Source organism: Ochlerotatus camptorhynchus, unplaced genomic scaffold (genome assembly GCF_037179485.1).
Source record: "Ochlerotatus camptorhynchus isolate MF236.1 unplaced genomic scaffold, CSIRO-AGI_Acam_v1.1 ptg000084l, whole genome shotgun sequence".
Classification (NCBI taxonomy): Eukaryota; Metazoa; Arthropoda; class Insecta; order Diptera; family Culicidae; genus Ochlerotatus; species Ochlerotatus camptorhynchus.
The window spans coordinates 829,417-901,505 of NW_027040574.1; the positions used below are offsets into that span (position 1 = coordinate 829,417).

The 72,089-nt window shown below is 39.8% G+C and overlaps 1 protein-coding gene across 1 annotated transcript; it reads left to right on the plus strand.

Moving 5' to 3' along the window:
• Nucleotides 1–6,350: 6,350 nt before the first annotated feature.
• Ppcs (phosphopantothenoylcysteine synthetase) lies at nt 6,351–33,346 on the plus strand. The gene is made up of 3 exons (XM_065218236.1): nt 6,351–6,950; nt 21,283–21,511; nt 21,571–33,346. Exons 1-3 carry the CDS (start codon nt 6,819–6,821, stop codon nt 22,173–22,175), a joined length of 966 nt encoding a protein of 321 aa, XP_065074308.1. The 5' UTR covers nt 6,351–6,818; the 3' UTR covers nt 22,176–33,346.
• The last annotated feature ends 38,743 nt before the right edge of the window (nt 33,347–72,089 follow it).

Here is a 72,089-nt window from a genome sequence, read left to right on the forward strand (position 1 = left end):
GGGTGAATCGATTAGCTTGGGACCGAAGAGAGTACCAGAGCTGAGCCAAAAAGTTGAGCAGGTTATTTCGGGACCTTCTAGTCTTAGAGTTACCTCTATGGTAGTAGCATAGAGGTAACTCTAAGACTAGAAGGTCCCGAAATAACGTGCTCAACTTTTTGGCTCAGCTCTGGTACTATCTTCGGTCCCAAGCTAATCGATTCACCCCTCGAAACATAGGAAAAACCAATCACCCCTCATTTTATCTGTCAAACTTTCATAGCGAATCAAAACAAACATTGCGTAGTACTAGAATTTCGACTAAAATGGGATACGTTAATCGTTTGCTTGGGACCAATAGGCTAGTCAAGTAGTGAGCCAATTTAAAATCGTTAGTTTCGTATTGATTGTTGGTAGTAGTGTTGCCATGTGGTACAATCCAGTAGTAGTGGTGTTGCCATGTGGTACACTGAAAAATTGCAATAGCAGGTTAGTCACCAAAGTTTTCGAGCCGCTCCGTCTGTCACTTCGTTTGTGCTACAACATAGAAAAAAAACCACATAGGACGTTTTGACAAGTCGAGTTGTACATCGGACATGTTACATTGGACGATTTTTCTCAATGACATAATCAATGAGTGTTACATTGGACGTTTTGTCTACGTGATACTAGATTCCCTTTCACAGATTTTAGAGTATAGTACACTGGAGTCGCTTTTTACGCGGGTGATACGTCCCGCGTAAAAAAAAACTGTGTAAAAAAACCGCGTAAATTCCGGAATCCGCGTAAATTCCGAAATCCACGTAAAAAAAACCGCCTAAAAAAGACCGTGTAAAAAAAAATCGCGTAAAAAGCGACTCCAGTGTACCTAACTTTAGATTGGCCCGCCTTTGGAAAATGAGCACCAATCATGTTAGGCAGTCCGAATAACCGAAGTAACAATCATTTTACCATAATTTCAAACTGTACATTGGACAATTTTTGATCAATGATTATCTTAAATAAATGATAGTAAATGGATGTTTTTGTATCACATAAAATGATAGAATAGCAATAGTCTGTATCGCTTAACTCGATTTGTTTACATTTGTTACTTAGGACCATTTGAAAAGTGACGCGAGATTTCTCTGTCAGATGATTTTAGTTAGTTTAAGTCTGGGGGGGATGCGCTGTGAAATTTTGCCTACTGATCATTCTTATATGAAACTGGTTCCAAAGGTAAACAAACGCTGTAGGTTTCTTATGGCTTTTTTTACGTTTGGAACCAGTAATGCGAGGTAGGCGACGATTGTTCGTATTTGACAGCCACCTTCCCCCCTTGATGTATAGTCATTCGTAAGAAACCGACGATCCATAAGTCATTGTTTACGTTTCGAGTTAGACCCTTCTGACATGTTTCCCCTGATTTCTTCGGAGCAGATTAAAGTAATTCAGAATGAGGAGAGACTGCCTACAAGTAAGTACCTATGGAAGCTGATTCCATAAAGTATATTTTCCTAAATGATTCGCAGAGCTCTTGAATCGACCATCTGTACCAATTTGGAAGAGGCGTGGAACAAAATGAATCCACTAGCACTACCGTGCATCTCGTCGGGGTCCATGAGAGAATCATCCATGTGGGCGACGTGGACAGGACAAAATCCTCTGATCTCGCAGGTTTGCAAGGTCCGTCCACTTTCCGATGTCACCTTTAGTTTTTCTAATAAACGGAAGTCTGGCACTGGACCATTCCGTTGCCCACGCTGTCCGCACTGTGCAAGTGATCCATCTCTTCACGTCCTGCAACGGTACCTTGATGGCCTGACCCGGCTAGGTTGTCCGCCTCGATGTTCCCTGGGATCCCGCAGTGTCCGTGAATCCATGCGTATGTAGTGTTTGGTGGCGCAACCTTCAAGATGCGCTGGATCCAGGGGTGGACCGGGACCTCCGACGAAAGGGCCTGAATAACACTGTGGGAGTCCGACAGGATCAGGATTGGGCGATCCACAGGAACCGTGACCGTCACCGGCGATTCCCATTCCGACTCCACCTCTAGATCTTGACCCGTCCGTGTAACGATGCATGCAGTTTGGGTACAATCCGGTCAGCTCTGCTACCGATCTCTTAAGGGCTACAGAATTGTCCCTGGCTCTGAACTTCTCCTTTATCCGGCTGTCGATGTTTGGTGCGGGAGATTGCCAACTCTTATCTCCGTGGCCACTGGGGGGAGCTCTGCGTTGGCGATTGTACGGAAAACTCTGTCCCCCTCGCTGAGGAGGCAGATTCTGTCGTTTCCGGCGGTATTTGCAGAAAATGCAGTGGCTTGCTTGGCAATGGCTGCGTAGATGCGGTACCGTAAAGGGAGAGTGCCGGCTTCGACACAGCTGGCATCGGCTGGCGTCGAGGGTAGGAGACCGGAGATGATGCGCGTGTAGCTATTGTACACCGGAGCGAGTAGTGATGCAGGTCAGCCTTTTCGGTAGTGATGCAGGTCAGCTCCAGTCCATACATCAGCCGGCTGTCTACGATGGCCCGGGCAACACGGAAACGTACTTCTCTGTTGTTGGACCGGTGGGGACGGGAGATTGTGCGGATGAGGTTGATCCTGCTGCGACAGCTGACCTTGACCCCTTGAAGGTGCTGGTCAAAACTCAGCGACCGGTCAATGACAACCCCCAGCAGTTTCACAGTTTTCTTCAATGGGATATCTTGATTACCGATCTTTATGGGAGGTCCGCAGACCCGAAGTCGGTACTTGCAAATGTGGCACCTAGCGCTCTTTCCAGCAGACAGCTGAAAACCTTTCGAAACGGCCTATCTGGCTACGGTGGAAACCCCTGCTTGGGCTCTAATCCTCGTTCTGACAGCTCAATTGGTTCCCGAGATTCTATGCGCCAGACTATGAATATAGCGACTACACGAAACGAAAATCAATTATTTTATTCATGTGTTTCACTTATACATTTTTGCCAAAACATCAGCCTTATACATTCCATAAGACAAACCACATGGGTCCTATAAGAATGCATAAAAGGTATGTGTGACAGCTTATACATTTTATTTGACACATGATCTTCAGTAACATTTTGCAAGGCGTCTGCTTATTAGTTGACTTATACATTTTATGAATAATCAGCAATAGAAATTTGCCAAAAGGTATAAGGAGATTTCTATCCGTGTATAGTTTGCACGGCATGCAGATTAGCGGAGTTCAAACTAACAAGTGTTAATACTAAAAACGGTTAGATTACCAGGGGGCTTATGGTAATTTTTATGACATTTACAATCGAAGCCCACCCACGCAAACCAACACCATAATCGGATAGGGGAAACTTCCACCTACACGATGATGGTGTTGGTTTGTGTGGGCGGCCTTCGATTTGAGAGGAATGGGCTTTGGAACGGTTTGTTTACAAATGCTGATGGGCCCTTTTCTATTGTTGATCCAGAATTGGGTCCTATAATTTTGAAAAACTAATCGGTTTTTATACCTCATCTGAAAGAGCTTCGCTATCTGAGCACAGCGATGTTTGTTTCGATCTCATAGGCTTTGGTTTAGATTTTTAATTGAGTTGTTTAGAAGTATTGACTTCTCGCCGCTAGATCTCACTAATACAACCTTGCTAGTGAAGCCGTGTAAAATCGATTTGATTATTATTTTCAACCACGAAATCAGCAGTCAAAGTGTTCGACTTGACAGTGGTTTGTTTTTTTTTTTATTTTCAACCAGTAAAATGCATGTATTAGTGAAACTGCTCACTAAAACCAAAGATGAATACTAAGATGAAAACTTTTTATTTTAGTGTCTTCTTTCACGGTCCCTTTCATCCAATGAGAACCCCCCGTATTCAAGGTAATTTTGTGGTTTTGCTGCCCCCTCGGCAGAGATGAAATTTTGCGCTCATTTTTTATCAAAACAATCACACAAAAATCAGAGATGTCCAATTACTCGATTAACAACTAATCGTTTTTCCACCAATGAGAGTGCAGCACATGTTTGAAACGATCGGTGATGATGCTCTGGAGATGTTAATGCTTATATCGGCATGATTTAACCGATTATAAATAGTTTACTTTTCGATTCGTTAATCGATTAAACGATTATTCGAATGAAAATCGGACATCACTAGATGAATGTGAAACGTCATTTCAAATATAAGGACCGTTAATAAATAATGATACAATTTGAAAGGGACCGGGGCTTATCACAAATTACGTCTCCATGGTAACTGAAATAAACACGAGTGTTCACCGGTTGCTAATACCATAGAGGTAACTCTAAGACCACTGGGTCCCGAAGAAAATCATTATTATTTTTGGCTCACTCAGTACCAGAACAACGGTCCCAAGCAGTCCCAAGCTATTTCACTCACCCCTGCATGTTCTGCATGAATCCACACACCCCTGATGTTATCTGTCAAACTTTCATAGCGAATCAAAACAAACATAGTGTAGTAATAGAATTTCAACTAGAATAGGGTACGTTAATCGTTTGCTTGGGACCAATAGGCTACTAAAGTGGTGAGCCAATTTAAAATCGTTAGTTTCGTATTGATTGTTGCTAATACCCTAATACTAATGGTCGTAAAGACCTCTATTGAGGTAAATACATATTCGTTATCTGCATTAAAAATGGAACCGAAATCCAAAATTTCATCAATTTTGATACATTGGAACTATTTTAAATAAGAACGATTACTTCAGCAAAAATCACCATCTAAGCTCCCCTTGGGGGACTTTGTACGGGAACGAGCTGTCAACGAATAGATTAAGTACCGACAAACCGACATGACACTTAATTCTGACTTATGCCCGAAAAACGTAAACGGCCGATCTAAATGTGCAGTGATCCGAACTGTCAAAACCATAGGATTTTTTGATCTAGATGAAAATAATTTGTCTCGTATAGATCAGACACGAACCAATTCATAACTTTTGCATGCGGGTTCATGGGTTAGCTAAATATTTCCCGCGAACACGGAGCCAGATGTCAGTAGTGTGCTTTGATCAGAAATTTAATTGTTTTTGCTATGGTCATTCATGTCGGTTTGTCGGTGGATTTAGTGTCAACGATCAAAAATTTAAATCTTGATTTAAAAATTGAGATGAAGAGATCAGTTGCGTTTCCTTAACCTCAATCTACCTGTACACCAACTCTCGAAACAAAAACAATTATCAAAATATTTCTAGCAATGGATAGATATCGAGTAAACTAGAAGATTAAGTGTATTTTTCAACCGATTCGAGTATGAATATGGCAATAAACCTGGTTTTTAAAGTTGATGCACAGGTAAAAAGTGAGGTAACGGGACGCCACTGGAAGAGATGAATCTGTTGTGCTCAGAAAACGAAGCTCTATCAGATGATGTATAAAAATCGGCATATTTTTCGAAGTTAAACAACCCAATTCAAGATTTAAAGCAAAATAATTACTCGCTGTCGTTCCCGCTTATTTAGAACAGTTCCAGAGTACCAACATTTAGTAAATTTTATTGCAGATTACGAATATGAATTTATCTCAATACCGTTAAAGGACCCAATAATCAAAGTTCAATGCAAATCGGTATCGGAGAAGGTCGAGTCTGACCGATTCATCGTTTAGCGTGGAACTTTTGAATGTTTTGCAAGGCTTAGTGAAAGCTGCCAAGCGAGCTGACCAGCTAAAATAATAACAATTATTAATCAAATCTTTTGTCCACTCGGTCGCCAGCTTGCACTCTCCCATCTGCCTTATGGCGAATTTGTTTATTATTCAGTTCCATCCTGGATCGGGTTGGGTCTGCTTGTTTTCTGACAAACGTCAGTTTGCTCGTTTGTTTTTAAAACCTAGCTCAGGTTGAGGTTCACACTGACAAAAAGTTCGGTTTCGCACTGGATTGGGACTGGTGTTAATCCCGATAATAAACGAATTCACTATTAGAAACTATCGAGGAAATCTCAACAGCTGAGCTGTTCCGTTAAATTTGGGCAGTTCAATTTAATTGTTTTACAGCTACTTTAAAACGAAATCCCCACTTGAACAAGATTGAACGTGTTTTGAACTTATTTGTGAGCCAAATCGGCCTAAAAATTAACGTTCACCGGTAAGATTTCGGTAAAAATACCGAAAACGATAACTAAATTTGAGTTTGTACACATCAACGAATTTTTTTACCGCCAATCCAAAAAAATTTCCTGTGCTCAACGAAATCCCTTTTCCGCACATGCACGAACCCCTCGCATGAATCCCGCCGGAATCGGTCAACTAAATACCGCATGTCGTTGAAGCGTCCGTTGTCGTTCGGTTTGTTTTGATTTCCTGCTCGCACCCAGCCAAACTTTTCCATCGTCCATTGTTCGTTTCCCTTGGCGAGCGCCTTGGTTGTGTTGGTAGTGATTTCCGTCAGAAATATTTTTCCACCGGGCAGAAAGAGTGTTTTTCACGCATTTCCTTCATTTCCTTCCCCCTCCCAGTCATTCGTTTGACAGTAGTTAATTATTGTTGAGGTGTAAAAGTGTGTGCGTGTCAGTCAGCCACTGACGGTTGCCGTCGCGTTGAAGAAAGAGTGTCAAAAAAGTGAATTATCGCATGAACTGCGAGGAAAATTTTCAAGCACCAACAAAATAGCTGCTGCTGGAAAAGAAAGCTAATCGCTGCTGGTCGTTAACGTGCTAACAAGTGTCTGGTTTGGTGTGATTCGAAGAACAGTCAAGAAAGTGCATTATCAGACAATTAATCCGGAGGAAAATGGTGTTCTTCTAGCTAGTTTGCCGTGCAATCAGAAAAGTGACTCAACGAAACATTCCATCGCTGAATTGGAGTAGCTGCTGCTGCTGCTGCCGCCAGATCCGGACGACGACGATTATTCAGGAAGCACAGAATGAGCTCATCACACTGGGAGGAATTTTACGCGACCCATCTGCCGCCAAACTGCTTCGAGGACAATCGATCCCTGCTGAAGGAGTTTTGCGATCGGCACTTCAAACTCAACAGCAACATCGTTCTCATTACGGTAATTGAACCCCCTTTCCACCACCAATTTCCACTTGACGACTCAGGGATGGTTTATATTGGTCCCGTTGTACCCTACTAACTAAACAAGGACGACGATGATGGATAGTGTCTATTTCGGGGTCGTGGGTGGGGAAAAGATTGAACTGACACCTGCTTTTGCAGGGCAGGGGAAAATGAAGGGCAGACATTTCCATTGGTACGGATGTAACCTGGGGCCGTTGTTGGGAAGGGGGTACCAATTTATTGCTTGGGCTTCTTTCATTATTTTTGCTCTGTTGATCGGTGCTCTCGTTGGAATATAGGTTAGGAAGGAACATTCTGGATTTTGGTCTTTGGCACAGACACAGACATAGTCTGGCGTCACCATCGGGATGCCAGCAATTTGATTTCGCAATCTGCCGTTGCGGATCAATGACGTTTATATAAGGTCTGGGCCAAAGGGCTTATGCAAATGTTTAGTGGTGTTCGTATTTTATTGCAATGTTTATTTTTTACACGAAACAGCTGTTGGCAGTGATGTATTCCTATAGAAATATTTCTATAGAAACACTGGAATAAGAGACCAGCGGAGAAAAAAACATGAATTTAGCAACAAGATAAACATCAAAGCAATCCTGGCATCACTTGCATTTGTAACTGCTTGCGAGTGACTTCGCCAATGAACCGACGAGCGAGTTCATGAGTGATTGTTAAACGATTTTAATACTCCTCCCTAATCGAAGCAAACCATTTGTAAACATTGCAGATTGGAACCGCTTTTGACAGTTCGACTGGAATCATAACAGTGTCTCCGCTGGTCTCTTATTCCAGTGTTTCTATGTATTCCTATCTGTTCTTAGTCCCCCCTATTCTGCGAGTCACGTGACTCTCTCTCACCGGTGAGGTGACAATAGTCACCTCGTGTGAGGTGACTCTCCATTTGATTTGCACGGAGAGTCACCTCACACGAGGTGACAATTGTCACCTCACCGGTGACAGAGAGTCACGTGACTCGCAGAATTAGGGGGAGTATGTTGGCAGTGACGTATTTCTATCTGTTCGCAGATGTTCAGCATTGTTTACAACATTTTTGCTTCTAACACCAGCAAGCTTGCCTGTTGGCCCAGACCTTATATAAATGTCATTGGTTTCTGATGGGATGGGAAGAGTTTCACCGGTGGGTGAATCTTATCTTATCAACAATGGTCAATGTTGTAGACTTCATTTGGCAGCAAATTCTATTTGAAATTGCACTCCTAGGGGATCTTGGGGCAAGTGTACCACCGAGGATTTTATACGAGTTTGCACACCGAACTGCACGTTTATGACAGTGGCTTGATGTATCATCAATATAATTCCAATTAAATCACATCAAAGGCTGTATACATTTTTTTTTTAACATAGTCAAATCTTACTTCTTTGCTCACTTAAGTATTCTGGGCACCTTCAGTGGTGCAAAGAGTCGAAACAATTCCATCCTTAGCGGCTGCTTGCTTTAGTTTTAGCTTGTCCCCAGGTGAAATTCCTATCGACTTGTTTGAGGCTCCGCCGCCATGAGCCCCTAAGAGTGCCCCTGCTGCCATGTCTTGACGGCTTCCAATCCAGCGCAGATTTCGTGTCCTTCCCCGTCCAGGGTATCTATCTAGGATTCAAAGTAAATTTACAAGAAAATATCAAGGCAATTCCGAAGAGAGTTCGGACTAAAACTAAGTAATTTTGATGAGACTTTTCTAAGAGAATTGAAATTGAATTCGAAGGAGAATTTCAAGGTACTTGTAAGTAGAATTCCACAGGGAAGAAGCAGAATCCAAGGGAGATGATTCCAACAGTGCTCTTAGGAGTACTTAATACTTAATTTTGAGGAAAGTTTCAAGCAAATTTACTACGAAGTTTTGAGGTAAATTTCAAAGGAATACTATGGAGTTTCAAGGTTGCTTCTGTAATCATATGTAGCGAACACAAAGAAGAGTTTCTAAGGAATTTTGAGGGCCATTTCAAAGAATTTACGTAACTAGTCGAAGAGAATTCTATGCGGAATATAGACGGAACTCCATAGGAGTTTTAGTTCAGGAGAATTCTTTGGGGAATTTGTATTTGCCAGAGAGAATGTAAAAAACAAACAGCGGATTCAACAAAGTCCTTCTCCATGATAGAGTGTTCATTTCGATGAGTTGGCATCTATCCACGTAGGGGGGAAGTTGTTGCGGGTCCTTCCGCGGGAGACGTCTTAGAACGTAGCGAACGATTTTTTTTTTGCTGTACCCTCTCAAATGACTTCTCGACGCAAGATCTCACTAATACAACCTAGCGAGCGTAGTCGTGTAAAATCGGTTTGTTTATTATTTTCAACCACGAAATCAGCCGTCAAAGTGTTCGACTTGACAGTGGTTTGTTTTTTTTTTTTTTTTTTCAACCAGTAAAATGCATGTATTAGTGAAACTTCTCACTAATACTAACGGTGGTACAGAACTCTATACGATCGCTCTGCATCATGGGTGGCATGGTGAGTAGTCCAAACTTGGATGGCATTAGCAATGGGCGATCTTGGATCGATTCTTTTAGTTCGATTAATCGATTTTTTGAAACAACAAAATTTCAGTGCATTTGCATTTGCAATTTAATAGCGAATTCGTTTATTATTCAGTTCCAACCTGGATCGGGAAGATTGAATCTGTTTGATTTCTGACAAACGTTAGTTTGCTCGTTTGTTTTTAAAACCTAGCTCAAGTTGACGTTCGCACTGACAAGAAGTTCGGTTTCGCACTGGGTTGGAACTGGTGTTAACCCCGATAATAAACGAATTCGCTATAATATTGACCTCCTGGAATCTTCAGCTCACGCTCGGGCAATTAAAGTTGTGTCTGAGCAGATCTATAGTACCGAAAGAGTATACGATGATTGCACACATCTGTCCCCTCCACCCAAACCAACCGGAGGCCTGTGACGAAATGGTAATGAAAGTTATTAATCTACATATGTACAAACATTCACTTCTTATGACATATTTCAGGTTCATCAGTCCTCTGCTATGTCAAAACTGGATCGCCATGGGGGCATATCGGCAGAAGTACAAAATTTATTGCATCAGCCTGTTTTCCCACGTTCTGTCGATCTTTTTCGATGATGGGAGAAAATCCGTAGTGTATAGCCCCATGTAAACCCCATTGCTCGAGACTGTTTATCAAGAATGGTAACTAGTGCTCCGTCAGAGAGGCTATTCTTCAAAACTGGTGAAACCACACAGAATCGATATCGGCTCAATGCAAAACGCATGGCTCAATTAGCTTTCTTGGGATCCCTCTCGGATGAGTTTTGGGATATCTGAATTAGGTACTTTCCGTACTTACCTGCTTTTACACTCCGACCATCTAATCGTTTTGTTTCATATGTTATTGTTTCGTTCCTGAGCAAAAACTTTCACATGTCAAATGAAATCAAAATAGTAATTTACTATATTCTCACTCAGACCATCCGTTAAAGAGTTTGATCTGCGGTACACGGTAAAGACAGTAAAGTATGGATATTAATTCCATCATGACCAGATTTGAATACAATGAAATCATGGAGGAGGCTATGCTCCCTTATGCAGAAGAGAACATGTCTCTTATATGGCATTTTCAGCAAGACAACGTTCCAAAACACACTTCTAAGTATGTAAAGGAATGGTTTCGTGCAAACAAAGTGTCGGTTATTTCATGGCTTAGCTAATCCCCTGACCAGGGCGTCACAATATCAGCTTCAATCGACCAAATCGATGTGACGAAGAGACTGCTGGCTTTCTTTTTCTGATAAAGTCGAACAACTTCGCAGTATTCTAGAACCTCACTCGGCGTGCACAAACAAATGTTCAATCGCTTGCCTCTCTTTCTCCCGTCGCTCCATTGGTCTTCCTTTCAAGTTTCGGTGAAACGGATGAGCGAAAGAGCGCTCGACTTTGATGTTTTCTCTTTCATGAAACACATCAACAGAGGTTTCATGACGTATATGAAGGAAAATGAAATAACACATTTAAAGCACTTCTCATGTGAAAACACTTGAAGATTACACGTAATATGTTTAATTTATCTTCCATCCACACATTTATCTAAAAAAATTTAACGAAAACGCATTTTAAACAAATTGAAAGAGCGGTCATAGAGTGTTCGTGAAAGGGGATTAAAAGCCATAATGAGGTTTCTTTTAAGTAGAAAATCGATACTACTTACACTGAAAGCGATGAGCAAAGCAACGACGAGAAGATCCACAGCCAGCGTTTCCTTCTAAGCGTGCTTCTTTTTCATTATCATCTCTTGATGATAGTCTAGCTAGGCGTTATAGAAATGAAGCGTTGAACACGTTTGTATGAGAGAAACAAAACTCGAGTTCATGTTAGAGCTTCGAAAATGTAGAGCCCTGCTCCTGACATCAATCCCATCGAAATTTTATGGAACGAGCTTAAAAGAAAGTTATCTGGTCAAGCATTTTCAAATAAGGATCAACTATGGACCATAACGGCGCCGGTGGTGTAGTGGTAAGCGTGATTACCTCTCACCCCAGTAGGCCTGGGTTCAATCCCAGTCGGCGCCGCCGGGATGTTCTGAGGCATAACATCTCTGATCACGCCTTCCTTCGGATGGGAAGTAAAGCCGTTGGTCCCTGGTTCATGAATTGATGGGTCGATAGGTAGGGTCCAGGTGTGGGAGCTGCCTTCCTGGCACGTCGGTAGCATTGGTGCTCAGCACGGAAAACAAGATCGACGGAAAAAACAAACCAAAGGAAAAAAAAAAAAAAAACTATGGACCACAGTTCAAAAAGAGTGGTATGCTATACCAAAGGAAACTTATCAGTGCTTGGTTGAGTCAATACCAAGAAAATTGAACAAGGTTCTACTTAACAATAGAGGGCACAGCGGTTACTAAGCGTCATTAGTCTAATAAAACTTAAACGATTATTTTCAAGCTTTCTATACTATAGTTTTATGCAACACACCTATTTCACTGACCAGGCATATTTTATATTTGATTCTAATGAGTGAGTCATTTAATGTTTTAACTTTGAGTTTCCTCGTGCATTTATTTAATTTTTATAACACTATCAAATGCATATCTTTAAATTCGAATAAAATTAAATTGAATGAACATAACCTAAAATTTCATATTTATTTTGCCTACATCTATTTTAATGACCAGCAATGTATGCAGGTCACTTTTAAGTAACTTGGTCACTATTTTCAAGTCGGTCACTAAAAAGTCACTTTTTTCATCAAAAAGTCACTAAAGTCACTATTCCTTAAAATTTAGTCACCTAAGTCCCTTTTTTACGACCAATGTTGAGAGTAAATAATTTGACTTTAAGAACTCAGAGTAAAGTCTGACACTCGGTCCGACAAGAAGAGTTGCGAACATATGGAAACGTTTACTGCTCACGAAATATTTTTTTTTATTTTTATCTTGAAATTGTAATAGACCTATCATAAATTTTCAGAGATTTCTAAAAAAATGTTCTAGCCCCAATATTCTGGCTGTATTACGTTGAGATCTTGAAAGTTATCCAAGCCTACACTGCAACAAAAAGTTACTTAAAATTCACCTGAATAGACATGTACATATTTTTTATTTTCCATCATACTTTTCAGGTGAATATTTCGTGTTTTGAGGAAGAGATTACATTTGAGTGATTCAAATAGAAATCATCGATAATTTTCAAATTGCCATCACTTAAAAGTTACAGGAATTAGCAAGTAGATGTTACTGGATTTTGTAGTAATGATAAAGTGAATTGGTGATATAGATATTTATTTGAGTCAATAAATGATTGCATTCTAGAAAAATTGAAATTTACTCATATTCTGCGATTTTATTTTTAATTTATAAATGCGTGTTAATTTATAAAAATTATTAAACTCACGTTTGAAAACATGAAGAGGCCTGGGAATTCCAACTCGCATCAATCTATTTAAAATTATCTTTTCAAAAAGTTTACTTATTTAAGAAAGCAAACTTATTGGACGGTAGCTAGAAGTTTCAGCTGGATTTTTATCCGGCTTCACAATTGGAACAACTTTTGCATTTGTCCATTTATCAGGAAAGTATGTCAAATGGAAACATCTGTTAAATAATTTTACCAAGAAAGACAAGGTACTCTCTGGGAGTTTTTTGATGAGGATATAGAAAATTCCATCATCACCTGGAGCTTTCATATTTTTAAACTTTTTAGTTATAGACCTTACTTCGTCCAAATCAGTCCCCCAGGAATCATCAAAAATATTTTTCCGAGAGAAAATATTCAGATAATCCCGAGCAACCTGATTCTCAATAGGACTAGTTAGACCCAAACTGAAATTATGGGAATTCTCGAATTGCTTAGCAAGTTTCTGAGCTTTTTCCAAATTTGTGATCAAAATTTTACCACCTTCTTTAAGCGCTGGAATAGGCTTTTGAGGTTTTTTTCAAAATTTTTGTGAGTTTTCAAAAGGGTTTGGAACTCGGGTCTAATTTAGAAACATTATTTTCAAAAGTTTTGTTCCTCAGGGCAGAGAATCGTTTTTTAATTTGTTTTTGTAAATCCCGCCAGATAACTTTCATGGCAGGATCGCGTGTTCTTTGATATTGTCTCCTACGGACATTTTTAAGATGGATCAAGAGCTGAAGATCGTCGTCTATTATAATTGAATCGAATTTAACCTCGCATTTTGGTACTGAGGCAGCTCTTGCTTCAACTATAGAAGTAGTCAGAGATTCAAGAGCATAATTAATTTCATCTTTGGTTTGCAAAGGAATGTTTGGATCGAAGTTATATTCCATAAATGTTCGATATTGCTCCTAATCAGCTCTATGGTAATTGAAAATAGAGCTGTTGGGATTAGACATTATTTCTTGGGATATTTCAAAAGTTACTGGAAGGTGATCAGAACCGAAGTCAGCATGGGTAACCAATTGGCTACAAAGTTGACATGAATCAGTTAAGACCAAATCAATAGTTGAGGGATTTCTTGCAGAAGAAAAGCATGTTGGACTGTTTGGATATTGAATAGTGTAATAACCTGCAGAACAATCATCAAACAGAATATTACCATTGGAATTGCTTTGAGCATTATTCCATGAGCGGTGTTTTGCATTAAAATCACCAATAATGAAGAATTTAGACCTATGACGGGTAAGTTTCTGGAGGTCACCCTTGAGAAAATTCTTTTGCTGGCCTACGCATTGGAATGGCAAATAGGCAGCTATAAACGTAAGTTGTCCAAATTTTGTTTCAACAGAAACTCCCAAAGTTTCAAAAACTTTGGCTTCAAATGAAGAAAGTATTTTATGTTTGATTCGTCTATGAATAATGATGGCAACGCCACCACAGGGTCCATCAAGACGATCATTTCTATAAATCAAGTAATTTGCGTCCTTCTTAACCTTATGGTCAGGTTTAAGGAACGTTTCAGTTATAACGGCAATATGCACGTTATGAACTCTCAAAAAGTTAAATAGCTCGTCTTCATTATCTTTAAGAGATCGAGCATTCCAATTAAAAATATTTAAAGCTTTAAAATCCATTACTGAATTTTAAAGTCATGACAATATTATTAGCAAATTTTACTCCAGTTTGAATAGCATCAAACATGGAGTTAGATTTAAGCATATCAGAAATCATGTCAATTAATGAATTCTGTAAAAATTCCATTTTAGGGGCAGTAATGCTTCCTAAGGGTACGGCCAGGGTAGACGCGATTCGCGACGCGACGCGACCAATTCAAAAGAATCTTATTATTTATTATTATTCCTTGCGTGAGTCGCATCGCGTCGCGTCGCGTGTCGCGTCTACCCTGGCCGTGGCCTAAGTCAAAATTGTCAAAATTTCCGTTAGAATTACTTTGGTTAGTATTTTGATTTCTACCCGCTGCAATTGCAGCATAGGTAGCTCCATTAGCTCGCTGAACATTGTTAGCAACGAGGGGAGTAGGTGCAGATGATACATTTGAAGCAGGGGTGATATTTGTACCTACGGGTACGAATGTAGAATTTGTTCCTCGCTGACCGTTGTTAACAGCAGAGGAATTTGTACCAGGTCGGAAACGTGGAGCGTTTCTTACCTGTCGGTTAGAACGAGATTGTAGGATCGCTTTGCGAGTCTTACATTCCCAAAAATTGGATTTGTGGTTTTCACCACAATTTGAACATTTAAATTTCTTAGGATCTTCCTTCACAGGACAGTCGTCCTTTGCGTGAGAGGAATCACCACAATTCATGCATTTAGCTGGCATGTAGCAATTTTTAGTTCCGTGACCCCATCCCTGGCACTTACGGCACTGAGTGAGGTTTTGGAAATTTCCTCCAGTCTTCCTGAAGTGTTCCCACTTCACTCGGACATGGAGCATAAGGCTAGCTTTTTCTAAGGCCTTAAGGTTGTTTAGTTCACTAGACTTGAAGTGAACTAAATAAAAATCATTGGAAATCCCGTTGCGCGAATCGCCAGGACGGGATTTCATTTTCATTTTGATTACTTGGAGTGGCACAACTCCAAGTAATTTTGCCAGTTCATCTTTGATCTTATCCAGGGATTCACCACTGGGCAGTCCTTTCATGACAACCTTGAACACACGTTCAGTTTTGGTGTCGTAAGTAAAAAATTTGTGTTTCTTCTCAGTAAGATACTTGAGAAGACGTTTAAATCCGTCCAAGGTTTCAGCCAATACACGGCATTCACCCCGACGTCCAATTTGTAGTGAAAACTTAACTTTCACGAAATTCAAAAGTTCCATGCGAAGAGCATGGAAATCGGAAGTCGTTATCACAATAGGGGGAATCTTTTCCTTCTTGGCATTAAGCCGGGAAAGTTTACTAGAATTTTTCTTGGATGATGGATCATTCTCATCATCCGTGAGCAAATCAAATTGATTACTCAAATTAATTTCTTCAGAAGGGGGGTCAAGAGTTTGCCCCTTTCTTTTGCGTTTAGGCGCCATGGCGGCAGTAAATTTTTTATCCAAATCGACTTCCAAGCAGATTACTATAAGAATCTGAAGAATCGAAGAGGAATTTTCCAAATCGATATCCAAGAAGGATTACCTCGGGTAGGGTCCAAACAAGGATCGAAGAGGAATAAGAGTTGAACAAGGTAGAAAATTTTTACAGGTTGAGCACTGAAAAGTGCTGTTTAAATTTGCTGTAGCTTTAGGTAGTAGTAACACTTCCTTAAGCTAAAAGCAAATAGATCCGCACGGCAAGAGAGCACGATGCGGACTGGACTGCAGTGCTTCATGTTGCTAAATGCATCGCTTCATATATATCATATATCTTCAAAAATTGCTGTCTAAAATCGATGCTTTGGACATTTTTCTCTGTGCCTCTATTTCGCGATCTAATAACAAATTCGTGATCTGCAGAGTGAAGAAATGGAGGTTAGAATTGGAACGTGCTCTTGCTTATTCAATTCATGCTTATGTTTCGATAAAAAAATTTATGTGATACTTATACAGAGTTACCTCTATGCTTATACCCCGTTCACATTACAGCGTATATTACGTGATATACGTTATCTTGCAATGAGCACTCATACATCTAGTTTTCACTGGAAATCCTATGAATGAGTGCTCATCGCAAAACAGCCTATATTACGTGATATAGGCTGTAATGTGAACGGGGTATTAAATAATTTGTTTTATTTTTAAAAAGCATGAAAAATACCGGAATAACGGATGATTGGAACCATATCTTTCCGATCAATAAATTCCCCCAATAAAGGACTTGGTCACTTTATTTTTGTTTAAAAGTCACTATTTGGTCACTAAAGTCACTACTACATCACATACCCACTACCAGCCCTGTGTATCACTTACTCACTCACTCACAACATTCACTGCGTACGTAGTACACAATTTATTTCTAAATGATTTTAATCATCACACTAAATGACTATTATATAGGTGAAATAACAATATAGCTTATATAACATAATATCAACTCTAGACTGAACTTGGCTTAATTTGCACTAGCTTTCTTACACGCTTATTCTGGTAAACTCAAAATTGAGTCGAATGTACTCATCTCAGCGGCAAGTAGCCCGAAAAAAAATAACAACAAAAATACATTAAAAAACAATGTAACAATAAGACGAAAATTATTGTCTTAACAATGATTTATATTGTTACGTCTACAATAAATTTACCTTGATTTATGTTGTACAAAACAATAAATTTCATGGTAAATGGAAAATTTACAACAAAAAAGGGGGGTTGTTAAGTATCTTAACAATGAAATTTTCGTGATTTTCCCATATAATTTTTTTTCAATAACATTATATATTATTATTATTTTACTGTTGGTTGGTTATTGATTAAAAAAATAACAGTGTACTTTAGAGTGTATATGTTGGCTTGACAGATCTACTTTATCGACTTTAAAAATAAATCGAAAAAATAAAACATTGCCCCGGGAAGGGAAGGGGGTGGTATGTCTGTTACGGGTGGTCCTTTTTTTTACTGGTTATGGATCGAGATTCGATCCGGAACTTGTGAGAAATGCAGGCCAACTCCCCTGCGCTCGATATCCCTAGGTCACGTCTCCTTGGTGGTTGAGCGTCGTTGATAAGTTAATGCATTCGGCTGGAGAGAATCGCCCATGAAATATGCTTCCACCTGAGAGTTCCTTCCTGACATCTTCAAGTGGTGGAATTTTTTATTATTATTGTATGATTATTGACTGCACGGAAAAGGTCTCCATTAAGCTTTAGAGAGGGTCTAGGATAAGATATGAGCGGACGCGGACTGCCTGGTTTTGAGCCAAACGAACTGTCAAAGCCAGAGCCATACGAGCAGCGCCTATCTTGATTACATTGGCAGTGTTGCTGACCTGCTTCAATCAGATTTATTTTTATTGTTCGTGAAGTAACCCACAATGAAAATACACCAATATTTAATGTAACAACAAATTTTATTGTAATAGAGTTGTTCATTATTGTTCATGATCGAATCATGTTAACAATAAAATAAATGAAAAAAACGATAAAAATCATTGTAACAACATTTTATTATGTACATTCATTGTACAGCTAGGTAGCAGTTTTGCCGTTTTCGGAAGAGCACAACATTATAACAATCATTTTTATTGTCGACAATAAATATTAATGTTAGAGCATTGTTTCCACTGAAAATTTCACTGTAATTTTTTTTTTTTCGGGAGGGCTACTCAAAATTGGGTAGCCTTATGTTGACTCACTTTTGAGTAAACGACGTTCTCACGTGGACTGATTCAAATCCACTCAGCGATATTTTCAGTTGCGGGGGGGTTTTTGTTTTGATTTTATTTAAGGAATTGAAAATTGTCTGCTCCGGATTCATTCTACCGGAGCAGAAAATGGTTCAACACCATTGTCCTAAGCAATTTCTACTTACCTGAAGGAATTTCCGCCCGTTTTGAGTGAAACATTCACCCGTTTTCTAGGACGTTTCCTCCAACATGGTTGACATTTTTTCTAAGTCCAGGATTTTGCTGACTGAGTAGCTTTTACTCAGTTTGACATTTCTCGTTTACTCAGTTTTTGACAACTCGATACATCGGACGAAAGTGAGTACGATCGACTCACCCGGTGAGTGAACTGAAGTTAACGTGTATAATCCGTTATATTTCAAACATTTTTGTGCCATTTTGAAAAAAATTTATCGATTCACTAAGATCGATTCTTGCCCCAAGATCGCCCAATGCTAGATGGCGTACTTCAAAATTTTCTAAACGCGAGAGAAGAACCACATTTTCATTTTCAATATCATCGAAGTCGGCAGTAGTACAGTGAATAAAACCAAGCACTGCGAATCATTTTCCGGTAGTAGCAGAGATGTGTTCAGTAAATCGTAGCTTGGTATCAACGATGACACCAAGTCCTTTGATAGACGTAACTCGTGCTAGTGTGTTTGAGTTTGAGCTGATAATTAAAGCACAGCATTCGCTTCGCATACCGTTCAAATGGTACCAATTCTCGAGCCGACGCAAGTCATCTTGCAGGGCAGCGCAATCCAAGGCGCATGAAATATCTCAAAATAGCTTGATGTCATCAGCATACATTAGTTTATCGGAGTGGAGGAGCAAGCACAGATCGTAGATGAATAATGTGAAGATAATCGGTTCAAGATGACTTCCTCGAGGGGAACATCTGACGACGTGAAAAATGTTCTAGATTTGTGAGGGCCAACCTTAACAGACGCAGTTCTGCCATAAAGGTACGTGAGACCAGAGGTGGCAACAGTACATTTTTTTTGAAAAACCATCGTCCAGAGCAAAACAAAACCACCATCACACGGGCGGTCGTGTATTTCTACAATACAAACAAACGGCGGAGATAGAGAATAGGAAAAATGTCGTAGCGCATTATTTTTCGAACAGTTCATTGAAATTCCATTTTAGCTGCAAGCTTTCGTGTCACAGTAAATTATTAACTCCCTTATTTACGCATATTTTTAACATCTATGAGTGGTTAGTATTCGATCTTAATTTATAATTCCATGCAGTAAACATCAAATAAATGCTATAATTAGCCAGAAATCAGCAAAATTCTACATGACATAAATTTACGTCGCACGCGTCGCTGGTCTTGTCTGCTTCATTGTGCGCAAATGTTCTGTCGCCTGCAGAAAACAGTTTAAAAATGTCATGACATTTTTCCGCTTGCCAGTTTGTGTTAGTGCGTCTTCTGTATGATCATTGCGCAAAGTATCAAATGTTAAGAAAAAAAAAAAAAACGTTGAACTCCAGTACTCGTGCCACCACTGCGTGAGACTTTATCGAAAGCTGTATTGGCAGGCCAGTGGCAAGGCCTATACCAACAGCAGCGTTTGACTGTAGGCAGCATGTCCCGGGCTCAAAACGTTCATTTTGCTGTGCTGGGCCCGCTGTCATGGTATAACATGTTGCCTACGCGCCTGTCACTGGGCTGTGTATTGGCGTTGACGGGCGACTCTGTAGCTCTTTACTCCTATTGACGAGTGCACGGATGGATTTGAGTTCACTCACTCGACAAAAAGTGACACAACAGCGGGGCCCTGTTTACTAAAAATGAACACATATGTGTTCATTTTTAGTAAACAGGGCCCCGCTGTTGTGTCACTTTTTGTCGAGTGAGTGAACTCAAATCCATCCGTGCACTCGTCAATGAGAAAATTCATAAGCAAACGTCAGACAGTGCGTGAAACATGGCGGACTTTGTACTATCCTTTCACTCCACCGAAAATTCCCATAAGAAACTGTCTATATTTGGTGGAAGAGCAAATTTTTCGACGGTGCCGTCAACGCCAATTGCCGAGTATATTGCCGCTTTTCGATACACACATTAGGCGAAATAGTTTGAATCTTTCCTTTTCAGAGTGCGGTTGAAGAGAAATAATTCAGGAGATAGTGGATTCCCGCGCGTTGTTATAAGGAGGGTGTTTTATTTAAATTAACTTGGTGTTGAATTTCCAATGGGACAGATCCCTGTGGTCAAAGTGTGTAATTCAAAAAATAACTATACGCAGTGAAATAAATAATTGGGATAGGATTGCTGTTGATAAATTTAATAATTTGCCTTTCTCAAAGTGTCAAGATGGTGAATGTCAGCCTCGTTTGTTACTAAGGCCTTTTCATCCACAGTCTGCTGAGGAAGATATATGATTCTAAATGTTGAGCTACATTCTTAACTTTTGATTACCGCACATCTCCTGCGCCGAAAGAAAACATAACTGTGGAGATGTTTCGCGGTATCGAATATTGCTCAGTCTCAGCAGAAAACACAACGAGAGACACCGAATCGGCGAATTCTGACAGCGGAAGGGAGAGAAGTAGGTAATGGTAATAAGTCGATGTCCCTTTTATTTCATAGCACTCGCTGCTCAGCTGCGGTGCTGTTTCGATGGAGAAGTGTGGAGCTCCGTCGCTTCTGTATACACACTTAGATTTTTTATACAGGAGTCCGTATTTTTACTGGATTTTTGGATTACTAACTCGGTTAAAATTCAAATGACTGTTATTCGTAAAGATTGGAAAAAATCGAAAATTTTTATTTTTCATCATTACACGGGGTTAACAGAAGTTAGTCTGTAAATTTTCGTAACACATTTTCTCAACTTTGAATTTTTCACAGAATTTTTAAATTTTACCGAAGAGTACCGCAATTCAAAAACTCGCGAGAAAATGGCATTACAAGGTTTGTTTACAAAATGGAGTTAATGCCATTTTCAATTGTTGGTCTTGATTTGGCGTGGAAGTGCTCTGGTAGAAAAGGTTAGTTAACAGAGAGAGAAATTTCTCTCAGCGAACCTTGTAAGCTGCAAATGAAAGGATGTTTTACCCTTAACTCAATAACGCTCCATACATCGCCGTTCGGTATCTGACTGCGCTTTCCCTCTCTTCTAGTCCGGCGGAACCACGGTCCCACTCGAGCACAACACCGTTCGCTTCGTGGACAACTTCAGCGCCGGCAATCGCGGTTCGGCTTCGGCCGAATATTTCCTGGACCAAGGCTATGCCGTGATCTTTATGTACCGGACCAAATCGCTAGAACCCTTCTCGAGGCACTTCACCGGACAGCAGCTGCTGGATATGCTGGAACTGCACGAGGAAGGCATGAGCACCACCATCACCGGTAAGTTCCTTTTCGGTTCCTCCTTCTATAATCTCACTTGACTTTGGCATTGCTTCCAGTTAAACCCGACTCGGTGGACGTGTTGGCGCCGATCCTGGACAAGTATAAAAACGCCCAGGAAACGAACCGGATGTTGTACATCACCTTCACCAGCGTGGTCGACTATATGTGGCTGCTGCGGGCCGCCTGCGAATGCTTAGCCGCATTCGAACGCAACGCACTGCTCTACCTGGCCGCGGCCGTATCGGACTTTTACGTGCCACAGGACGAAATGCCAACGCACAAGATCCAGTCCGGTCACGGTGCTCCGACCATTTCGCTCCAGTTGGTACCGAAAATGCTGGCCCCGCTGGTTAGCCTCTGGGTTCCGCTGGCCTACGTCGTGTCGTTCAAGCTGGAAACGGACGAAAACCTGCTGATTGCCAAATCGCGGGAAAGTTTGAACAAGTACAAGCACAAACTGGTCATCGCCAACATCCTGCAGACGCGCAAGAATCGGGTGGTATTCGTCACCCAGAACAAGAACTATGACGTGCTGTTGTCGAAGGAGCAGGCCCACAAGGGTCAGGAAATTGAAGAGCACATCGTGACGGACGTGGTCGATCGGCACCAGGAGTTCATCCGGGAGGGCGAAATGCAGCAGCTGCAGCAACAGCAGCAATGACCCCTGCGCTCGCCACGAGCACTGACCGGTGGCGGAGGCGGAGGACAACAGCTGCAGCAGCAGCAGCATCAGCATCAGCAACAGCAACAACAACAACAGCAGCAGCAGATGCAATCGCACCAACCGCAGGTCGACTGCCGGGTGACGATGCCGCACTTTTGCAAGATCCTCAACCCGGGGAGAAAGTACTGAAGGGCGACCGGGAGGTATGTTTAGTTTTAGTTTTTGTTTGGATAAGTTATGAAATTGTTCATTCAAAGTATTTTTTTTTTCGGGAGGGCAATGCGGGGGAAAATTAGCGCAGAAACTGTGGTTAACGTAAATTATTATATTCGTCTGATGGTGACTACTTATTATATATAGCTAAAGCAACAATGCAGCAAAACTGACTGTGTTTGTGGTGTGGTAGTTGATGATGTTTTAGTGAAACACACACACACAAAATATTTAAAAAAAAAACAGAAAACTGTACGTGGAACAAAATATTATGTAATCAACTGCACGCTCTGTATTGACTTAATATCTAGTGGGAGTAAAGTGAACCTTAACTGTGCGTGTGTATGTAGGACTAGTCTAGGTTTTTTTCGTCGAAAGGGACCCGTTTTTTCGATAGAAGGACTTGTAGGGAGACATTGTTGCTGGAAATGGTGATATTCATTGTTATTGGTTGGGAAATGTTTGTTATAACTTATTTAAGATTTTTGTTTTTCTCAGGGAAGTCAATGCCTGTATCCGGGGAACTTTGAGGTGTGGGCGTAATTGCTTTTGTAAATATACACATCAGCTCCAAATGATAGAGGAATCATTCAATGTTGAGCTTTATGGTGAATGACGTATTTGTTTACAGGAAAAGTTCTCCGGATATAGAGCATCTGGTTGAAGCACGTGAACAGTTGGGGAAATGTGATTCAACTGGTAATTTAATCTCGTTGTGTTCTACACGGGACCCATATTTACAGGATAGCAGCCGTACGTTGTTGTAAGTGGCTTATATAGTTCAGATAAGAATTTCCTACCACTAAAGACTGATTATGATTATTTATCCGGTGCGTCCGGTGGTTCGGCGTGAGAAGTAAACATTTCGATCGTTCGGTGGTTTGGCGTGTGAAAATGCTGAGCTTGCACATCGCGTCATCCGTTTCTAACGTACTTTTAACTTTGTCATCGGTAGATTTCTCTTCGTCATGACTATAACTATTACTATCGGGGATTTGACCCGATTCAGAAGGAACCGGCCCAGATCCACTGCCATTATTCATTGCAGCTAAATTCTTGCCCGCAATAATTCTCGAAAATGAACTAGCCATATTTTCCTATTTCTCATTTAATAATTTTTGAAGTCCGCCAACGGCCTCCTTTAGGTTAGGGTACCATTATACCGTTCTTTTTGTTACTTTTGTGGCGTGATATTCAATACGAACAAATACCCGTTCTCTTTGAAGGTTGAACTAACGGAAGTTGGTCATCCTGTCAGCGGAATCTACTCGGCCAACTTTGTTGCCTCGGTTTGTTTCAGGAACTCCCCGATAGTTCCGGTTCTTACACCCTTGCTAGCATCGACCAGGCAGTGTACATATTCCTCCAGGCTCGAATTAGTTTCTCAGCCACCCTGCAACGGATTCGTTGTCAAGGTCAACGTAACGTCCATCAACCAGTCCTGGTGCCGCCTCGACTGCAGGTCCGAGGACACTAGTAGGCCCTCTATAGAACTGAGGAGTCAGTTCACTACCGGTTCCCCTGACATAATTGAGAATAGCCGCGTTTGCGTTTGCCTCGTGGACGTTGATCTCTCCGACCATTCTGGCGTTCGATGACCTAACCCGCGAGTTTGCGCACCCGATTGCGTGAACGAAGATATGGAGATGCGGTTTGACGGTTGCGGAGTACGGGCTCTTGGTGGACAGCTTCATGCTAGAGAGATACAGGGTGTATGAAAATCGATTGTCGATCTCCTCGCCGGACTTCAGAAGGCGCTCCAAATCATCTGCAATGTTCGCGGTCCAAATCCATTGGGCCAGGCCCTAGAGCCGCGCAGTCTCTGTATCTAGTCGAGATCGTAAAGTAGCGCACTCGGGATTAACGCTAGGTTCGGAGACACTGGGAGTCGTTATGTATTTTACACTATGTACTCGATCATTGGTGATCGAAATTGAAGTTGAGTTGAGTGGTTTCACATTTTTTGCGAAATCTTGAATAAAACGGCGGTAATAACCGAGGGTTCCAAGAAAACCTCTTAGTTCCGTTTCCGTTTTTGGAATTGGCCAATTTTCAGCACTTTTGCTGCAAAAACTGCCTGGTTAATCTTCCGCCTACGTTCAAGAGTTTCAATACCCAGTAGTTGGCAACGATCTTCGTAGGGTGGTAGGTTCGTAGGATCGTACCAAGGAAGGTGGCGAAGAACGTAACGAACGAATTTCCTCTGAACAGACTAGATCCTCGCTATCCAAACTGTTTCATACGGACACCATACTACTACACCAAATTCCAAGATCGATCGCACTAGAGAACAATATAGAGCTGTCAGGCAGGTAGGTTCCCGAAACTCATCAGAGATCTTAAAGATGAATCCGAGTTGCCTGTTAGCTTTGGCTATGATATCCGTGTAATGTAGCGTAAATGTCAAAGCAGAATCAAGTGTAATTCCTAGATCACGAACGTTGTCCACACGCTGCAGAGGTTGGTTATCGATCGTATAATTGAATGCAATAGGTTTTAGCTTGCGATGGAAAGTGATGATATTGCATTTTTGAACACTCAACGTGAGAAAATTCCTAGAGCACCACTCTTCGAAACTATCGATCAGGTGCTGCAACCGCAGGCAGTCAGTGAAGCATCGCACAGCCACTGCGTTATCCATTCCGGAAACCCCATGTGTACCATTTTGTCTATGACCAAGATATTTGGTACAGTGTCGAAGGCCTTGGCGAAATCTATATAAATCGAATCAACTTGTTGTCCATGTTCAACTTCGCGAGACAAGGTGTTGACGTAACACATCGTGGAGCGTTGTTTCATGAAACCATGTTGGCTGCCGGAGATTAATGAAGATACGGCGTTATACAGAACGTTATGCACCAGTTTTTCGAAAATTTTGCTCAAGCAACACAAGACAGAAACACCTCGATAGTTCGTGACTCGATTACAGTTGCCGGATTTGTAGATTGGAATGATAGAAGCTGATTTGCAAGCCACTGGGAACATCCTGTCATGCAGCGAACGGTTGAATAGAGATGTTATGGGAGATGCAAGTGCGGTGGAACAATTCTTCAGCAGCAAGGGTGGTATACCGTCCATTCCAGGTCCTTTATCAACGTCGAGTTCTTCAATGGCTTTCACCACTTCGACAACGGAAAACTGAACGTCGGGTAGATTTATGTCTGGTGAAGCAATATAGGCAAAGCGGCTGAAGCGAGGAACAGGCGATGATTTGCTAAATACGCTCTCGAAGAACTTGGCGAATAGGCTTGCTGCTTCCGAATTAGAGCTAGCGATGGTTTCGTCGTATTTAACGTTAGTTGGAATGCGAGTAGCCGATTTTTGGCTTCTGACAAAATTCCAGAAACATGAAGGATTTTGCTTGACATCTAATTGAATCTTAGCCATGTAACTTTCATACGTGGAAAAGAGAAGTGCCTTGTACGTTGTTTCCACTTCCTGATTAGGTTATTCCGCTCACTATCGGACTTCATCAGAAAGAAACGGCTGCGTGCTTTCCTGAGGACGTTTCGTAGATGACGTAGTTCAGAGGTCCACCATGGCTTGTTGTAGACTAAAGAAGCTCGTTGTCTCTTTTGAGGTACTTGGTCACTAAGAACTTCGTAAAGTTTATCATAGAAAGCAGATACAGACTCGTCCAATGATTCCCGTCGCAGTAGAGCATCCCATTCGATGTTTGAGAGCACGTCATCCAAACGACCAAAATCACACGACTGAAAATTAAAGTTGAATCTCACATCCCCATCGTCCGTTGTGATTGTGCCATTACAGCTTTCGTCAAGAAGCAAGATAAATGGTGCGTGATGGTCGTCAATTGGTAAAAGTGGAGTTGAGGGTACAATGAGGTCAAAGTACTCCGGTAGATTGACAAACACAAGATCGAGGAGTCTGCCATTAGTATTCACAACATCGTTGACCTGACGCAAACCAGAGGCAAACATATTTTCTGTGAGGCAACGTTCTATTTCTGAGGAAACGTTTGACGGGATAAAGCCGTTCACGTCATCGTCTGATTGCCACCTGAGGTGTCTACCGGACGCAATCTAGGTTTTCGGATTGAAGTATACTCGACAACTTCCAATTTGAGATTCGTTTTTATTGAAATGGAAATCTTACCAACTAACTTACAGAGTTTTCCTATGGGTGGAGCCTGGACTGTCTTATTGGATAAAAAAGACTATACTTAAGAACGGGCGTCGCCAAATATGTAAACGCACTTAACACACACTATGCATCAAGAAGTATGTCACTGCCGGTCAACATTTGCCTCACGCGTTGTTAAGCGGTGGTGTTTAATTTCATGTAGCTGGTGTTGTTAAACACGCGGTCGTTTTGGAAAGGATGTTTGAAAAGGTTTGGAATTTGATCCACAACGCGGATGCGTGGAATCGTTTTGGGTTTGACTTGGAAAACATGTTTTGAGGAAACGTTAACTGAAGTGGTTTCGATGTAACTGAAAATATTAATTGTCACATCGCAATGAGGAAATTTATGAGATGTTTGCCTTACGGGAAACGTCGAACTACTTTTTGAAATGCAACATGCTACCCTTATGAGAAACGTCGGTCATGGGAAATTATTTGAAATGGTAACACATGGTTTGGTGTTTATGGTGAGAAATGATTACGGTTACTTTTGTGGTACACTACACCTCCCCCCTTTAAAAGAATGGTGTAGTGCAACGAAAGCGCTCTAAAAAAAAAAAATTGTATGTTTGATTGGTTTGAGTTAAATAAATAATCCAGACTCCATTCACAATATTTGCTTATTTGATTAATCTATTTCTATGAACTATCAAATGGTTATTTGTTGTTTCATTTCGGATTTCACAATTTTGATTGTTCACTTGAGTAACTAAATAAGGACCGTTATAAAATTAATCTAATTTTCTTCTGTTTTCATTAGTCAAATAAACTTTGTCTCCTATATTTATCTCAATCGGATTTGCAGCTTGTTCGGAATTTTTACTTCTTAATAATTTTTGGGCAATTAGTTTATCTTTGGCGAGGGAATTTGATTTTTGAATTTTGTATCTGAGCTCATTTTTGTAGGCTTCCATATTGTAAACAGGTTCTATTCTATCGTTCCGTAGCTTTAAAACCAAACACTAGTTCATAAGGTGTATACCCATGATCAGAGTGTGGTGTTGTATTATAGTTAAATTCATAATATTTCAGCCAATCATCCCAGTCAGATTGATGTTCATTGACAAAAAATCTCAGATATTCATTCAAACATCTGTGATTTCTTTCTAATGAACCAATCGTTTGTGGGTGATATGCAGTTGAGAATGTTTGCTTAATGTGTAATAAATGACAAATCTGTTCCAGGACTTCATTCTTGAATTCAGTACCTTGATCGGATTTTAACTCTAAGAAATTACCATAAATAAGAATAAAGTTATCAATCAAAGCTCGTGCTATTGCATTCGCTTCTTTCGTTTGTAAAGGAATAAGAACAACATATTTAGTGAGATCGCACTGTAAGGTCAATGCGTATCGATTATTATGATTACTTCTAGGAAGAGGTCCTACTGTATCTATAGAGACCACTTCAAAAGGTTTTGTAGGAGTAGTAGTTATATGGAATTGTTCTCTAGTATGCGTAATTACTTTGTTTTTCTTGCACAATTCGCATGACTTGACGAATTCTGCAACAATTTCTTTCATGTTCTTCCAGACATAAATTTCACGGAGTTGTAGGTACAATCTTTTTTGACCTATGTGTCCTCCTGTAGGTGTTTCATGATAAATTTTCATAATATTTCGCATAACTTGAAAGTCACTAATGACCTTCTGTGGCTTAAAAATTATGATTTGCAAATGTTGTAAAATTTTATTGGCCTTTTCTTTAAATTCATTCATTGACAAATGTTTAAATAGTTCATCATCTGTTGCAATTGCTAGCGTATCAATTTTCAATGCCTTGGCTTGATTTTCAAGTTTTGAAAGAGCAAACTCTAATGCTTGACTTCCATTATGTCTTGATTGTTGTGCTTGAGCTACAACTTTCATGTATTTATTGTTCTTACAAATTAAAAATGTCAAATAATGGTTGTCTATAGTTGTAACCAATTTCAACATATTTTTGGTCTCAGATGGATTTTCAGTAGTATAAGATTGAAGTTGATCAGGCTCCTCACTTAAAACTGGTTTATCCACAATATTTTTCGCTTTTCTGGTCATAGCTCGTGTATACTACTACTAATATACTATTTGACTTTAAGTTTTCTGAAGTTATTTCAATACGTGAGAGCGCATCGGCTCCAACGTTTTCCTTGCCTCTAATATATACAACGTCAAAATCAAATTCTTCAAGATCAAGACGCATTCTCGTTAATTTCGAAGATGGATCTTTGATCTTGAATAAGTAAACAAATAATTCCTACATCTTCGCTTATTTCCTCCTCAAGATTATCCTTCTTGTTATGGAGATTCTTCATCAAATTTGACAAAATGCACATAGCCAGTCCTCACTGTAAATCTTCTGCCATACAAATAGGGTCTAAAGTAATTTATAGCCCAATGTATTGCAGTTAGCTCTTTCAGTATTACTGATTTATTTTTCTCGCCTGGTGTGAATGTTTTACTGGCAAAGGCAATCGGAAGATCACCTTTTTCAGTAACTTGGGAAAGTACGGCTCCGCATCCTATATCAGATGCGTCCGTGGTAAGAATGAATCTATTGTTAAAGTCAGGGTATTGTAGTATTTTAGGTGACATCAGCTGGTATCGCAAGTAATCGAATGCTCGTTGACATTGATCTGACCAATAAAATTTTGCATTTTTTCTTAGAAGTTGGTTCAAAGGATGTGCTATACTAGCGAAATTTTCTACAAACTTTCTATAGTAGTTACAGGTAAGCTACAAATCTCCTTACTTCATCAGCATTTTTTGGAATAGGATAATTAATTAATGTATCAAATTTTGAATCATCGGGTAAAATACCCTTATCAGTAATTTTATGACCAAGATAAACTACTTCTGATTGGAAGAATTTACATTTGGATGGATTGAGTTTTAGATTGTAAAATCTCAAACGTTTGAAAACTTCGGATAAGTTACTTAAATGATGTTTAACTGAGCATCCAACTATAACGATATCATCGATGTAAATAAATGCTATTTCAGGCGCTAGACCAGCCATGGCTATATTCATCATCCGTTGAAAACTATTCGGACTGATGTTCAAGCCAAACGGTAGTCTTTTAAATTGGTAATGACCAGTTGATGTAGAAAAAGCTGTATACTTTCTTGACTCTGGATCTAATGGTATCTGGTGAAAACCAGACATTAAATCAAGAGTGGTAAAGTATTTTGCTCTACCTAACTGATCTAATATTTCGTCAATTCTGGGTAAAGGAAACTTGTCAGCCAGAATCTTTTTGTTCAACTGGCGAAAATCTACATCAAGTCTCCATTTCTTATCTTGATTATCCGACTTCTTAGGAACTAGGAGTACAGGTGAATTATAGGGCGATATTGATGGTTCAATAATATCATCCCGTTGTAATTTTTGAATTTGTTTGTCAATTTCTTCATGTTGAGAATGAATCGTGCGATAGTTCGGTATATAGACTGGAACACTATCATTCAATGGAATATGCTGCGAGTAAAAATTATTAGTCGAAAGATTTTCATCCGGTAAACAAAAAATATCTTCGAAATCACTAATAAGATTCCCTAAAGGTTTTTGAACATCAAGAGGAACGTTCTTGATATTTATGTTGTTAAGAATCTCATTGACTCTATTATTCTTATTGTAAATATGATTATTCTTATTGCACTCTATTTTCATAAAATTCCGAAGAGGTTCAGTTTTAGGCATGAAATTTTTAATTACAGTTTGCTTATTAGTAGTATTTACAAATTTTACAGTGGTTAATGCAGGAGGCACTATAGTATTTCCACAAAATACTCCAGCCTGGATTTCTTGTGAAAGCACTACAGTATCTTCAGTGAAATTAATCAGAGGAATACGCCTTATTACTTCGCATCTGGCCGGGATAACGATAGCATTATTAAGGTTATCCTCTATGGGGATATCAATAGATTGATTTTGAAAATTTATGTTAAGAATCCAAGTTTCGTAATTAATGTTGCATCTGTACTTAATTAAAAAATCACGACCGAGAATGCCATCAGTCGGGATTGGAAATTCATTCGGAACAATTTGAAATGTGTGGTTGACTATCAAACCATTATGGAATCGAAGGCTTGTTGTGATTTCAGCTAATGTTTCAATAGATCCTTCTGTTACACCTGTGAGATTGAATTTCTTTGCTGGGTTTATCATCTGAAATGCCGATATTTTTCCTATCTTAAACAATGCAGTATCTGCACCACTGTCTACAATAAGTGTGCATTTTGAATTAGTCATTTGTACATCTAAAGTAACAAAATTTACAGCATTTAAATTGATGCTTAATATTGAGGTAGGTTCGGGTGTGCCTGACTCCCGTGGCCTTGGCCTGAAAAATATTCATTTTGCTGTTGTTGCATTCTCTGTGTTGAAATGTTGGTTTCGGCCACCTCTTTACCGTTCTTTTGACGGTTTTAATTAACGAGTACCAACGCGCGCACAACTTAGCATGGAACGAACATGGACTTTCTCTTACGTGCGAAATGCCTGGCTGGAGATTTCCAGCCGGGTCGCAGAGAATACACTTGATTTATTGAGAATGTCGAAATGCCGAGATGGGTAGTCCCATTCGGATCGAGCTCAAAAATCAGAATCACTGTTTATTGAACATGCTTATCTTTTTACATTGGTTTATGTGTGGTAGAGTAAGATATCTATGGTTTAGAGTGAGACGACTGGAGTGACGTATAATTTGTCTAAAATTGCTCATCCTAGCATAATCGATAAGTTTACATGTACTTTACTTAAGCGCTTGGCGTTGTCATCCGAAACCTTTCCTGCTGCGCGAACGACCTCGGACCACACCGGTAGGGTGGAGAGAGACGAGAGTGCGCTGAAAGTCCAGTATCGAGTGGCTACACATATGGCTCGTTTAGAATTGCATAATTGCTTTCTTTTTGTCAGGGAATGGAGTATCATATTTGTTAATTTGTATTTTACTGCAATAGGGAATGGTATACCACACTTTGCTATGTGGGCGAATTTGGGAACAAACCGCCTGTAATAGCTAATTGTTCCTAGGAATGATTTAAGTTTCTTCGGAGTTTTTGGCAGAGGCCAGGCCTTTATTGCCTCTATTTTGTTTGGATTGGGCTTAACCCCATCTGTTGTGACGACATGTCCAAGAAAACCTACTTCCTTTCGGAGGAAATCTGACTTGTCGCATTGCACTTTGAGATTTGCTTCTCTCAAAGTTTGGAGGACCTTTTTAATATCCTCTAGGTGTGTCTGTAAATTAGTACTAAATATAATGATGTCGTCCATGTAGACGAAGCATCTTATACCCAAGTGCTTTCTCAGCACTGAGTCCATGAGTCGTTGAAACGTTGCCGGGGCGTTCTTCAACCCGAATGGCATTCGTACGAACTCATACTTCCCATGGTCTATATTAAAGGCCGTTTTGGGAATATCTTTGGGGTCGACCTCAATCTGGTGGAAACCACTCTAGCTAGGTCGAGCACCGTAAAATACTGAGCTTTTCCTAATCGGTCTAGCCTTTTGTACGTAAATACGGTATGAAATTCATGTCAGATGTTTTATTAAGCGAACGTTTTGAAAATTTGATTCGTCCACCTCGCCATGTCCGTCATTGTCATCGTCGTCATCGTCGCTGTAATTTAATGCGTCGGGTTCGTCTTCCTCCCGTTCCTCTTCTATCTCGTTATTATGAACCTCAGCTTTAGTTTTGTAGCTAGGTTTGTGCTGAGTAAAGTTTTTCTTGAATGGTGGCTTAGGAGGGAATTTAGAACTGATTTGATTAATGCATACTGCTTGGTATGCCTCCTCTAATGATTCCGGCTCTGACTGCCTGATTATGGATGCGAGTGGTTCGCCGATGTTGTCGAGATACTTTGTGATTATAAGGATTTCAATTAAATGATTGGTTTCAACCGGGTTCAAGGTTAGATTCATTTTTAATTTCGACGATAATTCCTTAACGTCGGCGTAAAATTTGTGATTGTTCCTATCACCCCGTTTCATGTGAAACAGTTTTGATAGGTTTGTGGCAAAATCTCTTTGATCGCCATAGTTTTCGAGTAAAACCCTCCTGATACCTGGTACCGAGCTGGGGTTTCCATTTGCACATAAAATTGTGCGCGCTTCGCCTTTTATTTTATTTTTAATAGCCCGCATGTAGTGGCTTGGAATTGTGTCGGGAGCGTCATTTTCTCCCTTCACGAGATACATTTCAGGGCGGCTAGTAGAACCACGATGGTGGTTCCATTAGGTTCCATTCTTTGCCGTTCTTCTCGTCTTCGTCACTCGGCAAGTTATTTTCGATCCGCAGGTTTCGGTCTATTTACTATTTTACGCACTGAAATCGGTACTGTTTTTCGCACTAAAGTGGTTTCGCATTGCACATTGACCGTCGTGCTGCTGCTAGTCAATCGTCAACAAAATCGTATCTCACTGCGTAATAACCGTCGTGCCGCTGCTATTCACTACGTTCATTCGTGGGTTACAACTCGCTATGCCCATTGGTCCTCGGTAGTATCGAAAGCCAATCAGTAGTATTTTTACTACCATTCTTCATCATAGGGTTCTTTTTCAAATTATCTAGTATACTATTGAGCTTGTGGATTAAGATGCCACATTCCTCCATTTACTTTGATTCATTTATTCGTGGACCCTATGTATGTATAGTTTTCAATCAACTTTTATAATAATTGAAACTCTAGTTGCCATTTGTCAAACATGTATGTTATCTGATCTAACAATTCTTGGTCATGCGTTGCCGACCTTGTAGGTAAAGGTATCCGAATCAGTACACCACCACATTCCGAGCACTTTCTCTGTGGCTAGCTCCAGCGGCAGATCGAGGTTCTTCTCATCTGTATGTTCTTCTTGCAGATCCCGCACAACGCGTTTCGAGTTGCTTATCCAGTTGCGGATCTTGAATCCAGCTTTCCAGGGCACCTTTTTCACCTGTCTACCGTCTCAACGCTTACCAGCATATCGTCGACGTAATGCCGCTTCTGGATGACTTCAACTGCTGCTGGGTATGCTGTTTTGAATCGTTCCGCGTTTATATTCTTGACGAACTGAGCGCTGCTGCTAGGGGAACAACAGGCTCCGAAGGTCATCACCTGCAAGATGTAGACCACGATGTTACCTTCCTCGTCATACCAGAGGAACTGCTGGGAGTGCTGGTCTTCCGAGGTACATAATCTAGTCGGTACGTGTCGAGGTATTCGAGAGCTGCTGATGGTGGGTGGATCCTTGGTGTCATACGGATGTGTGATTGGGCGACGGGGTAAGGATTAATGAACAGGTTCTTCGTTAAGCGAACGTACGATTCCATCCGTGGCGGTCGGTCCGGTATGCTTGCATCGTGTCAAGACGAGATCGTTATCTAACAACTCTAATGTTGTCAGCATGATCGGTCGTCCTTCAATGTCTTTGGCATTTGGGATCGGTACTATGGAGAAAGCGCGTTTCATGCGAATCATCATCCAATTCCAGCGGGCGCGGTTCGATGAAATGTGTTATTCCCGAGTGTTTGTCTGTGTAGACTCCTAGTGTGTAAAGTAGGTTGAAACGATATGATGATTACTTGCCCTTTTTGTGGGGGGCTTATGGCTTCTTCAGTTTCTGGTCTTAACGGCCCGGGACTACCATTCCAGTTCAGCTACAAAACTCCACTCTTTTATTCATTAATTCTTTAGCGAGCGCAAGCTCGCGGGCTGTGGTGCCTACGTGACCCTTTTCGTCGCATCAGCATAAATGCGTTCATCGCCCGGGTGGCGTGATCGCATTTATGCTGATCCTCAATGTTTATAATCGCTCATGGATAAATATCCGGGCTCGCGCAGGGTTGGCATCCACCACACGCCCTATTTTATAATTTTTAAATTTTAAGCTATAGTCTAAAATTTAAAACTATTTTTATCTTTTTCTTTTTTTTTTTTTTAAACAACCTACCGTGTGTGCGATACCCCGTATCAGCACCACGTAGACCTATATTCTATCATGAAAATTTCTAACCATACTTGTGTGTGATACCCCGTATCATACACCTAGTCCTAAATGAGGTTTTTATGGATATCTCATACCCGTGATGAACCTCTTATCCTAGTGTGGCAACATCCACCACACACCCTATTCTACTTTTATCTAACATTACCTATAAAACTTTCTAACTCTATCCTTATGTATTATTTCGCTTTTGTTGTTCATTTCAATTACTACGTTTGGCTCTTTCTCCTCTATCACGGCAAATGGACCAAAATATTTGGGGTCGAGCTTTGTTCCGGTCTCCTGTCTGACCAAAACAAGCTCTCCCGGATTAAATTTAGAAACTGTTTTGTTCACGTTGTATTCTAAACAGCGTTTTTGTTTTGATGCCAAAAGTTTCCTCCTCACTTCTGATTGAAGTGTCTGGAGTTTGAATTTTAAAATTTTACAATAATCCTCCATGTTATAAATTGGTTCTATAGGTGATTCGTCCGCTAAATTAGAAGGCAGTTTACATTGCTTTCCAAATACTAGTTCAAAAGGCGTAAAATTGGTCTCAGAGTGGTACGTAGTATTGTAAGCAAATTGAAAGAATGGCATCCAGGATGCCCATTCAAATATTTTGCTACCAGCGTAAATTCGGAGAAAGTTACCCAAAGATTTATGGGCATTTTCCAAAGCTCCAATGGACTGATGATGGTACGCGACTGAATTTAATTTCTCAATCTTGAGAAGTTCACAAATATCTTTAAATACCGCGGACATAAACTCAGTACCTCTATCCGTCGCAATGATACTTGGAATACCAAAATTTAGGATAACCTTCTCAACGAAAGCTCTTGCAACTGCGCTCGACGATTTTTCCTTAATCGGAGTCGCAGTTATGAATTTAGTCAACTCACACTGTGTGGTGAGGACGTATTTATTGTCGTCAATATCTGGTGGTAATGGACCAACCAGATCGAGGTATATTTTCTCGAATGCCGTGTTGGCAGTCGTCGTTACTATCATTGGTGTTCTATTTGTTGGTAAATTCTTATTCTTTTGACATAATTCGCAAGTTTTTATAAAATTGCTAATATCTTGCTTCATTTTTGGCCAATAGAACTTTTGTTTTATGGTGTGCAGGGTTCTATTGATCCCTGCATGACCAGCTGTCGGTAGGACATGATAGTCATTTATAATTGTCTGTCTTTCCTTTTCATCATTAATTTTTCTAACATCATCCCCGATTATGACTATTTTTGGCAAGCCTTCATATTTCAAATTTCTTAAATTTTTGATAATTTGTATAGCGCTTTTATGTCTTTTAATGAAAATGTGCACATGTTCCAATTTATTTTCCTTTATATATATCGCTATCCTTTCCATTAGTCTCCGTAGATGATCTAACGTACTTGTAGCCGGTATTTTTATTAATTCAGGGGAGATCTCAATAGTTTTCAATTCCGGACAGACTTTCATTTGGATGTATTTAGTCTCTGACACTTGAGGTTGATCAGACCCATCAGTGTCAGATTCTGTGTTTTGTAAAGACAATGTTGATTTTGTCTTCGATCTTGTTGTTACTGGCATAGCCATAGCTTTTAAATCAGAAATAGATATACGTGATAACGCGTCCGCTATTACGTTGTCTTTTCCTGGGATATAGATCGTTTCGAAGTCGTATTCCTCGAGTGCTAATCTGAATTTGGTCAGGCGACTCGAAGGATCCGTCAGAGAGAAAAGATATACTAATGGCCTATGATCAGTATGAACAATGAATTTCCGTCCATAAAGATATGGTCGAAAATGTCGAATTGCCCATACCAAAGCCAACAGTTCCTTCTCTATCGTTGGATAATTTGTTTCTGCTTGGTTCAATGCTTTACTGGCATATGCAACAGGTTTGCCATTATCGTTAGATAAGACAGCTCCTATCGCGTAACCAGAAGCATCCGTATGTAGATGGAAAGTATTGGTTTTTTCGAAGTTCGGGTAATCTAATACTGGTGGGTCAATGAACTTCGTCTTTAAAATGTTGAATGATGTTTCACATTCTGAATTCCACATAAATTGTGCTCCTTTTCTCGTTAGACGATTTAAGGGTGCACACAAACTTGCAAAATTTTTAATGTGCTTTCGATAGTAATTAGCGAAAGCAACAAATCGCTTTACCTCATCAGCATTTAAAGGAGTAGGCCATTTTTTCACTGCTTCTATTTTAGCAGGATCAGGCCTAATACCTTCTGCAGATATGAGGTGTCCCAAATACAGTAATTCTGTTTTAAAGAAATTACATTTCTTAGGTTCACTTTTCGAAGTTTTTCAAAAACAGAAATCAGATTTCTGTTATGATCTTCGACTGATTTCCCAAAAACAATGATGTCATCTAGATAGACCAGACATTTTTTCGTATCTAGACCTGACATAGCAATTGTCATGAGCCTTGAAAAAGATGAAGGGCTTATTTTAAGGCCCATGGGCAGTCTCGTCATCTGATACTGCCCCGAGGGTGTTGAAAATGCTGTCACGGGTCTATCTTCCGGTCTTAAAAGACACTGATAGTAACCCTGAGAAAGGTCCAAGTGTGAGAAATATTTCGCACCAGCAAGTGCGTCAATAATATCCTCGATATTAGGCAATGGAAATTTGTCATCTTCGATTACAGTATTCAATTTCCTGTAATCGATGACCAGCCTCCATTTCTTCTTATCCCCAGAACTCTTCTTAGGGATGCCGAAGTAGCTTTTTCAATAATTTGGTCGTTGACCATTTTTTGGATTTGCTCTTCCACTTCGGTTTTTTGCATATGCGGCAATTTATAGGGTTTACTATAAATTGGCTGTGCTTGTGGATTAGTTTTGATGACCGGACTGTAAATATTAGTTACAGTTAGATGGTCATTTTCGAGACAGAATATGTCAGCATATTTAGAGCAAATCTGTTCTATATGCTGCTTTTCTGATTTAGACAAATGATCTAAGTCAAGTTCTTTCAGAAGTTGACTTGATCTATCTGACTTAAGATCATTGAAGTTGGTAGATAAAACCACATAATCGCTTGCAGGTTTGATTATTGGTGTTAGTTTCGAAATTTGCACGGGCTTATTTTTTACGTTTACCATCCGAACAGGTATTTTCCCATTCGATGGCTGTACAATAGCGTTTGCTATGAAGACATGTGATTGTATTTCCTGATTCAATACAACACATGTGTCGGTGAAGTTCGTTTCAATAAATTTAATCATTTCCGTTCTAGCCGGAATCGTAAAATATTCATCTCTCGGTTCAGTAAACTCCATTTTCATTCGGGCAAAGTCAATTGTTGCTCCGAATTCTTTTAAAAAATTGGTGCCTATTAATCCCACAACGTGAGATGGCAATTGGTCCATAACATGGAACCTTATTGGGTAACTCTTGGAATGGTATCCTAAAAAGGTATCTACAAATCCCAAGGTGCTGGTAATACCGTTTACCCCACTTACTTCCAAAGTCTGTGTATTATTAATAATTACATTTTTTGGTACATACCTCTTATCAAGTAGACAGCAGGAAGCTCCGCTATCTACTATCAATTCAAGGTTGGTGTCGAATAGTGAGAAATGGGCCCTCAAAGCCTTTTCCGCATTGAAATTAGCGAAAAAGATCGATGAGATTGGCCTCTTCCCCTTGGGGTTGTTGTTGGTTGTTATTTCTTGGCTGGTCTTGGGGTCTCTGTTCGGCTACATTAGCGGCTTGTGGGCCGTAGTGTCCACGCTGCTGATTGTAGTTATTTTGTTGGAATTGATTTCCACCCCGGTTGGACCTTTGTCCGTTTGGGTTCTGGTGGAAACCTCTTCCCCTGCTTTCGTATTGTGGCTGGTGGTAACCTCTCCCACGGTTACCCCTACCACGGTTGTAGTTGTCGTAGTTATTGCTGAATCCTCTATTTGATTGGAAGCCCCTACCACGCCCTCTGTGGTGGTACTTTGGTCTTCCTGATGTGCACCATAGTGCCATCATGTTGTCCTGCGATCCCGAGTTGCCTGGAGTGACTTGACATTCCAGCGCATCTGAGATCGCTTTGTTTAGGGTCGCTGGGTTGCGAGCCTTGATGAAAAATCTTGTCGCTGGGTCTTTCAACCCATTTGTGAATGCCTGAACGGCAATTGGTTCTACGATGTTCGCTGCCGCGGCTTCGCTCGCAAACGTACCCGTTGATACGTGTGCGGCTGCCAGCTTTGCAGTAAGCTTTTCGATTTCTGCTCCGTAATCGGAGATGGACTTATTACCTTGTTTCTGTGTATTCATTTCGTTCTCCACCGCTCGTGGAGTAACCCTTATGGCAAACTTTTGCCGTAGAGCCTGTAGAGCTAGCGCGATGGTTGCTGCGTTGTCAATAGCACCATGCGCCGCTCCGACTAATGTTGTTTTTAAAAACTTCAAGATGGCTGCCTCCGGCACATCCTCCGCATAGTCCTTTAGTAGTTCTACGCTTTCGATGTATCTTGTCAACCCGGTGACAGATCCGTCGAAAGGTCCAACCAACTTAAGGGCCAGCGAAAGATCAAGTTTCGGCGCCATCTTTGTAATTTTCTGTTGTATAATTTTCCTTAAAGCTTGATATGTGCTATTAAGCTTTTCTGTGTATTTATTTTGTTGGGCAGGATCTAGTTTTCCCTTTATTTTTAAAATTTCAGAGTTAGCCCTCTGGAAAATATTAGCGCAGTACTCTTGTTTCTTAACAAGCGTTCGGTGTTGGTATATCCTGTATGGGCTCTTCTGCAAATTAATCAAATTTACTACTAGGTAGCCAATCAACTCTTCGATGCAGAGTATCGCACTTTCCATGAAAGGAAATGAATGCTCTACCTGCTGTTATTTAAGTTAAAAAAAAAATATACTTCCATAGTTACATAGGTCATTTGGAAATGAATATATATATGTAAGACTATCGGCTCACACTCTGTATCACATTTCTCATGAAAAGGAAATGACTGCTCTTCTTTTGGTCTTCCTTCGTTTTCTAGGATTTCATCTTTGTTGTATTTGTTTCCTAAAACAACAAATGAACATGTATTACAAACAAGATATATATCAAAATTAAACTAACTAAAAAAAATACTTCCCAACGTATCTCCTTGTCAGGTGTCTGTGCCGGGTTGTCGATTATTAGCGGTTGCCTGTTGATCGTCGGTGGAGGTCTGCATTTCCTTAACCGCGTCCAATGTCATCTTTAAGCCGTTGTAGGCCTAGTTTAATTCCTCAATCAGTCCTGGTAATCTGGGTCTCAGTGCAGCTCCTGCTGCCAGTTTATACACGGTTTCTATGATCTCGCACTTCGCGGCTATCAGTTCAAATATCACCTTTACCACTGCGGGGAATACGTTCCCAAAATTGTTTTTTTTTTTTTTTTTTTGTTCAAAATGTTCGATCGTTTGGGCAACGATATGATAGTCAATACTATTTACTCCTGACATGGTTATTATTTTTGCATTTCCGCGTAACGTAATTATCCGGTTTATCACTTCATTCCGTTTATTCCATACTGTTCAAAAAAATCGTCCTTTCTTTTTTTTTCTTCTTTGCACACTTACGCCCCTGTTTCTAAACTTGTGCATTAACGCGGCGTGCCGCTCTCTCGGCGACACGTTCGGTGTTGTATCGACTCACCTTCGCCACTGCCTTAAAAATTAGATATCCGGCGGCAAAAACCGCCATGGCACACAGCGCTACCGTTTGGGCTGTGTGATTCGTCCGCACTGAACCAGCCCATTGTCACTCGCGGTTTTAACAAGCGGCAATAACGAGACCTGACTGTACACTGGCTTGCTGTCAGGCTTTTCTTAGTAAAACTAAGATTTTGTCACTTTCTTCACACTCGCTATGTTACTGTTCTGTCGGTCGTAAATTAACTTCCACTCTATTCGCGCCTGCTTTCTTACGTTAGCGCTCAACCACTTAGTGCTGTACGTCGCGGTGGCCGTCGTGCTTAATCACTTAACTGGTTGTTAGATTTTTTGTTCACTTTCCCACTCGTGGCGGTCACCCGTGATTGAATTATATGTTTCGCGATTAGTCTTTTGCTTCTCTCAGAACGTACTGGCAGGATCACCATGAAACGATAGTTAATTACTTGCCCTTTTTGTGGGGGGCTTATGGCTTCTTCAGTTTCTGGTCTTAACGGCCCGAGACTACCATTGCTTGGACTGCTTGGATGTCACGATCAATAACATCATATGCCCAGTCCTGAGGCACACCACCAGTTGCATATTCAGCCATTTTCCTAAAGAAATCTTTAGCATATGGCTTGTGTGCTGCCACGTACTGCTTGGTGGTCTTATTTGTGATAGACTTTTTAAGTTTATCATCGGTGAGTGCAAATGTTGCTGTGTAAGCACAAAGTAGTGCAATGTCCATCCTTGAGTTTGGTAGATGCTGTCCACCTGATTGTGCTGATGAGTTGATTGCTACAATCAAATCCTCCTTCTTCTCGTAAACACCCTTGATGATAGCATCCTCATGCATATGAAACGATAGTTAATTACTTGCCCTTTTTGTGGGGGGCTTATGGCTTCTTCAGTTTCTGGTCTTAACGGCCCGAGACTACCATTGCTTGGACTGCTTGGATGTCACGATCAATAACATCATATGCCCAGTCCTGAGGCACACCACCAGTTGCATATTCAGCCATTTTCCTGTTGAAAAAAAGAAACCATTTCATAAAATGGGGTGGAATTCCTACATTACACATTTACCATTGTCATTGGATATCCAAAATGACGTGCTTCTTCGAATGTAACTTTAACCGAAAATACTAACTTGAATGAGGTCAGTCAGCATCTTATTCGATTGGATAACTCTTGTATTGGAGGGCAAATTAAGAGTATCTCTCCATCGTACATTCGGTCTAAGTGCTTTCCTGAACTTAAAACGCCGGAGACGTTCGCCTTCAGTCGGGATAATGGCGATTGGGTTCCGTGCGTACTTGAGATGGTTTGGGTCCGATGTGACCATTATTGATTGCCGTAAGTATGGAGCATGGCAAAACCAATCAAACAGGTCATCTAGTTCAAAGCACGACAATCCGAGCTCACGCAGAGCTATCTTTGCGGTTGTCTTTCCAGATGCATTTGGAGCGAATAGCACGACATTCCACTCCTGCTTCCTGGAATATTCCTTCCTTTGCTCTTCAGAAAAAGGGAAATCCCTGAGCTTCTTTCCATCGCTGGTATGCTTATTTGCGTGGCAATTAAAGCACCCACAGCCTAAGTGGCAGTATTTTGGCAGTCCGATGGCAACCGGGATCGTGACAGATTCGACGAGGGTTGGCTCCCTACATCCAGTATCACTGGCCCTGATCCGGGCTACTGCGCAGTTGGCTTTCTTACCAACAGCATAACGATCATCAGCACAAATGGCTGGTTCCATAACAGCTGGGTACCGTTTTGTACCTGGAGCTGGGTTTACACATTCCGGATACGTTGAGATGAAAGTAGTGAGGTTAGTTTTCGTAATGTCCTCACTAATGGTAATCTCCAGCGTCTTAAAGGCTGGTGTCGATATACCATTTAAAACCGATTTTCCATCTCTGACGGAATTTACAAACTCATCTACGATATCAATATCGCAGGGTGGCGATTCAGTGGTGCTCCGAGTCATAATAGGAGCTTCTTTTCGTACCACATTAATGTATGGCCACGGTAACGTTTTGTTTGCCTTAATTCCTTTTCTAAGGAAATAGATAGGTTCCAATCCTCGGGGAACGCTAATCTTAAGGTCTTCATCGAAAATCGTTCGTCGGATGTGCATGACCTTAGTCTCATCAGCAATACGTCGCTGAGTCCATCTCTGTGTTTTAAGCACATCTTCGTTTACGATTCCATTCGGCTTGAAGTATTGCAGCACTTTTTCCTCATAATATGTTCTAGGAGCCACGGGAATTCCACGCGGATAATTCTCCTGATAGTAAGCGGCGCTCCTCCGCCCTTCGTTGTAGTGCCGTGGATAGCTTACGCTTTCCACTTCCTCCTCAGTGGGCCTGGCCGGTGTTCCAGACGCTTGGTTACCACTCTTGGTCTTAGGTTGACCGCATGACTCTTTATAAACACCCTTGATGATAGCATCCTCATGCATATGAAACGATAGTTAATTACTTGCCCTTTTTGTGGGGGGCTTATGGCTTCTTCAGTTTCTGGTCTTAACGGCCCGAGACTACCATTGCTTGGACTGCTTGGATGTCACGATCAATAACATCATATGCCCAGTCCTGAGGCACACCACCAGTTGCATATTCAGCCATTTTCCTAAAGAAATCTTTAGCATATGGCTTGTGTGCTGCCACGTACTGCTTGGTTGTCTTATTTGTGATAGACTTTTTTAGTTTATCATCGGTGAGTGCAAATGTTGCTGTGTAAGCACAAAGTAGTGCAATGTCCATCCTTGAGTTTGGTAGATGCTGTCCACCTGATTGTGCTGATGAGTTGATTGCTACAATCAAATCCTCCTTCTTCTCGTAAACACCCTTGATGATAGCATCCTCATGCATATGAAACGATAGTTAATTACTTGCCCTTTTTGTGGGGGGCTTATGGCTTCTTCAGTTTCTGGTCTTAACGGCCCGGGACTACCATTCCAGTTCAGCTACAAAACTCCACTCTTTTATTCATTAATTCTTTAGCGGGCTGTGGTGCCTACGTGACCCTTTTCGTCGCATCAGCATAAATGCGTTCATCGCCCGGGTGGCGTGATCGCATTTATGCTGATCCTCAATGTTTATAATCGCTCATGGATAAATATCCGGGCTCGCGCAGGGTTGGCATCCACCACAAGGTCGACAAGGGGAGCTGGTGCCGTGACGATAGGATCAATGGTGATCCGGTTGGGGCGTCGGCGTCTGTTGGAGGTTTCGTCAACTTGCTGTGCTCTAAAGTAAATGAGCGTCTTCCACATTCTCGTGAATTGTGGTGCTGTTAGAGACAACTCTACTGATGTAAGGTTGTGGAAACAACTCCAGATGTAATTGGCCATTCGTTCTTGGTTATCGATTAATAGGATATGTCCTTGGGATGTTGCATCTGATTCGATAGTTCCAAATTGAAGGGAATCACGTGGGGTGAGAGGGATGGTGTAGGATTGGGAGAGTTGAGGTTTTCCTGTTGGGGTGGGACGTGGGCGTGGGGTCTCGGGTCGGGGGTAGCTGCGGTTGGGGCGCGGGCGCTACCGGTGCGGATGATGTTGAAGGCATCGCGTGGGGCAGTGGTGCGGACATGATAGAGGTGAAGCGGATTCACTCGGCGGTGTGATCGGGAGAATTTGCTGTCCAAGATTCACTTATCTTCCTTTGTTTGTTTATTGAAAGCTTCTCGTCGTAGGGTAGTACGTGAGCTAATAACAAGCTTTCCTTTAGCCAGTAAAGGTACTGAGAGGTTAATACATACATTTCTTATGATTTTCCGAAGTTTGCTGTCGCTGCGTCTTGGCATAAAGTTCTAAACAAAGCTTTCCAATATCTTTAATCTTTCTATCTTCTTATGTATCCCGTCAATGTCAATGAGATGAAATTGACATCGTTCATAAACAGCAAGAATAGAAACGGCCCCAAGTGACTTCCTTGGGGAACACCAGACCAAACCGGAAAGGAGGGCGAAACGTGGTCTCCATTTTTGACGGACATACTTCGACCGGTTATAATGATGTGTGCCAATGCACCAGAAAAACTTATTGCATAAAAGTAGTCAACTCATTGAACACCTCACCAGGTAGAATACCTGCCATCTGACAAGACATCTTCTTCCACTTCTAGTTTGGACCAGTATGCCTCCTTTGCTTTGAGTGTACAAGCTTTTTTTTTTTTTTTTTTTTTTAATAGGTTGTGGGTGTTTTGGTCTACCGTGTTTGCGTGATATCCTCCTAAGTTCTGGACGATAGTAGCCGGTAGTGGCGGAATTGCGATGTAGGTCTCCTTTCCCATCTTGTCGACAATATTGCCGATCTGTGACAAGTAAGAGTGGATGGGTTGTGGTACCGTCCACGCGATGTCTTTTGATGATTTAAGGACCTCCTTCTCAACTGAAGTGAGTGCTGTTCTCCGCTGTTTTGATTTGATATCAAGCAATCTGATCCAAAGCATGGCTGTTGCGTAATACGCAAGCTCTTCCTTCGTAAACTTCCTGTCGATTTGGTTTACATCAGGAACCATATTCTGGTATGTCATCAGAGTGATATCGATGATTTTCGAAAAGTTCGGGCTGAACTCCTCGAGTGGTTGCATTGCGACAACTGAGACATCAACTCCAAAGATGGCTTCGGCTATGATAGAATCATTCCTCTGCGGCGTTGGATTTTTGTTGGCCTCCAAGTGTGTCGGTGGTGCTAGTTCTGGTCCTTTCGGACCATTCCGATTTCTCGGTTTTGGTTTTCCCCCTCGGGCCTTTGGGTCCGGGTTGAAATTTTCCACTTCATGTCGTCTGCATATACAAGCAATTTTATTTTTTTAAGTATGTAGGAAATGTCGTTTATGTACAAAATAAAAAGAAGTGGGCCTAAATGAGAACCCTGGGGTACCCCAGAGGTGACTGAAATTGGTTCTGAAAGTTTATTTTGAAAGCGAACTATTTGTTTACGATGTGTTAGGTATGATTGAAGCCAATTCAAAAGTCCAGGCTCCATTCCTATTTTCTGCAATTTGAGGATTAATAATGGTATGTCGATGCGGTCAAATGCTTTACTGAAGTCGGTGTATAGCGCTTCAACGTGCTTGCCACTGTCCAACGCTTTAATAATGAAAGATACATATTCTAGAAGATTAGAGGTAGTTGAGCGACCTTTAAAAAAGGAGTGCTGTTTACTTGTAATTAGATTTTTCACCTGCTGAAAAATATTGCCGTTTACGATTGATTCAAAAAGCTTTGAAATGCAAGAAATAATAGCAATTCCACGATAATTTCGAATGTCTGATTTTGCACCTGATTTGAAAATAGGTACCAAATAAGATGATTTCCAAATTTCAGGGAATTTTCCATTTTTCAGAGACATGTTGAAAAGACGCTCTAGAGGAAATGCGAGTTCTTCAGAAAGGTTTTTCAAAAATATGGGTGCGATGCCGTCAGGTCCAGATCCTTTCGACGCGTTTAAGTTTTTTAGTGCATTGAGGACTTCATGTTGAGAAAATTGGTTGACAGAGATGTTTTTAGAAATTTCAGGAATGAATGCAAAGAAATCGCGGTCACGATCTTCTTCGGAAAATGTGGTGTATACTTCTTGGAAGAAATTTGCAAAGAGACTGCAAATTTCATCCTAGGACAGCCTTATGGAACAGCCAGAGTCGATCGAAAGCCGCCTTGTCCTTTCCACCGATTAATTGGTTCAGCCGGTGCGAAGTCAAGAAGGTCACATAAACAACCTTATGGATTTTGATCAAATCAGGAGTTAATACGCTGGCTGAAACTGGGTGTGAAAGAGACTTACCCCAGTCGCTGTCAGGAATTCCAATGTCTGTCAAAGAGATGACCTTCCTTGTGCATTCTGGTCTACAGAACCATCTCAATGTGTGGATCGGAAATGCAGCTGCTACTCTGGCCAGGGTCAAGGTCTCCGATGACTTAGCTTTGTTGGAGACTTTAACTTTAGACTGTAGAGCCAGGTTTGTCTTCAAGGCCTGGAAGCTGGTTTTTGCGTCACCATCCAGACCATCGCTAATGGAGTCCAGGTTATTTCCCCTGAGGTTAAACAAGGCAACGAGGAAGCTCACGACAGCTCCGAAGTTGGCAGGACCATGAATATTAATTTCGTGGTCTTTACTAATGTAAATCGTAGAGCCAGTCTTGATCTTCTGCATTCTGGCAAGTAAAGTCATTCGAATCTTTTCGACATCAAAGCCTGACAGTTCTCAAACTAATTGTTGTCCATAAAGGCAGGCAGTGCTGGTAGTTCTAGTACCGCACTGCAAATGTTGCATGCAAGTTTTGTAAATAAAATGTTTCCAACACAACGTAGGTTAAATAGACAATGGTGCCGTGACCAGGATCTGTTTTTGAATAATGCTGAAGTTTCACAAGAGAAAAAGGATTAAAGTTCTTAAAAAACGTTCTTCCATCAACCTGTACACTATTTTTTCTCCTTTAGGTGCTTACTAACATCTGAATATCTGTACTGGTCATAAATGTAATGTATCTCACCTCCGAGTGGGCTGATCTCAATACGCTCTTCACTCTGCTGAGAAACTTTGACCACAAAACGAATGTTTAATTTGTTTCCTGGCATTGGCCACTTTTTAATAATCCTTAGGTAAGTACCAAGTAAATGGCCGATTTCGTTTATGAAACTGACCATCTATACTTCCATTGCGTTTAAGTCTTTCTTATATATGTTGAATCTGATTATTACGTCGCCATAACGACGCACCCCCCATAGACGAACAACCCTGAAAAGGCTGATCTATTAACAAGTAAATCGTTAACCAGGTCAGTCACGAAAGGACCCCTGACCGTGGATCTTCTCATTTAGCCAGTCGATTATCGTCTTGTTTACATGGCCCAAAGCCGCCCCAACAGCTCCAACAACATCCAGGTTAAGTAAATGAGGTTCAATGGCTATCAACCCCTGTTTTAGCCAATCCACAAATGGATCTGGCCACGTTAAAACTGACCGTATTGTGTGATCTGATGGTAGTAAATATCTATTTACTCCATCAACAAAGGCCTCCGGATTCTCGTACCCCTTGAATCTTCTACTATCTGGGAATGTTAAGCAATTTAGTTCAACAATACCCTCAAACTCTGGTTTCTGTACCCGAGTTCGTCGTCTAAGTCATTTACATGGTTATAATACCATCCTGTCCAATGGGTTTCCATTTTATGACCATCCTTCGTTGGGGTCAGTATTGTAAAGTATGGTAAAGACTTTCTTTGGACTTTCTTCTCATAACTTATATAACTCGCCAGTACTGAGATGTCAGACGCAGCTGACACATTGGCTTTGATGTGGTATCCTACCTCATCTATCCAATCTTCATCAACATTCAAGCGTACACTTGTGACCTTATCTGTTTTTACCTTGTAATGTCCTTTCAATTGGGTAACTTGCCCAGAACAGGGAGAGTGATACTCCTTAATGAACGAAACGTTTTCGTTGACGGTTTAAACGTTAATGCTTTATTTGAATCAACTGAAATACAACATTACCTATGGGAGACATCTGAAGTCGAGTTATTTACTCCTGCATTATGTAAGCGATCACCAATCGGTGATCGTCATTCGAATTGAGAGAGTGTGTTAAACTGAGAGAATGGCGTATGCAATGGAGAAGGCGTTAATAGCTGCTTGGTAACAAATCACTAGAGCGTCCTTGGCAACAGTGAAATGTGAATATGATCCTTATGGGACAGAAAGTGGAATCGCTGACATGTGTTTTCGATTATCGAACCGCTTTATGCAGTTCGTTGGCTTGGGAAAATATTTGAAGCAAGGTCCCACGAGTGTGGTCTTGAAACTAATGGTTCTTGGAAATAAGGATAGCAAACATGGTTGTAGAATTATTCACATGTCACAAGATGTCCTCTCGTCAAGGCGTTGATTTGTCGATAAACCGTCGATTAATTTTCACGGAACACTTGTAAAAACACTCGCGGATACTTGGCACAATCCTACGCGGAAGGGGGTTTTTTTTTTTAAAAAAAAACTAACTTAAACTTGAATTTGGAATTAATGGGAAATAATGTTTCGAATGCTCTTGGCGCGAACTAAGTACTTGGACTGTCGAGAACAGAAACAATGTTATTTGGTTTTCACTTAAATTACACAAAGCTTCTCCTACATTCAAATATGATGACCTAGCTCCTACTCGTGGAATCCGGTGAGTTTCCACTAAAGTCGTTGTGTTTCTATTGTTTTTAGATTTCTTTATATTGGTATATACATTTTCGAAATTTTAATTCCGTCATTCAGAGTCTTTTGTCACACTTTTTTTTTCGTCCGGCGTGTCATATAAACTATCACGCTTCGCGCACTTATTGTCTTTTTACTATGCACTATTAATTGATTTCAGTCCAATTTTTGGCATGAACTATTATGCGCACTTTGAAATTGTCTCCCTCTTCTACTATTTTGTCTAAAGTCCTTTCTACAGCAGACTCACTTAACAATGCTTTGAGCTGCGCCTGATGCTCCTCACGTTACTGCCCATCTCCACAAGGCGCTCGTCCGTTCTCATTTTCTTCAAGACTTCCGCGTATTTCGACGCGTCCGTCTTGAAGATGAGAGCTTCGCCCTTGTTCCTGGTCCGGGCAGCACTGCTCTTGGGGGCAGTTTTGTCCGGGGATTTCGGGGGGGGGGCGCCCTTCTTACTGCCCTGCTTCCCGCCCTTGGAGCCGCTACTGTTCTCAACTGTTCTATTGGCTATTCCAGCCCTCTTTTTCGGTACGTCAACTGATGCAGTGGACTGATGGGCCACCGCCACACACTCCACCTGCGCATAGACTTTCCGTCTCTTAGGGCGTGCTGCGCCCTTTACTGGCAAAGGTGAGGGCCGATCGCGCTTCTGTCCCTGCGTAACGGCAAAGTGGAGGGCCTCGCTGGACATCGTGTTGTTGCCCGCGAAGTTGAAGGCGTCCGTCTGGGTAGATCAGCTTTACTGTTGAAATCCCTTCGTTGCGGATGGCGCTTTTCGCTTATCATCCGTGCTGCTCCCACGTAGCGAGTGCCGTTTCGGTTACCACTCGTGCTGCTCCAGCGGTGCGAATGTCTTCTATGTTACCACTCTTTAGTTTTCCAAGCTCACGTGCACGCCTAACGTTGCTATATTATAGATGGCTGCTTTTTTTTAACGCTGGGCATTTTTACTGAAGGGCTTTTTCTTCGTGTGTAATGTTCATTTGCTTCACATTTTTAATGGTTAGTCACATTTTGTTGACGTATATCTCGTGAAGTTTGTATGTCATGAATACGCAATACGAATTACATTTGTGTTCTTTAAATAGGTTTCACTATCATTTGGCTATCTATCTCTGGCTCTTATTTCTGCCAGTTTCTCTTGGAGTGTCTTCTCCATTTTATTACAAGTTATTATTTTACGCGCACTTTGTCCCGTTTGTTTTTTTTTTTCAAAACTCTATCACTACTACACGTCCACCCTGTTTCTTGTCATAGGCTTCTTCATGGCTCATTATTCCTTTCGGCGTCGACAGTATTATTTGTCCCTGTTATGGATGGTAACAGTTTTGCCGAGTGTTTTAGAATGTTTTTCGCTTTTATTGCCTCATTTTCACCTGGCATCACTTTATTTACTGAAATGTTCACTTTCACTATGTACCGATTTTGTTCCACGGATAATATTTTTATTATTTCCTTATCTTCTAACGCCTTCACTATTTGTTCTACCGATCCTGTTTCCACTATTAAAGTCACTGGGAATTTATTGTTTCTTTCCTCTTCCAGTTTTCTGATCACCGATTTTAATTCCTTGAATGCTGCCATATTCGTTTAGCACCTGCAATGTTTGTATTAAAATTGGAATAAAAATGCACTTATTCCTGCACTGCAACTTTTCTTAATTCTATCATTGATTGCGCTCTTTTAGTCGCTTTATTGTTCAAGATTTTATTGAGCTCATTTAAACGAGTGATGATTAGATTCACTGCGACTATTCCGAGAATGATCCAAAGGATACATTTATTCTCTTCGAACTTTCCGGTATGCACGTTTTGTAAGTTTATAATGTCCACATGCTGATCACCGTTGTGTTCAACCTGTGATTTGGATTCTTCAGTTCCCATGTTGACACACTTTTTCTTTCAGCCCTAAAAGGCTTCGCGCACTTTATATATATATATATATATATTTTGTTTTCACTTAATCATCGTTTTTTTTTTTCGTCGTAGGTCAGCTCGTAATACTTGAACAGGGTACGCCCTGTTGTGGGACACACTACTATCACCAGTGTCGCGATTAACTCCATTTTTTTTTTTTTTAGATTCACACTTATTTGCAGTTTCTTCTCTAACGGTCGCCATGTGCAATGTTCCTTCTTCCTTAAGGAAACATTGCGGTGAACAACACTACGCACTCACTTTGGCGCGCTCATCACAACTTACTCGCACGTGCGCATGGAGACTCAGGCGGTTATCTTCAGTCGCGAGGACTTAGATTCGCCGTGGGAGGAGTTCTTCAGTTAGCGGTCTTTTACGACTGGTTACAGTCGAAAATCGCTTTGAGGAAGCTGAGTCTCTGGTTGGAGAAAGACTGTTTTATTCTACAAATTTCATTGGCTTTTATAGCCTTCGGTTTACAACAATTTACATTGAATTTTCCTATCTTCTAATGGGTTAAAAAGAGAACGAAAGAGACGCCTGGGACATAATGCTGACAAATATTGATATTTGGGTTTTTGCCCTTGCGCGCCCATCGATGCCTTTGTTTTGATTTATTTTGCTTATGCTGTTTATTGGGGCTGTGGTGCGAGACCATCCCGGTATGCAATTTGAGTCAGCAAAACATGTGTTGGGTTATTATATTGCTACGTTCATAACGCAATTACATCAACTGCACCAAATGACTTTCCATTCATTGCGTTCATAGTTGTCATCTTCTTCTTCTACTATTTTGTCTAAAGTCCTTTCTAGAACAGGCTCATTTAACAATGTTAGGCACTCATTGGCTACTACTCCTTTGAGCTGCACGTACCTGCTCTTAAGTTTATTTTCTAGTTCTGTCCCTTTCAACAAGAGGACAGCTCGTTTAATTTGTTGGAGGGTTTCTTTTATAAATTTAATGTTTTCTATTTCTAGTTTCAATACTGAATTGTTTGTGTTTTTTTCAAGCTATTCAGTAATTTAATTAAGCTATCTCCTCCTGAGAAGAAACTTTCCATCCCTTTCTTAGCTTATCTAAAGACATACCTGTTTTCGTCTGTTTTTTTTTTGTTTTTCCTCTAGACAACTTTTCAACACCTAAAAGAAAATTAATTAGTTTTTTTTTAACACATAATGAATTGAAAAATGGAATAATTTTAATTACAATTTCCTGCTGGAGCTCCTCGTCGCTCCCTATGATCAGCTATCAGTTGGACTACCTCCCTGTAGTCCCATAGTAGGTCTTCCTGGATGTGTTGTTTTCCTGTCCTTAGGGCAGCTCCTGCCGCTAGTTCGAATAGTTGCTCCACGATTAACTCCTTTGACTTTATTGCGCTACTGGTTAGTGTGATGCGCTTCAAACTTAACCTTTTCCAATAGCGCTTTTCACGCTCAAAATGTACCATTGCATTGGTCACTATTTCCTCGTTAAGGTCTCTTTCACCTGACATTGTTCATATTTTTTTATTATACTGTGTCAGTAGAGTTGCCTTTAACATCTCTTCCGAGATCACCATTCAGGGATCTTTCGCGCACTTATAGTCTTATATTCTTTTTTTCTAAACTGGCAATGTCACTAGCCTAGCGGTTCTCTCCGCAGTTCTTTTTTTCTGTCTGCTGGCGATGTACTTTTGCTGCCACTCTGGCCAGCACGTATCCCGCTGCTACCACACAGTGCAATTCTAGATAGAGACTTTCCTTCTCTTAGGGTGTGCCGCACCCTTTACAAGCGAGGGCCGGTCGCGCTTCTGTCCTTGCGTCACGGCAAAGTGGAGACCTCGCTGCGAAGTTGAAGGTGTCCGTCTGGGTAGACTTCGGCTCCCTCTTCTCCGCCCTCTCGGCGACTTCCAGTCGCTTCGTAAGCCACACTTTCCTAATCACTTTTTTGTCCTCAAGCAGGGCGATAAGTTCATATCGTCCCAAACACTCATCCTTTTTTGCTTCAACTTTATGAACGATATATGGTCCTAAATAAAATGGATCTGGTGTTTAACTCGTTCTTCTGCGTCCATCGGTTGTTGGTTGTCTTCTCTCATACGTGGGAGACGCATGAACTCTTCTGATTTTTAGCCACATGAATGTCAATTTCAGTACAGCAGCAGATAGAGATTGTTCAGTTTTTCTGTTAATTTTTCGATGTCGTTGCAGAAAGATTCCAATGACCCTTTCTGTTTCATACTTTTCAGCTTGGCTAAAATTGTCTCAGGTGTGTTAAGAGATACACAGATGAGCAGTTTTGGATCTTCTCCTAACTCGTTATTGAGCACTTGCCTAGCACATCCTGTCAGTCCCGTTTTTAGAAATTTGAATAATATAGGTTTTTGATCCGCTGGTGTTATTTCGATTAATAAATTAGCTGCATCTGCAAATGCATCTAATTTCTCCGGTGTTCCATCGAACACCTCAACTAACGATGCGGCTTGTCTTAAGTCGAATGCCATAACTGGTAGAATTTTTTTGTAAATCTTTTGAAGCACAAGCACAATTTGTACTACTGTTTTAAATTTTAATAAATAGGGCAATTTTAGCCTGATATCGATGAAAGTTTTGATATCTGATAAAAGCTGCCTTGCAGATCTTGTATTGAATTTATCGCTTCCTTCATCGATTTCTGCTAATTCGAGGACTGTATTGTACAGTCCTCTACTTTCTTGTATTTTTTTTTATTTAAGTACTTCTTAAGTACTTTCGATTCGGGTTTTTCTTTAGATTTGATGCCATCGAAGATAACTTCTTAATAGCAATGTCAATTTGATCCATAAGAATGGTAGTAACATTTTACATACGTAAACCTTAAATTACTACACTAACCTTTTTGATTCCTGGAAAAACTTCTTTTTCATTTTAGTGTGTTCTAAAAATAAACGATTGTTAGTAAGTTGCATTGTTGTTACCGATTCCGCTCTCCGTGGTACTCGTACGTTAATTTCCCGCACAATCATCTTCCATAGAAAACATACAGCATATCCAACGACCAATAATACTGCGGCTGGCGATGTTGATTGAACTGCTTGCTGTTGCTGTTGTTGTTGCGTTACAACAATTTCTTCCTTTGGCGTGGAATCACTGTTGCCCATTTTTGTGGTACTAGAATTGTCAGATGATAGCCCACTTAAGTTAAACTGCGTGTTTTGCACTCTCCATTACACTTTGCCAGCTATGCAGTTCATTTTTCAAAGTTTTGATCAGCAGTATTGTGGCTGCTAATGACACGATCATTAGAATTACTATGAGCGCTTTCATATTCACTTTAAGACACTTATTTCTTACTGCGATAAACTTCGCAGCGAAAGTATGCTAGCCCCCATTAGCCATTAGTTGGAGTTTCGGACGTGACGACTATACACAAGAATTGATCAAGAATCCGTCTAGTTGTTTATTCCACTCATATTTTATATCTTACATTCTAGTACTTCAGCTACACTTCAAGAGAATGCTTACGCCTAGCTTATCGTACGATTCTCTTTTTCTCTCTACACATGCTCTGTCATACATTCTTACGTGAGCATGAGTGACCGTCGTAGCTTACGTTCTTATGACCTAGTTGTGGGCTTCTGGTGTGGTGGCATGAGGAAATAAGTAAGTTTACTGGTAAGCACATTGTGTGCTTGGAAGTAGGTTTTGGAAACGATGACCAAACATTGTTGTTTAAAGTTAAGCAGAAAGGAATGTAGGAAATGGAAGTCACCACAAAAGTTATTCGGGACAGAATCTGTCGTGTGTGTTTTTAGTAAAATGTGAATTTTCAACTTCGCAGCACCGGATGTCTTTAAACTGTTCACGGTATAGCCATGTAACGTATCTCGTTGAAGGGGACTGTTGTTCTCTCAATTAAATGTTCCCTTGGAGAAGGCTAAAAGCAAGAGTGAGTTTATTCAGCTATCCAATTGTAATTGAATTTCCTCGAGTATTATTACGCGTTTGTTGGAAACGTCCGCGTCCTCGATTATTGATTAATTTCGCTATTATTTTGAGTCACTTGAGTGTTTTCTTGCAATTTTTGAATTGCATCATTAATGTTTAGAAATGTCCCCGCTCTAAGGATAATTTTTGCTTCGCTATTTTTGGTACCCTTAATTAGAGCATCAATCCCATTCTTCGTAGCCATTTTGTGAGCTGTGGCTTCGGGGATGTTCTCCCTTAGATATACCGATTTTAATTGAGCCGAAAGCTTTTCTACTTGCTCACAGAAAACAACTAAGTCATCCTTTTGTTTGACTGTTGATAATTTTGCTAAAATGTTTGCTGCGGTTACCTTTGTTTGACACGCAGTGTTCTTTAATTGCATCCAATGTTTCCAACTAGTGTTTGGTTATCTGACACCGCCTGACGAGCTTTGCCGCCCAAACGTGTCCTAATGAATCTCAATACCGTTACCCGAGCTGCCCGAGCTTCGGCGAAGTCATTCATGACCGTATCATTGAACAAATTTACGGCATCAATGAATGAGTTTAAACCTTCGGGTGCACCGTCGTACATTGGTACTAGGGTGGTACCCAATCTAATGTCAACCTTTGGGTTTACCATTTTATGCCTTTTGTATAGTTTAAGAAATGCTAATATAATCTCTGCAAATGTTTTGAATGAAATAATTTGGTCTAGCTCTAACCGTGTATTAATAAAGGTTTGAATTTCTCCTAAAATTAGTCTAATCGCTTTAAGATGAAACGGTTGATATTCTTCATCTATCTTTTCTATCAAACCTAGAAGTTCTTTATATACGTTTTTGGCTAGTTTAAGTTTTCCAACTAGTGTTTCCCTACGATATTGCCTATTCGGCACCTTTTTTAAATTTGCTAAAATTTTAGCTAGTTTTCCTGTTTTTATAATTAAAATTTCTTCCATGAGCTCTTCTTTGGTGGCTCTAATTGCCCTTTTCCGCTCCCGTTTTGACAACAGTTTGTACACTGTGATGCATAGTTGTATCACCAATATGGCCATAATAATGAGCAGTTTTTTTTTTCGTGGTCCACATGGAAGTTAGTGTGGACTTCCTGGGTATTTATGATGTTTATGTCGTGATCACCTTCGTGATCCACTTTTGGTGTTTGATTTTCATTACCCATCTTGAAGTTATTGCACTTTGTTCTATAAATCGATCACTTTTCACGTATTGCGATCTTTCACCTTTCACTTATCGCGGCGAATATTTTCTGTTCTCTTAAAAGGTTTTCACCTTCACGGTCAGCCATGTTACGTCCATGGGATAACCGGTTTATGATATCTCATTAATAGACATGTTATCACTTAGACGGTTGGAATCAATCTGTTTATTCATGAAAATGTAAAATATAATTTAACCTACGGGAGACATCTGAAGCCAGGCTATTTACTAAGTATATGCGTTCAATCACCAATCAGCGATCGACGTTCGAATTTGGTAAAGATAAAAGAGACAAACATATTCATAACGGAGAGGGCAAATCACGCTGAACGCGTCGTGAGACAAGGCACCATGTGTGCCTTGGCGACAGTAAAATAGGAAATATGACACTATTGGGTTGTCGGGTCAGAATTGCTGAGAATTGCTTGAAGTCATCGAACCACTTGATGCATTCGTAAGCACGTCGATGGCGTGTTAAATTTATGGATGTACGCGGGGTTTGTTTGTTTGTTTGTTTGTTTTATTTAAAGACCCTTTAACCAATTGGTCATTCAGGTCAAAGTATTACAGAGTTTTATGTAGTGCTTAATCTAGGTAGGATATATGATTTGAATGCGTGTTTCTTATTGTGGGTTGATTTTATCCTCCTTCCGGGGTTGATTCCTATGCGGGGTTGATGGTTGCCGCTGCCCTGGCCGCTTTTATAGCTTGTAGTTTCCAGTGTTTCTTTATTGCTTTTCCTATGGTGATGCAAAGTTGCATCCCAACCATAATGATGATGATGAATAGTTTTGTATCGTGGTCCGCGAGAATGCCGCTGTGTAGCTGATATGCTGTAGAGCATTTATGGTCTATTTGAAGTAAATTACATATTTCATCAAACACTCCCTTGTACTCTGTACCTTGATCTGTTTTTATACATTTCATGGGACCGAATACAAGAATGCATCTGTCTATTACTGCTTTGGCAATCGTAAGAGCTGATTTATCGGGTACTGGAATAGCAATTACGTATTTAGAAAGATCACATTGCAATGTAATTGCATAGCGATTTCCTTTTCCCGTAAGAGCAAACTGTGTCAATAGACACGACGTCGAATGGTTTATTTGGTGTTGTTGTTACTATGGCAGGTGTTTTTAGAGGTATGTAATGTTTATTCATTTTGCATAAGGCGCATGATTTTACATAATCTGTTATCGTTTTCTTCATGTCTGGCCATGAATAAAGCGATTTTATTTTCTCATAAAGTCTATTTATACCGAGATGACCTCCGATTGGAGAATCATGGTATTGTTTAATTATGCTATTAATTTGTGTTTATGTTGAAACTTCGATAGGTTTTTCATAAAGTATTATGGCAGTATTCCTAAGAAGGATGTCGTTTTTAAAAATTAAAACTAAGATGTGAATCGGTTGAAGACCAAAACTAGAACTCATTTATTTCCCTATCAAAACAGTTTTATATTAAGAGCTATTGCATCATAATTTCGCAATGTTCCATCATGAAAGCAACCTCGATGTTCTCGATGTTTCCACGATGCGCTTCTGTTTATTTCACTAGGCATTGGTGACTTCGATGTGCTTTTGTCGGCTCTGCAGATTATGATTGTTTATGCAAACATTTCCTGTTGATGCTTGGATGGTTGAAGTTGCGTCGTTCGCTGATCGTTGATTCGTGTTGTTTCAAGTTAAATGTTGATCGTGTGATCTGGATAGTGCGTATTAATGATGGTTTATGTTTGGTGATACAGGATCAGTCAAGTTCGCTGCTGCTTTTTTAAGTTCAATGTTGCGGGTGCGATCTGGACGATGCGTATTGATGATGATTCATACTTTCTTAAGAGGTATGAGCTGTTTGATGATTCTTATTTCCTTAGGAGGAGGATGTTGATACTTGGAGAGTTGGAAACGTGAATTTGTTGGTCAATGGCAATTTATGGGAAGATACTGATGATGAGTCACCCTTTGTATAGGATGATGTTGATAACTTCTATATTGACGTATGAAAAAATATCGTCATTTATTTGAATTGCTAGCTTCTTTTGTGCATTTATTTGCGCATTTCTTTGTATGTTTGTTTTGGGCGTTTGTTTGGGCAGGCCTGCCATCTATATATTGTAATGCCCTTTGTAATTCTGTTTCCATATTTGAATTTAATGCGAGGGTTACTGCTGGAGTAAGCCTCTTTCTAAATTTTTTATCATATATTATCATATCCATGCATGATTTATTAAAACTATAATTAAACGTTAATTTTGGCAAATCAAATGCCTCCAATGATGAAGTTGATCAGGCTTCTGTGTCTGAAGGTCAGCCGATGGAGGTGGATTCTTCTTTGTCATAGACCTAGTTATAATGTACAAATTCTTTAGACTATCAGAGGTTATCTGTATTCTTGATAACGCATCTGATAACACGTTGGAACTGCCTTTAATGTATTCCACTTCAAAATCGTACTCCTCTAAATCCCATCTCATTCGCGTAAGTTTGGATGAGGGATTTTTCAGAGAAAATAGATATATTAGTGGTCGATGGTCAGTGCGTATTATAAATTTTCGACCATAAATATAAGGCCTAAAATAATTTACTGCCCAATGTATTGCGGTCAATTCCTGCTCTATTGTTGACTTATTCGATTCACCTTTCGTAAATGCTTTACTAGCAAATGCAATTGGTAATTCGAAATCGCCATAAAGTTGAGTCAGTACTGCTCCGCAAGCTACTTTGGACGCATCTGTCGTGATAATAAAGTCTTTTTGGTAATCAGGAAACTGGAGGATATGTGGTGATAGCAGTTTATTCTTAAGAGTTTCGAATGAACTTTGGCATTCTTCATCCCATTTGAATGTTGTTTTTTTGCGTAGTAGTTTGTTTAATGGGTTTGCTATGTCCGAGAAATTTTTGATAAAGCGGCGATAGTAATTGTTGGCCCACTGCCGACATTGATGGAGACGGATGGCCACCAACACGTTAGCTCACTGCTAACCACTACTTTCACAATTTGCACAATATGGATGGCCATCCACGTATCAGCCCACTGCTGATCGATGTCGTGGCGATTGTGTTCACACACTGTGAAAACCACAATGATTCTATCGGCTCACTGCCGATGTCGATGATGGTGATGACTCACTGCCACCGCACGCACACTCACGCTAATGTCGACAATGCAATCAGCCTGCTACCGACGTTGGATATCAATGAAGTATTGGCGATAATGGTCCACTACCACTACACGCACGCTAAAGAACGATGGCGACGATGCAATCCAGCAAGATAGCTTCCAAATCACCCAGCGATAAGCTTCAGCTACCGAAAATTCTTGCTGAGCTCTGAAAAGAGCTCAACGTGCAACTCTTTTGTAGGATGTAGTGAGCTATGTGCATCGGGTGAAAAGGAAACCACGCTATCTCCGAAGGTCGGGCTCAAGCTGTTTCGAGGCGACGCTGAAATTAATCGGCGAATCCAGTCAGGTCAGTTCAAGCAGGGGTGTTTCTTCTTGCTTGGAAAAACGGCTACTTTGGGTTTGATAAGAACAATGTTTATTCCTCTGCTTCTGGTATAAAACTGAATTATGGTTCGAAAATGGCTATTGCTTTTATAATATACAAAAACTACGAAAAGGTTACATTTATGATACATTCTGCTCTGTGATTGGTTGATGGAAGCTCACTGTTGATTCGGCCAAGCCAGCGACGGTCGGCTGTACTTCTCCCTCTCTCTCTACGACGGCTCGATTCGTAACGCATACACACACAAAAGGACCGCGAGTGTTGTAAACGCTTCTTGCCGGAGAGTGGCGCGTTGACACGGCTGACGGTGGTGAACGTTAGGAAGTTTCGCTATTGCGAACAGTAATTGCAAAAAGCAACAAATCGCCGAACTTCGTCTGCATTTTTGAGTACCGGATAATTTAAAATTGTTGAGTGTTTGGATTTATCTGGCTGTATGCCATCCTTTGAAATATGGTGACCTAAATAAGTCACTTCATTTTTAAAGAAATGGCATTTGTTTGGGTTTAATTTAAGGTTGAAGTCACGTAAATTTTCAAATACTTTTCGTAGATTCGCGATGTGGTGATCCTTGGAACATCCTATTATGATGATGTCATCTATGTAAAGAAATGCGCCTACGTAATTTATTATAATTAATTATGTTTTATATTACATTATGGTTTTGGCTCACCTGTTGAGCTCGGAGATAACGGAAGTCTCTCGTAACTATGGGCAACACAACAGCAGTCACATTGGTTGGGTAACTTCTTACCTTGGGATGGCGATTCACGGATCATCAGTCTCTTTGTACTTCTGCTGACGTTGAATTTTACGTTGGTGGGTTCAGTCACATCGGTTGGATTAGTTCTTATATTGGGACGGCGATTCACAGACCAGCGACCCGGTACACTTCCGATGGCGTTGAATTTCACGTCGGTGGATACAGTCACATTAGTAGAGTCAATTATTACATTATGACGGCGATTCACGTATCACTTCTGCTAGCATCAAATTTCACGTTGGGGCATACAGGTGAAGTCCCCATACTCCGTTGCGCATCCATGTTTCACTCCCGTGTTGAAGTGCCCAACGTAGAGCAACAACTCGCGTGGTCTTTCTTTCTCCGTAAAATGAAAGACAGTGTAATTCCATTTCTACTGTATGGAAAAAGCTCTTTGATGAATCAGTTATCCTGAGGTTGGAACTGTGCTCGTCCGCACCTAGCAAACCTCGGATAATAAACTCATCAGAACAACTGCCCCGATTCTTTATTATTCGAAATGTACATATGTATGTACATATAAAGCGAGACAGATAGTTTTTTCTCTTGGAAAGTCGGTGTCTGTTTTTTTTAACAAGAATTAATGCTCCTCGCGGTAGGAACGGCTATGTATGATGCTTACTCACCAATGTTTACTTTGACCTTTCTCGAAGCACCTAGTTAAGCCAGCGCGCATCGCTGAAGACGCGGTAGCAACTGTTTATAAACAACTGACACTGAAAATGTGCAACATTGTCACTGCTGCTGTTAAGTTGTGTATTTTCTACTACCGTATGGGGGTCTATTACTGGTTAATTTCTTACTCAGATTGATATTGGATTTTGGGGCCTTTGCACAGGGTCCATTTGAATAATCACAAACAAAGTTCACTGGCATGGCACGTTTCTACTTTGGACGGGCGAAATTTGAATTTGCATCCAATGCTGCCGATGACTTCGCGGCTTTTATGGCGTTCTTCCTTTCACGCTTTTTGTACATTTTGCTCAGTGCGATTAATAAGTGTAACACTGACACCACTAAAATTAACCACAGTAGTAGCGTTTGGAATTCATGATCTGCACTGTGTTCTTCTTGAGTTTGTATGACCGTAACTTGGGGGTCACCATTCTGGTTCACATTTTTCGATTGTTGTTTCCCCATGGTTGGTTTTTTTTTTTTAAAAGATCACTTCACTTGAACTTTGTTCTTTAGTTGCATTAGTGCGTTTGATTCCTAATTTCACTCGCACTACAATAAATGTTGAAACATTGAATTGTTCAACTTCCACGGATTTCACTTCAAGATTGGAATTGTAGGCTCCGGCCACTTGGCACGGTCTGCCATGTAATGTCCTTTCAATTGGGTAACTTGCCCAGAACAGGGAGAGTGATACTCCTTAATGAACGAAACGTTTTCGTTGACGGTTTAAACGTTAATGCTTTATTTGAATCAACTGAAATACAACATTACCTACGGGAGACATCTGAAGTCGAGTTATTTACTCCTGCATTATGTAAGCGATCACCAATCGGTGATCGTCATTCGAATTGAGAGAGTGTGTTAAACTGAGAGAATGGCGTATGCAATGGAGAAGGCGTTAATAGCTGCTTGGTAACAAATCACTAGAGCGTCCTTGGCAACAGTGAAATGTGAATATGATCCTTATGGGACAGAAAGTGGAATCGCTGACATGTGTTTTCGATTATCGAACCGCTTTATGCAGTTCTTTGGCTTGGGAAAATATTTGAAGCAAGGTCCCACGAGTGTGGTCTTGAAACTAATGGTTCTTGGAAATAAGGATAGCAAACATGGTTCTAGAATTTGATGACATGTAAGATTCACATGTCACAAGGTGCGTCCTAGCTAGGTTAGCTTAAGTTCCCAGGGTATGTCCCAACCTCAAATTTAAAGAAAAAATTAGTGGGGTATAATTTGATGGAGAATGGGGTGTTGATGAGGCGTCTTAAATGATGAGAAGGTAATTAGTAACGTTCATTTTTCTTGTCTTAACTACGGGTATTCCATTCGAGGCGATCCCGGATGTTTTCCACTAGTTCGACTAGCGCCCTAGTAGTTCCTTTTTTTTCATTTCTCTGTAAGCTGTCAGCTAAACTGCTGTTTTTGTTTATTGCAGCTAGCTCATTTTTTTATGCTGGTTACCAGAACTTCGAGCCCTTCAAAAGCTTCATTGACTATACTGGGTTTACTCTGAGGCAGTGAGGCTTTACAAGCAAGCTTGTTTGCTATTGGTCCGGGGACATTTTCGTTAATATATACATTTGTCAGTTGATCAGTTAATTTGTCCACCTCGGTACAAAATGCTTCTGTTGTACCGATTTGCTTTGTGGCTTTTAGTTTAATGGTTGATGCAGAACATTCTTTCACCTTTTGAACCAGTGTTGTCGGGTTTTCATCTTGAACATTGGTCAGAGCTTGTCTGGCTTTCCCTGCCAGTCGAGTTTTTAAAAAAATTTAGTAGTGTTGGTCTATTCGCTGCTGGTGTAAAATCAATTAACAAAGCAGCAGAATCTAAAAATGGGTCCAACTTGTTCGGAGTCCCATCAAACACTTCCACTAGCGAGGATGCAGACTTTAAATCAAAGGCCATGTTTCTTTTTAGTCGAATACAAAAAACTATAATGTGGGTATACAATTTGAATTTGCTACAATAAAAATCTCTTGCATGACAAAGTTTCAAGTCAATAATATGTCGTTAAATTCAGCTCTTTGAAGCTTTTCTTCGTATTCAGCATAAGTCTGCATAAGTTTCTACATTTGTATCCTCCGGCAGGGCCTTTTTTCTATATTCCCTGCTTCCCGCACTTTTATGTTCTGGGCCATGAAATGTCTTTGAATGTCTTCTTTGTAAAGTTTGTCCACTGTTGATTGATAAGTTTTCTCATCCGGTAATTAGTGATCCGGGGAAGGTTTTCGCCACGGCTTATCGTGCATTTCACCATCACACAAAATTAAAAACTCCAACTCGGCTCGATGGTATCTGACAATCAGAGACATGCAACACGATTTTGTTTTTCTTTTTCGGGTGATCTAGTTGTTTTTGTTCTAGATCTAGAGTTTGTTTCTATACGGCATTGGTTGTAACGATACCTCCGCTATTCTTTCTATACTTTACGCCAATTTTGGTGCACGTTTACGCTCTCGTCTTTTAAGCATCGAGTACAAAGTAATGAACAATTGAATGGTCACAATTGCCAATATTATGCATATTAGGAACTCGTGCTGTCATAACACCTCACTATGGAGTTCTTGATTGTTGACAATACGCACTTGTGGGTCCGCATTGTGATTTTCCCATTTTTCGTCACTTAACTTTATATTTCACGAGAATTCTTGTTTTGTCGAATGGCATTTTCAATTTTTTGGTTAGATAATCGGTGAATATTACAACGTACACGGATGATTTGAATGATAACGTGGGTTTTGAATTTGCTTGTTTTTCTTGTAGTATTAGATATAATTGATTGTTTCTTCTAATTTATCTGTGGGTATTTCGCTTTCAATTTCTTGTAAATTTTGTTGTATTTCCTCGTATACTTGCTTCGTAAGTTTACGTTTACCTTAAATGGTGCTTCTACGATAAATTCTATTCGGAGCTTTTGATAGGTTAGTCCAGAGTTTTGCGATTACTTTCACGACCGTTATTAATGTTAAATTATTAACGATTCAATTAGAAGAACCAGAATTAGGTTCAACTTCCAATTTTGTTGTTCGTGGTAGCCAGTGTGTATTTCCTGGTTCTCCACTAATGTAATGGTTTGATTTCCAATCGTTTCGGAGTTTTCTTCTTTTGTTTGTTCGTTGCCCATTTTCGGTTGATTATAATTGTTTTAGTGCAAAAATTTTTTTTTCACTACTGGCTCACTTTAAACTGGCTTTTTAAACTCACTTTCACGGTCTGCCATGTAACGTTGGGTTACTATGGCTCGTGATATTTTCGGAGTAAGGGGCATTTTGCCGGTTCGAGTAATGAGTTTTGACTGATTTTTATTTGCACCACTGTGACGTGTGATATCGTTGAATGACAATATGCGACTTGATTTGGACCAGGAGCATACGCTCCGTTTTATTTTTATATCGAACTTAATTCTAACAGTTATTCTCTCTCTCTTTTCTAGACCTTTTCTCCCTAATGCTAAAACTTGCGTCTATGCACATATGGATATCTAAGGGTGCTTTCCGCTTCATTCTAACTCTAATGCACTTACGTTACACAATCTGTTATTTATGAGGGTAGGTCATAAAATCAACCCTATGTCCTACGATACTGCATTCTAAAAATCATATGTTCTACGAGACGCGTTATGCCTAATGCATACGCGTCCCTGACAGATGGCATTAATAGTTTTAAGTTAATTTATTGATTAGGGATCAATATAATCAAAAGGGAGAGAATATCCCAACGGTTATAGCAGATGGCAACATTTTGCCACATTACTATCCCCCCAGGGCAAAAAAAAGTTTCTATCATGAAAACAACTAATGTTTGCATTATAGTAACTTTTTGATTTTCACTATCCTAACTCTGTTTTTATGATTATTATTATTTGTAATACAAAAGGTTTCATAACAATTAAACTAATTACCTTTGCTTTCAATTTTTCTTTTTCTTTTTCTTTTTTAAACACCTGCAGTTTTTAATTTGTTTTTAAAATGTTTTTATTACTGTCAAAATGAGATTTCACCCAAAATCTGCCTAGCTGGCATAATGGTACTGCCTTCATTAGAGGATACGAGAATTCTTGGATTTACTTCTCCGCGTTCATTAGCGGTAAAAACGACTTGCATAGGTTCAGAGGGACGAGGTGGAGCAGATGGACGACGAATAAATCTAGAGTTGTTTCCTCCCCCCCAAAATTTAAGTTTTAAAAATTTATAAAATTTGAAAACTAACCAAATTGAAAAAGAAATAAGTATTATAATAATAACCATTTTCCAAAATGAAAAGGAGTGTTTTTCCAATTCAATATCCATTAATTGGATTTTTCCGGCATTCATTATTTTTAAATTATTGATTTCGTCAAAAAGTGTTTTTTCATTAAATTTTGATAAAGTTTGATCTTTTATTGTATCAGGAATTTTTTCATCGATTAATTTTGTTTCTTGCGGAGCTCGGGGAAAATCTATTTTTACATGCTCAAATTCAAAATCAGATGAACCACTTGCAAAGTAATGAAATTATATGTTTCCGGATTTAATTAAGCATGGCTTGATTATGTTTAATTTTCCAACTCCATTGAGTTCCAAATTAGATAATTTATTGTTGTGAAGAATATTAATCACGTGTTTCAAAAATGTGGATAAATGGACATAATCTAAAATCCTGCACCGATATACATTTTTCATATTCCATGAATTTCATTGTTGTAACCATGCTATTATTTAAAGCCTTTAAAACAACGTCATTTTCAAGGGCAACAATAAATAATTTATTTTCTTTTATTGTTGGTACACTTGTACTTTTATAAGCCTCAAATATAACATTACTGGCAATCGGTATAATAATATTCATTTCCAATCCACAACCTTCAGTTTTAGTTCGTATTTTACTGAATTTATAAAATTTCATAATACTATTATAATTCAATTGGACAGGGAACTCAAGCCCATTAGTAATTGATTTTGTTGTTTTACCCAACTCAACAAACAATGACTTTGGGCTCAACAAATCAGGAGTTAAATTCATTTCTCCTGTTTTCATTAAAGTTAACACAAAATCTTTTCTTTTAATAACACGTGTTAACAATAAATTCATCTCGCCAAGTAAATCTGACAAGTGATTTCTCGCCAGGTTTTTCATTTTTTCTTCATTTTTCTGCTTATTGATAGATTCAATAGCAAGCGAGAAATTTAGTAATTTATTTTGGACATTATAAATCGTATGATTTGTAACTCCAAATATTGAGTCGATAGCAATTGTCTGTTTGTGTAATTGTTCCATCAACTTTTGTTCGTTGTTTTGAGTCGTCACTATCCATAACTCCTGTGATTTCCTTAAAAATATGACCAACAAAATTGATTTGTCTCTTTGGACGAATAGAAACATCAATATTGCATTGCACACTTATGATGTTTTTAATACTTTCAAAATTTTTAACTTCAAAATCAATTTCATTTAATATTTGAACACAGTCAAAACCAAAATCAGAATCAAGTTTTGAACATGTGTCATTTATATATTTTGAAAGAATTTCCACTACTTGAATTTCGTTCGTTAAAGTTTTTAGATTTGTTGAAGAAGAATGTAAAATCCATTCTCCAAACTGAAATTTTACATTTTCTAAGTTCTCATATATTATACCATGTTTGTATAATGGATCAACTTCTACCGACCTCGATGCCTCTTTGAAATTGCCTCCAATGATCAATATTACTAAGCATAGTAATTTATCCATTGCCTGCAAAGACAAAGGAGAAAAAAAAATTATTTTCACATGCTTAAAATTGTACATTAAAATAAAATAAAAATTTGTTCATTCATTATATCGTTTTAAACGATCATTATGAACAACTATTTTCCTGTTTGTACCCTTCAATAAAACAGTACAAGTTTGAGGTGTGCTAATAGCGATAACTTCATGAGGGCCATTATATAATCCCTGAAGTTTTCTTCCAGCGCCTGTAGTGACATTTTCTAGAAGAACTTTATCACCCCATCATCACTGGCTGATTTCTGTATAACTTCCAAGTTGTACCTCAAATCAGATAAATACGAAAAATATGTCGCATTTTCTTTATATGCTGAGCATATTGATGAAGGTAATTCCGCTTTGTATCCAAACATTAATTCATGAGGAGAAAATCCAGTTGATGAATGAATGGTTGTATTGTAAGTAAAAGCGAAATATTGGATGTATTCATCCCAATAATCTAAATTTTCACACACGTATGATCTCATATATTCTTTAAGAGTTCTATGACATCTCTCAAGAGCTCCATTGCTCTGAGGATGATACGCTGTGGTTTGTATTTGACTAACATGTAAAAGTTTACAGAGTGTTTGAAACAATTTGCTTATAAAATTAGTACCTCTGTCCGTCACAAGTTCGTTGGGTACTCCATAAACACAAATTGCACTCTCTAGAAAAGCTCTACAAGTTGTTTCTGCTGTAGCATCTGGAATCGCTTTTGCAATAAACAGCTTTGTAAGATCATCTTGAATCGTCAAGATGTAGTTATTATTCTTTTTGGTAGTAGGTAGAGGACCTACTATATCAAGAAATATTTTCTCAAATGGTTTTGAAGATGTACTGGTTATCTTCAATGGAATTTTGTTTTTAGATAAAATTTTGTTTTTCTGGCATTCGGTACATTTTTCGATAAATTGCTTGATATCTTGTCTCATATTTTTCGAAGTATATCTCTCACTAATTCTCTTATATGTGCGTTCTATGCCTTCATGACCTCCCAATGTACTTTTATGAAACTCGTTTAAAACGGTTTCTATATCATTTCTTGACTTTATTTTTTTTGTTGTGTAATTAACAAAACACAACTTATTATTCATATTTGAACATATGTGAGAAACAATAAGTTTCAGTTTATTCCAGTTGATTTCATCAATTGAACGGGGAATAAAATGAAAATTTAAAATTTTATTTGTTGTTTCCCTAATATTTTCTTTGAGTTTCATCAAATTTTTATACAGTTCATAACAACAAACATTGTGCGCATAATGATTTTTGCTTATTATGAAGTGAAAATTTGATTTTTGTATCAATCCATAACCATCTATGTTACTAGATTCAAAATCTTTTTTGTCAAAATCGTACTCGATAGTTGGATCAAGTATTTTTGGAACAATATATACATGAATATTGTTTTTGTTTTTGTCGACCTTTTCTTGAATATTTTTGTTCACTTCTGGATCCTTTAATAATATGTAACTTCCATAATCTTGTGCTACTCCACTTGATATGGGTACATTAATTATTCTTCGATCGGTTTTTTTGTGGGTTGGCTAGGTCTTTTGCCTGTTGCCTTGTTATAACATTTATTCTTTTTGAGATATGCGCTTTGTGCTTTTTATCTCTCTTTCTATGTTATTAGTAATTAGATCTGCAGAATCTAAATTACATAACTCAATACGACTCAATGCGTCAGCGACGACATTAGTTTTTCCAGGTGTATACATCACTCTGAAATCGTATTCTTCCAGTAGTATACGCCATCTCATTAATCGATCAGACGCTTCTGAAATATTGAAAAGGTAAACCAATGGCTTGTGGTCAGATTTTACTATAAATTCTTGACCGTACACATATGGTTTAAAATGTTTGACTGCCCACACTATGGCAAGCAGTTCCCTTTCCACAGTTGAATACCGTCTCTCTGCGGGATTCAAAATCCTGCTAGCATATGCTATAGGCAAGTTAATTCCTTCATTTGAAAGAACTGCACCCACGGCAACATTACTCGCGTCAGTTGTTATGACGAATTTCTTTTTGAAATCAGGATATTGTAGAATAGGTGAGCTGATCAACAACGATTTCAACTCATTGAAAGATTGTTGACATTTTTCGCTCCAAACAAAACCTATGTCCTACGATACTGCATTCTAACAACCATATGTTCTACGAGACGCGTTATGCCTAATGCATACGCGTCCCTGACAGATGGCATTAATAGTTTTAAGTTAATTTATTGATTAGGGATCAATATAATCAAAAGGGAGAGAATATCCCAACGGTTATAGCAGATGGCAACATTTTGCCACACCACTTACGTCTAAGAAACTTAACTCTACATTTCGTACTTCTTCGGTAGGAGGTAACCTTTACTAGTCTCCAAACATAATCAACCAATCACGTAACTTCGTCGTAGGTGATGGTGACCAGTTACGCGATTCCATTCGCCCGAGTACATAGACGAAGGTTGCCGAAAAGATATGAGGATGAATTTGAAGAATTTGGGTCTGTTGTTTTCCGGGCGCTGTCGTTGTTGCTGCGCTTGATTCTAACGATTAATTGGTTTGCTACTGTTACTCATAGTTGTTACTTGTGCTAGCACGACTAAGTCTTTTTACAACATCCGCAAAACTCGCATTCTCTTAAATAAAACATTTAAAATCTCACCTCCGAGCACTTCGGACTACCAACACGTTCAGTCGGTACGGTCCTAACGACTGCGCCATTGTCTTGAATCCATGGATCACAGCATACCAGCCGGACCAATCACACACTTGCACACTACAACCATTCGCATCAATATCCATTACAAGACTGCTTCATTCGTACACAAGGCTAAACACTCAGGCCATGCCACGGACGTCACGGTTCGTTCACACATGCAGCTGTGTGTGTGTGTGTCAGAGTGTGTTTATTTAAATCATACTACACGCTGACTAGATTTCACTCAAGTTCAGTGTAAGACGACGTAAGTTTTCAATTTATTTAATGAACTGAAACATTATTGTCGTTTACCATTACAAAAATTTCTGATTTTGTGTCCTTGAGAATCCAACTCACGAGTGTCTTCGCAAGCTTGTTTGAACTTTTTCGGTTTAATTAACAATATCATGCCATGTAGTAAAATCATATTACAATCTCTTTAGACCATATCTACAAATTATTCAAACCACTCGTTACACAACATGTAGCGCATACCAGCTATATTGCCAGTCTTGATAAGGCAGAACACATTGCAATATACATAAGCATAAAAACGTTCCAAAAAACAAATTATGAAATTTTAAGGTGTGGCGGCTGTATTCTCATTCTACATCCTAGCCATTGTTTTACAATGTTATAATCAGTTTTTATGTTTCACTAACCTGGTTTTATGGACAGTTATTATTTGATCTGTAACTTTGAGTTTAATTTCTGCGTTACTTCCTGTTAACTTTACAATTTTGAATGGAGCACTCTGTACGTTGTCTAATTTCTTCCTTCCTTCGATTTTCAGATATACTTCATCATCAATACTTAATTCTGTTGGTTTTATACTGTTATTTGCTTTTTGTGCTCTTTGTTTTTCGGTCTCTTCTATTTTCCTAAAGACATGTGTATGTAGTAATTGTAGTTTATATTTCAATTCGTAGATTTTACAGTGGTTGTACAGTGGATCGACGTTGTTCCAATCAATATTGTCAAATGTGTTTGCTTGTTTTCCGTAAAGAATTTCAAATGGGGAATAATCATGTGATGAATTTGGAGTTGTGTTATAGCACTATAGCAGTAACTGTAGTATGGTAGCCAATTATCCCAATCTGTTTCGAGATCATTCATAGCACATGATCCATAACTCTTTGGAATGTGGCTGGAGCATTTTTTTAGTTAGTTCAAGTTTTTGGCACATCATGAGGATGAACTTCTATCTGGTGGAAACCAGATGCAAGATTTAAAGTCGGGAAATATTGACACTTTCCTAATTTGTCCAATATTTCAGTAATGTTTGGTAAAGGGTACTTGTCGTCAACAGTTTTTTCATTCAATTTACGGTTATCAACGACAAGACGCCATTTCTGTTTTCCTGAAGAATCTATCTTTTTTGGTACGATCCATATTGGAGAGCACCAAGGGGATGATTCCTTGAGCCAACATTTTTGATATTTGATCCTGTACTTCTTGCTTGTGGCAAAAAGGATATCTGTAACTTTTAGAATGGACTGCTGTTTCATCCTTTGTCTCTATTTTGTGTTTAATCACATTCGTAAATGAAAGATCCGTACCGTCCAAGTAGAATGTGTCTTGGTATTTTGATATTAAACGAAGAAACTCAGATTTTTTTTTTTCTGCATTTAAATGATCAAGTCGAAGTTGTTGAAGAAAATTTGATTTAGTTTTGACATTTCTCGTTTGAACATTAGAAATTTCAAAATTATTAATGTCTGTAAAAATAGCATCTGTATCAAGATATAGTTCGATTTCTTGCTTTTTGGAACTTATAATTGGAAGGAGTTATCATGTGATTTTCAATTTTGTACAATCCTGATGGTAAAAATACATGTTCATGCAATTCAATGTCGTTTTTTTAAGAAAATATCGCCTTTATTTATTGATGTGTGAAACGTTTTTATTACTGAATCATTTTCGTGGAAATTTATTGAATGGGAATTTGGGTATCTTCTAAACATTTGATTAGTTTTTGCAGGAAATTTTAGTTCATTTGTAGAAGTAAGAATATCAGCTTTGAGTTTTTGCAGTGATTGATAACCAATTAGTCCGTTGAATTGGTTCTGTCTGTTTGATTGAGTCATTAGCACTCTAACATCTTCTGTGATATTACGAAGTGATCCGACTCGGTTGGTTGCAGACTTAAGAATATTTATTTAGCTCATAATGGTGTATGGCGCAGCGTGGCATGATACCGTGCTTTCCGCTGCGCAAGCAATATGTAGTTTATCGCATTCCAGTTACAGTATGTTTTGCTTCTCAAGCATAAACATCCTTCGCCTGAGCTCGACATTCCACTCATCGCCTAACGTAAGCGTAGCAAGGGGTGCATCCACCAAACCGTCAAAAAAAGGATGGAAATGAAAAACAAAAAACTGTAAGGGTTTTGTGTGGGGAATTTGATTGAAGGGATTGAGCTCTACAAGGCAACATTTTTCTAAACGTCGTCCGTGCCAGGTTTGGTTCACTGTTGTCCGCAAATCCTCAGTAATCCGCCGGGGTAGCTAGCGCTGGAACAACAGGTACGATCTTTTGGATGTGCAGTGTTCGTTACTTGGTGTTTTTTGGTTTGATCACAATTCTTCGGTAAGCCGCCGTCGATAAGGATTCACCACTAAACTCTTCACTAACTCCGCGCCAGAACATTTTTAGCGTTACAAATTCCTACTGGAGGAACTTGGAGTCAATTATGTATATGTTATTTACTCGATCACCAATCAGTGATCGATGTAAAGGGAGAGCGAGTAAAGAGAAAGAGAGATACTACGGAGAAGGCTATTAGCACCGAGTGCGCTTGACAACGACACTTCGAGTGCGTTGTTCTGGAAATGTAATATGAGTAGGACACCTTTTGTGCCCTGTCGTAATTTATTGAAAACTGCTGTGGGTCTTCGAACTGCTCTATGCACTCATTTACATTTGATGCATAAGCATTTCGAAGACATGGTATTAATTAGTTTGACGCGGCATGGTGCCGGTTGTATGACTGTATGTTTGTTACTAGGTGGGATTTGGCTACATGTGCATTCCGTATGCCACAGCGCCTTCTCATACAGCAAACCGACTTTTTGGCCAAGGATGAATGGCCTCCCAGTTCACCAGATCTAAACCCCTTGGATTATTTTGTGTGGTCATACATGCTGTCAATAATAAACGAACACAAGGTGTCCACTTTGGTTCAGTTTAAAGCCGTAATCCTTCGAATTTGGGACGAAATGCCGATGGAAGTCGTGCGTGCCGCTTGCGATGGGTTTGAAAAACGTTTGAAGCTGGTCAAAAAGGTTAAAGGCGGTGTTATTCCGAAG

Excerpts from the sequence above, each read along its gene's own strand:
- Ppcs (XM_065218236.1), top strand. The coding sequence starts at position 6,819 with ATGAGCTCATCACACTGGGAGGAATTTTACGCGACCCATCTGCCGCCA. Across the intron at positions 6,951-21,282 it reads GCAACATCGTTCTCATTACG|TCCGGCGGAACCACGGTCCC; the intron begins GTAATTGAACCC and ends CCTCTCTTCTAG. Across the intron at positions 21,512-21,570 it reads CATGAGCACCACCATCACCG|TTAAACCCGACTCGGTGGAC; the intron begins GTAAGTTCCTTT and ends CATTGCTTCCAG.